The 60,197-nt window shown below is 35.6% G+C and overlaps 1 protein-coding gene and 1 pseudogene across 1 annotated transcript; both read right to left on the bottom strand.

Annotated features, from left to right (window-relative positions):
* Positions 1-584: 584 nt before the first annotated feature.
* LOC110635333 (uncharacterized) lies at positions 585-1,557 on the bottom strand (annotated as a pseudogene).
* A 17,619-nt stretch (positions 1,558-19,176) lies between these two features.
* On the bottom strand, positions 19,177-19,920 carry LOC110635332 (uncharacterized). The gene has a single exon (XM_021784622.2). The coding sequence runs from the start codon at positions 19,918-19,920 to the stop codon at positions 19,177-19,179; it is 744 nt and encodes a 247-aa protein (XP_021640314.2).
* Positions 19,921-60,197: the final 40,277 nt, after the last annotated feature.

The following is a 60,197-nucleotide window of genomic DNA, read 5'->3' as shown; positions in this document are numbered from 1 at the left end:
CCTCCTCGGGAAGCATTATTGCCCGGAGGATAAATGTCCTAGCTAGTTTTGCCAGATGCCAGAGTAGTTGTTGCCAGAGGGGTGGGAACAGCTAAAGATCAAATAATTATGGGTCTTTTTGGTTCTAAACAAGCACCCCCCTCAATATAGCCGGAAGGGAAGACAGTTGGTAAAAGGGGCACCTGGGGTTGTTATGATTGCCAGTGTTCTGTCGAGGGATGAGATTGGTGCGATCTTGGAGGAGCATCATATGCCGCCCTACTTGCTTGCCTACAGACCTAAAGAGCATATGAGGGCTAATGACCTCCTCTCCCGTAACAACTCTACAATGATCTATGAAGAGCATCTCAAGGCTGGTGTGTAGTTTCCTTTGGACCCCTTCTTCGTTGAGGTCCTTCAATTTTGTAACATTTTTGTTTCTTATCTCTATTCGAACAGCTGGCGAGCTTTAGTTGCCTTCCTCATGCTCTGTCGGGAGAAGAATTTGGTGGCCACCCCAAAGGCGTTCCAGAATTTCATAAGTTCTTTTCTCATGAAAATGAGGATTTCTACTATTTCACTGGCAAGGGTGGGTTTTCCTTGTCTTATCCTCCTCGAAGTGGTGGAAGAACCAACTTCTTATGCTCGCTATGGAAGAGGGGCGAAACTGGGAGAGCTTTTCGCTGTATTGAATGCTCAAGCCGACTAAACACAAGAGGAAGCGTATCTTAAGTAAAAATGATTGTACTACCATTAAGGAATTGGAAAAGCCCTGCAAGGAGATGTATCGAATTGATGTGTTGGTCCGTTTGTAAAAGGAAATGCTTACCCATCTCATTGGAGCAAATAGAATCAAGTTGCACCCTCTCATGAAGCTTGTATGCTTCACAACAAACTAAGACTGGTACACAAAATTCATGGGCAACCATAGCAACACATGCATTCCCAATCTTTGAGTAAACTATTCCATTGAACAACACAGATGACGCACCCAAAAACACTTGAGTAACTTCACGCATGATATATGAAATAGCGTTTATATGAGTGTATGAATAGCTGATCCCTTTCCCACCTACCTACGAAGTAAGAGTTGCCCTTTAAGCTTTAGACGACAGTCCACTACCACAACTAGTAGTATTGTTTCAACCGCAAATGATGAGCCATACGTAAGAAGAACATCACCTTCTCTAACCTTTGTGACTGCATGCTTGACCTTGTCTGCAATTGCGATCTTCTCATTTATGAAAAGATCAATATCTGAATGAAGAGTTGCCTTTGCTTCCAACTCAGACAAAATCAAAGGTAACTTGGCAATTCGATTCTTTAGAAACCTAATTGCATTCCCCATGCTGATTGAAAGAGGCCAACATTCAATGAGAAAAGAACCATAACTTCCAATTTTTGCTGTCAAGACTCTAACAAGAGGTTTTACATGTGGTGTTGAATAGTCTGTAGTGACCTCTTGAATGGTAAAAGCATAGCAATGCAGCGAGCATTGCCACCACATAAATCTCCCGATAAATACAGCAAACCAACTTGAAAAAAAAAAAAAAAAAGCTGATAATTGGACAAGAACATGAGAATGGTCAACTTTTTGCGTGGTGACCTTAAGCAAAGGTCCTAAAACAACAACTAGCTTTTGTTCATGATAGAGGTTCATCTTAGCAAAAAATTTTAAATCATCATTTAGTTCATATATAGAGTCATAATGCAAGCTCAAGTAGGTCATAAACAGCACATAAAAAGATGAGAACACAATTATATTGACTTGAAATCGCTCAATTCAGTCTATGTGCTCATTAAGGATTATTCTGAAGCAGACAAGTAGAACACATTTCAATCAAAATTGTTATCTAAAAACTTCAGAATAATGCCTTGTTGACAGTTGAATGCATTCGATCTAGTTGGAAGAACCTTGACTCGAGATCAGGAAGTTGAGTTCCACGCTCATATGTGTTCCTTGTTTGGTACATCAAAGCCTCAATTCTATCTAATAAGGAGATGGAGAATATGGTACTTTTCTTGGCTGAAATTGGTCTGATGTAATATCCGGTGGTCATTTTATTAAAGAATCTATAAACTAAAAAAATGTTAAGACTTACCATCAAGTAAATGTGAGGAAGACTTGCTCCTCTTTTTTGCGTAACTGGAACAGGGCAATGCATAAAACGTTCTTTTTTTTTTTTCTCTCATAAATGTTGTGGTTTAGGCCTATAATCTATAGGGTTTGGACATGTGGTAATAAAATTATATATTATCACGTGTGTATCTCATATTCCTATGTGTCTGTTTAATTTTTGTTTAGATGTCATGATTTTTTAAATTGAGGTGTGTGATAAGTCCCGAAATTAGTTCAGGTGTATATTAAAAAAAAAAACACAATAATACAGAGAGTGGATGATGCATTTGGCCATTATATTTCAGAATGTCAATTCATATTACAATATGGGTCATTTAATTAATGGAGCAAGAAACTTCATTGATACGTGAATGGAGAAGTTTTTTGGTCTTTTCTTTGCAATCTTGTTCTACAATTTCTTTTTTTTTTATTTTTTTTTTCTATATCATTATTGTCAAGGAGAAGGGTGAATATTGCTTGCATTCAGGAGACTAAATGGGTAGGAGAGAAAAGTAAGGAAGTGGGTAATTCAGGGTACAAATTGTGGTTTACCGGAAAGGAGAGAAACAAGAACGGAGTGAGTATAATCATAGACAGAACATTGAAAGACGCAGTAGTAGCTGTGAAAAGAGTAGGAGATAGAATTATACTAGTAAAGCTAGTACTAGAAAGAGAAACAATAAATATAGTTAGTGCTTATGCCCCACAAATAGGACTAGACAGTGAGAGTAAACAAAGGTTTTGGGAAGATATGGATGATTTAATGCAAAGCATACCGAATGAAGAGAATGTTTTCATTGGTGGAGATTTGAATGGACATGTAGGAAGTGATAGACAAGGTTATGAGAATGTTCATGGAGGTTTTGGTTTTGGCAGTCGAAATGAGGAGGGAAAAAGCATCCTGAATTTTGCTATGGCATACGACCTAATACTAGCAAATACCTACTTTATAAAAAGAGAGTCACATTTAGTGACTTTCAAAGGTGGGCAACATAGAAGCCAAATCAACTTCCTCTTAACCGGGAAGACAAATAGAGCTCTATGCAAGGATTGCAAGGTCATTCCAGGAGAGGCTTTAATAAGTCAACATAGATTGGTGGTCTTGGATGTCAAGTTTAGGAACAATTCAAGTAAGGTCAGAAGAAATAGTGTAGCTCGAACAAAGTGGTGGGAGTTCAAAGGAGTAAAGCAAGTGAAGTTCAAAAATGAGCTTCTCGAGTCCGAAGTATGGAAGCTAGATATGGAGGCCAATGATATGTGGATACAGATGGCATCAAAGATTAGAGAAGTAGCTAGAAAAGTACTTGGAGAGTCTAAAGGACATGGACCACCCTCAAAAGAGAGATGGTGGTGGAATGAGGAAGTACAAAAGACAGTGAAGAGAAAAAGGGAATGGTATAAGAAATTACCTAAATGTGATAATAATGAGGCATATGAAGAATACAAGATAGCAAAGAAAGAGGCAAAAAAGGCAGTTAGTCAAGCAAGAGCACAGGCCTTTGAAAAGTTATATGAGAAACTTAGAACTAAAGAAGGGGAGAAAGATATTTATAGATTAGCAAGGAGTAGAGAAAGGAAATGTCAAGATCTCAATCAAGTTAGGTGCATTAAGGATAAAGAAGGAAAAGTGTTGGTGAAAGATGAGGACATTAAAGAAAGATGGAGAAATTATTTTAATGATCTCTTTAATAATAGTCAAAATGGAAATAGCGTGAATATAGATCATAGAACAATAGAAAAGAATGTAAATTATACTAGAAGGATTAGATCTTTAGAAGTAAAGGAAGCACTTAAGAGAATGAAAATGGGTAAAGCCTGTGGACCTGATGAAATACCAATTGAAGTGTGGAAGTATTTGGGAGATATGGGAGTGGCATGGTTAACTAAATTATTTAATAAGATTCTAAACTCAAAGAAAATGCCTGATGAATGGAGGAAGAGTATTTTAGTACCTATTTTTAAAAATAAGGGAGACATATAGAGTTGCTCAAACTATAGGGGAATTAAACTCATGAGCCATACTATGAAGTTGTGGGAGAGAGTTGTGGAGCATCGACTACGTCATGATACTTCTATCTCTCTTAATCAATTTGGTTTCATGCCCGGTCGTTCAACTATGGAAGCGATCTTTCTCATTAGAAGCTTGATGGAGAAATATAGAGATGTGAAGAAAGATCTACACATGGTTTTTATTGATTTGGAGAAGGCTTATGATAGTGTTCCAAGAGAAGTCTTATGGAATGTGTTAGAACAAAAGAGGGTATCTATTAGGTACATACAAGTATTGAAAGATATGTATGAAGGAGCAACTACTATTGTGCGCACAGTGGGAGGGGATACAAGAGATTTTCCGATCTCAATTGGATTACACCAAGGATCAGCCATAAGCCCTTACCTTTTTACATTAGTTTTAGATAAACTAACGAAACATATACAAGAGAGTATTCCTTGATGCATGATGTTTGCGGATGATATTATTCTGATAGATGAGACACGAGAAGGAGTCAATAGGAAGCTAGAACTTTGGAGAAGTACTCTAGAGTCAAAGGGTTTTAAGTTAAGTAGAACGAAGACAGAATACATGCATTGCAAGTTCAGTGAAGGCCAAACTGGTGATAGGGAAGGAGTTAGTTTGAATGGAGTGGTACTGTTCCAAAGTAATCACTTTAAATATCTAGGCTCAGTCCTTCAAGTAGATGGGGGATGTGAGGAGGATGTTAGTCATAGGATTAAAGCCGGATGGTTAAAGTGGAGACGTGCTACAGGAGTTTTATGTGATCGTAAGATTCCCAATAAATTAAAAGGAAAATTTTACCGTACAGCCATACGACCGGCTATGTTATATGGTAGTGAGTGTTGGGCACTGAAAGAGTCGTATGCATCTAAGATAAGAGTTGCAGAGATGAGAATGTTAAGGTGGATGAGTGGCCATACTAGACTAGATAAAGTCCGTAATGAAAGTATTAGAGGAAAGGTAGGAGTGGTGCCAATTGAAGATAAGTTGAGAGAATGGAGATTAAGGTGGTTTGGTCATGTGAAGCGTAGACATACGGAGGCTCCAGTTAGACAAGTAGAGCACATTAGGTTAGAGGATAGAAAGAAAAAAAGGGGTAGACCTAAATTTACTTGGAGGAGAGTAGTACAACATGACTTAGAAGCATTACACATTTCTGAGGATTTAACCCAAAATCGTTCAGAGTGGAAAAAGCGAATCCATATAGCCGACCCCAAATTTTTGGGATAAAGGCTCAGTTGAGTTGAGTTGAGTTGTATCATTATTGTCAAGTTCTATAATATTACTCTTGGGACCCTAAATGATCATGAATCCTCCACAAGCTGAATGCATAAAAAGTGAGAACCAAGAATAATTCACATTTTCTTGCACATTAATAATATAATTTTTCTTTGCATGCATCTTCCAAGAAGAAGCTTGGCATTCATTTTTACCTACAAATTAATTGTTCATAACTTTCATATTTTTGAAAGTGATTGATGTTAAATCGATAAGGAAATTTCATTAATTGTAAAGGAAAGTATCTGCTCATGCTTTAAGTTTTTCTTTATTTTGTCATGACTTTTAAGTGTATGTTTCACACAATTTTTTCTTAGTTCTATGCAGAAAAAAAATGAAACTTCTCTCTACTGCTTTATATTCACACAATAATTTGCTTATCCATAAAAAGATTATATATACATATATATAGAGAGAGAGAGAGGGAAGTTGTGCATTGCATAGGTAAAAACAACTCTACTTCTAATAGTGCATAACAATATATAAATCGATATTTTAATGTTTATTTACAATTTTTCCTAGCAAATGATTTAATTAATTTATAAAAATTAAATTTTTACATTATACTAAATTATCCAAAATATATTATTTAGACTGAAAAATGATCAAATATATATTAATGTAATTTGATAGAAAAATTAAATCTGGCCCATTATTCTTAGTTAAATTATATCGACCAAACTGTAACTAGAAAAATTTCAAATATATTATTATAATTTGACACAAAATTTCAAATACAAGAGCTATTCAATATCAAACCACAATAAAACTCCAACTTTTATTTATTTATTTATTTTGAGAATCGTCTTAAAATTGCAGAAACAAAAAATTATGAATTAATATTGATTTCTTACGATAAGTAAATAGGAGTTAATTATGTATTATATGTGATTGACTTGACACTATTTAACTCAAATTTAAATTTCTTTTTTTATTTTAAATAAAAAATAATTAATTTAGACCAGATTGGATAGCTGATATAATGGTATCTTTAAGATGGAAAAGAAAAAATCATTACAAGATGAATGGATGACCAATCTTCTTAAACAAATGAAATAAATTCATGTGTAGACTACAATCATATTTCTTCCCATTTCCTTTATCTAACTGTATGTATACTAATTGTTCATGGTTTTCTTGTCTTTTACTTTCATCCCAAATTAATGTTTACGATAAGATGGTACGAGAATAATTAATTAAAAATTAAATGTGAAAGATAAAGAAAAATACAAACCAATAAAATAGAAAATTAAATGTGAATTTACATAAACCTATTCTATATGTATTCCCATTACTATAGAAACTCCCAATTCCATTAAGGTAAAATTCTTCCATGTGATCAAACTTCATCCAAGGCAATGTCCCTTCTTTCCAAGTTTTAAACTTACAAGGGTAATTAGTCCAATAGGTGAGTATGAGCCCTATAATATTGATACCCTATGGCACATGGAGATATATTAGGAGGGTGGTGCTTATGATCATAGGTGGTAGGAAAGGATCATGCTAGGAGCAATACCGGCCAAGGAGTAGAAGGGGCCAGGGGCAGTTGTAGGAGCCAAGGCTAGGCAAATACATGTACAGATAATGGAAATACATTGAGTTCAAGGTAGTGCAAGTGAAGCATAGATTACTGCAGATAGAGCAAGATATTTGTAACATCCCACTACTTGGTGAGATAGGAGTCCCACATCGATGGGACAGGAAATATAAAAAAAGTTATGTAATAACTTTACCCTAACTACCATAGTAACTTGGATTAATTATTTTGGGCCGGGTGGCTTAAGGCCAGAAAGTTACTTAGGTCAATTAGAGTACTGATGTTACAATTGATATCAGAGCCACCCTAGGTCAGAAAATTGTGTAGAGCTAGTGGGCTATTAGAAAAGGGCTACTTGTGGCTAGAAACGAGGTGGGGCCGGATGAGACACTAGCGAACCACAATACCTAAGGGTCTAGTCTTGGCTTAGCAACATCAACATAGATTGTGATGGGGACATCACAAAATTTAGTAGGAAAGATTATAATGCCCCACCGCCTAGTGGGATAGGAGTCTGACATCGTTGGGATAGGAAATATAGAAAAGGATATATAATAACCTTACCCTAACTACCATAGTAACATGGATTGACTATTTTTTGGCCGAGTGGTTTAGGGTTTGAAAGTTACTTAGATCAGTTGGAGTAGGGTTGTTAAAATATTGCTTAGATCCATGCTCTAATGCAACATATAGTCACGCTTTTATCTCCCTTAACTCCCTAGCCCTGATGATGAAGATCTCTATTTGTTATGTTTTAATTCATTTTGGTGCAATATATTTGTTTATGGACAATACAATTATTACCTCCTCTTATTTTGGATATTTCAGGTACACATTTATGCACATATAGGTATATTATTAGGTTATGTGTGCATGTGCATGCTTGAAGGAGGTATATTTGGTTCTTTGGATAGATAGATAGATAGATTATTCTACTTTATGATGGTTATTATGTTTATTTCTCTGAATATGTATAGGGATGTGTCAATGGATTTGTATGGATGTTAATGTACAGGTATCCAAGCAAGAGAATGCAGCCTAGCAAACTTAAAAATTTATGAATGTTGTTAATAATGCTACAAATACCATGTGGTGATGTGATGAATGAATGCAAATTATGTAGTTCGAGGAATGCAGAATGGGACATCAGTAACCACAGGATGTATGTTTGATAGCAATAATGCTTCTAAACTCTTGCAATGTCTTTGTCTTAAGTTTTATCCACCTTAATGAACATTCAAGGATAAATGTTCTTAAGGAGGGGAGATTGTGATACCTTATTCCTAAAGTAGTAGGAATATATGCTCCAACAGTGGCATATTTTATTAAAACTAGAAATTAAAAGTTTAATGGGAAGTAATGAGTATAAGTTTTAAAGGAATTTGAAGGAATTATAGTGTTTTTATGTAAAATTCAAAGAAGAGAGGTTCAATTACCAACTCCATAAGGCTCAACTTCCAAACTCCCTTCGTAGAAAAGTATTTAAAAGGGGTGGCTATTGATATTTTCTACCAACTCTTCCATTCTAGAACTTTCCCCTTCTACCATTTCTCCTCCTTTTCCCTTCCTCTTCTCACCCTTCTCCGTTCTCTCTCATATTCCTTTGAATCTCTCCTTCATTGCCTACCAAACTAAACCTTGAAGAAGTAAACATAAAGGGCTAATTAATTGAAGTTAGGAGTAAAGAATGTTGAATGGTAGTTTAAGGCTTAGAAAAGCTTAAGTATCCATGCAGCATTCATTGATTTTCTTTCGAGGTTAGGGAAACAAATAGTAATTTAACTAGTTTTATGACCATATTATGAGGAAATTGACAAGATTATAGTAATGTGGGTTAATATGAGCATATTAGGAAGGATTAATAAGATAGGCAGTGCTATGAACTATAGAATAGTAATTAGGGTTCAAGAATAATAATAAAATGGTTACAAGAGAGTAAAAGAATAACTAAATCTGTTGGGAGATGAAAGTGAGGATCAACAAGTAGGGGTGAGCACTATTCAGTTTGAACCGAATAAATCGAATTGAACCATCTTAATTTGGTGATTCGATTTGATTTGGTTTTACATTTTAAGAATTTTAGTTATTTTGGTTCGGTCCAAATTTAGAGAGAAAAAAATTGATTGAATCGAACTGAACAGAACTGCTTTATTAATTTTTAAATTAATTTACTTTTATAGGAAATTTATGAATTTTATGTAATTATATATATATATATATATATATATACATATATTATTTAATTTTATTGATTAATGGTTATTAGGTTCTAACCAAGGTCAAAATCAAACCAAATAACTTAAAAAATCAAGTGTAAATTAAAAAATTCATCAAAACTCAAAAACTAATCGGTTCAAACCGAACCGAACTGAAATAAGGCAGTTCAATTCAATTTGGTTTTTCATTCATTTCTGTTTGATTCGATTTCTAAAATATAGTAATTCAGTTAATTTAGTTTTAATGATTTGAATTAAATGCTCAGCCCTATTAATAAGGTTTAGAAATGTATTCTGCGTGACACTAGGTTCGGTAGCCAAAACTTACAAGATTGGCAGTCAAACATGGAATTACTCCTAAAATGCAATTTAAATTAAACAAAACTGGATAGTAATATTAAGGCTCATATTATAACCCTTTTACATATATGAAACTAGGATTTTGAGGAGCCGAACTAACGGAATGGGTTGTGAACAAGAAATGGGTAAAGAGTAAGAAAGCCTAACAGCTATGAGTAGAAACTACATTCAAAAGAAACTACATTCAAACTCTTTTTAATTAAAGTTTATTTTATTGCATTCATACTCAAATCTTAAGACTCTATTTTTAGTATATGTTGCATATTAAGAATATACTATTATATTTCAAGTAGCACGCATACACTGCATTTGGAACTACATTATGTGTGGTAGTTAGTAGATGATCCATTAATTCCCATATGATGTGAAAACCCAGGTACAAGATAGTAAGGTCAGTTTTAGCCTTTTCAACACTCCTAGCTAAGTATGCAAAGCATGTAAAGTAAAGGGATGTCTAAGTAGGGCAATTATGTGTCCCTGACATCCACCTAAGTAAAGTAAGTTAAGCAAGAGAAGTTCGGTCGTGGCCTATTCGTCACTTTTGGTTCCATAGGAAAATGAAAGAAAGTATGAAAGAGGGACTATTGGTGACATGCCTACCCTATGTGCTTGGCTTGTAGGGGAAACTCATATGTTTGTTATGTTCATGTGCTTGTAAAGAGTAATTTTATGAGTTATTTAATTTCCCTTTGTAGTTTCTTTACTCACTGGAACTGGCCATCTTACCCCTTTTTTTGTTTATCCCTTTAGAGCAAGAACAATTGGACAATTAACTATTTTGATAATAGAGCTCCAAAGTTGGTCAACCATTATGGTTAATGTTGCTGTTTTGTGTAATTACTTTGAGAAGCCTCTGGGGACATGTGTTATTTTGTATACTTTAATTATTCTGCATTACCATTAAGTGTATGTAAGTCTTATTAGTGGTTTTAGAGTGGTTATTCCATGCTTACCTTAAACCCACCAAGCAATGAGAGAACGAGTTTGTAAAGCATGTCCATGGAAAGGAGAGCCTATTGGGCTTAAGAGAACGAATGCCATATTTATGTAGATATGATGGGATTTTAATAGTAAACATGAGAAATGAATTGTTTGTTATGTTGAGTAAAGAAGTGAAAGTGTTATAAGGCCTAGTTAACGTAAAGGTATTTAGGCTTGCTACAGGTTTTAGTGGCTTTAATTCTATATGTGCCTTAATGCTAGTAACGGTCTCAATTTTGGATCATTATAATGCTTGTAGAAACAAGCTAACTGAAATTACCCACAGGATGATTCCATATGGAAGTTTACCTATATATATGGAAAGACTTGCGTGACAATCATGTAAATAATCATTCTACTTGAGATATTAAGTTATCTTGTATAAGAATCAATATGTTTTGATACTGCTTACATATCATCCTATTGTTTGCTAATTTTACAACCCCACAAGTGCAAGAATCGTGAACAAGTAATAAAGTGATGAGTAGAGTATCGTTTCCACGAGAAATTTATAGACATAAGTGCTAAGCTAGATAGCAATTTTGACTATTTAAACTACCGAAGGTTATAAAGGAACTTAAATCCAAACTACTACCAAGAATATTAGAATGCAAGAGAAAATAAAGCTGAGAATTTAAAAGATTCCATGAAGTAAATAATTTTAGAATTAAGATTTCGTACCTTAACGCTGTTATGGTTTTAACCTTGTTCATTCAATGGATTTAGTGTTGTTACCTTAATGGAAATTAATCCTAAAGTATCCTAGATCCTCTCTCAAGGTATCTAAGGTGTATTTTAATTAATTTGAACCCTACTTTCATAGTGATCAATCTTAATTAAAACCCTTTAAGATCTTTGATTAATTATGGAATTCCACAAAGGTCATCAACCTATCTTTAGGTTAGATTTCCTAGGTTCAAGATTCTAATTTTTCAATACTAATCTTCACCTTTAAGTTCTTCAATTAGTATCTTAGATCATAGCTAGGTGGGTACCAACACATAGCATGCATTAAGAACATAGAATATTAAATCAAAGCACAAAACTCAATTCCATTAAATATGCTTAGTGCGTATCCATAACAGAAATTAAGAGTGCTACTTTCCTAATTCTAGAATTAAAGGAACTACTCAGTTATGGTGAGTTTGAAAACATAATGTAATTAAAGTAAAAGAATACAAAAACCAATCTAAAGAATCAAAACAAAAGAACCCAGAGAAAGATTCTACACCTTTGGACTTGTGGAACATTGGCTGAAAGATCTCCTCCTTGGTGTTGATGTAGTTCTCCTTCAAATGGCTTGGAAACTAGGGTTTTTTATGCTAAATTGGAAGTTTTCTGTAGAAGGCATTCCCCCCTTTTGCATGCTTTCTGTCCTCTGGTATTTATATTAGGTGTCCTAGGGTTATGTTTTAGAATCCCAAAGGCATTGGAAGTCTATTTTCCATGCAAAAACTAAAGTTGGAATTGAATTAGGAAGCTAGCTGCTGCATGGTACATGGCCTATGTCCTACATGGCCCAGGGGTGTGTAAGTCTTTGGACTGCACTTGGCTTCTTTCTAGTGGGAGCCAAATGATTACACAGGGCACATAGGGTTTACACGGGTTAAAGTACACGGCTCGTGTACTGTTTTCTTCCCTTAGCTCTTCAGGTTCAAATGTCCAAAAGGTTACAAAGGTCTTAGTGAGTTACACGAAGTCATTTACACAACCCATGTACTGTGGCTCTTTGTGCTTTCTTTAGTTTTCTCCTGCTAGAAGGTTACAAAGGTTTGTCTTTTATCTTACTCAACCTGTGTACTTTGGTGCAGCAACTTTCCTTGCTTTTCCTTCTTTCCAAACTTGTTAAATTTACTCTTCTGCCTTGGATTTCTTTTACAACACCTAAAAAGATACATAAAACATGAAATTTAGTGGAGATCAATAACTTTAATAGAAAATTAATGAAACTAACTAAAATGCATGTGATCAACTACCTAAATGCTATGAAATACAGTATAATGATGCCTAAAAAATATATATATGATGCAAGTGTATCAAATACTCCCAAACTCAAACTTTTGCTTGTCCTCAAGCAAAACAAAACTTTTAAAAACTCATTGGGGTACTTAGAAAAATAACTAAAAACTCAACTGGCACATAACTGAAATTTTTTAATCTTCATACCAATTTCCCACTTTTAAGGCATAAAGACATCAGTAGTTGTCTGCTAGAACCTTATTCCCTTTATGGAGCTTCTACTAATTATTCCTCTGTGCACGGCCATTAATAAGTCACAAATAACCTGCTTTATCAAAATAGATATGAGAAACACTCACTCCATTAAAAATGGCTCTACTATGGATGATTATGATAAAGTGTTTTATTTCCAAACCTATAGGCACATCTCAATTTCCTAACTCTACTAATGTAGCATGCACTTTTCAAAAGATCAAAAGGTCTTTAAAAGGATTGTAACGGGGCTAAAGGGTGGTGGTTTGGCTACTAATGAAGGGTTTTTAGAGAATGCGAATATGAGGGTTGCCATTATGCACAAGTATCAAATATACTAGGTTTATTTTACTAGTTTTATATATGGAGGGGGGGCCCTTTGGTTTTTAGTGCAAAGTATGCTCCTCTGGGACTTCTTTTTTTTTTTTAATAAAAAAAAACTTGTGTCCTTTTTGTCCTCTCTCCCAAACTCATTGTTTTTGATGGGTTGGAGAGGTAATTCTTCTCAATGATTTTAACCACACATTAGCACTTTCTTCTAAGTTTTGCACCTTTTTTCCATATTTTCCTTGGTATTTAATATACTTTTTACTTACGCATTGAGCTTCCTCAAAGGGTGAGATAGGTGTTTAAGCTAGGAGCTAGGTAAATAATATAGGTAAAATTATAGGTTCAAGTTAGCTACAAGGGATATAATTTAATCAAGAGTGGCTAAGGCTTAGTGAGACCATAAACAAAGAATGTCTTAATCATCTCTTCATTAAGCATATGCTAGGATTTCATCTCGAAAGGTCCAAGAGACATGTTCTAGGGCTAGTGAGGCCATTTCAGAATTGTTTGTATTTCACTTAGGTAATTAAATTTTTCACAAATAACATATTAAAACCTTTTTGCCTATCCAAATGCATCCATTCCTCTTTCTTAGACAGTCCAGTCATTAGCTTATTAAGGTCTCGATTATAAATTTATGTTAAAAGCCTTTTTGAAAGAGTTCAAAATTTTCAAAATTTGCAAAAATTTTTCTAGATTTTTTATACACAAGTATAATATAGATATAATAAGGCAATGCAATAATAAAAATGAAATGCAATGAATGCAATGCATGCATGCAACCTCAAACTCAAATTTGACATTATCCTCATTAGCAATCACAATATGCAAAAGTAATTAAAGAAAAGGCAATAGACATTAAGAAAAGCATATTATGTATTAAGGCAAAGAGAATGAACATATAGAGCAGAGTATAAACAAAATGGACCTATCTACCTAGGTAATGACTAGGACTAAGGCCTATGCCTATGCAATGCATAAAAAAAGTGTCTTAGTCTATGGTCCTATATCTAGAATCTTTATGATGGTGAGGAAGGGGCCTCTACATCCTGCCTCTTAAGGATTATGATCAGCTTGTTGTGGGCTTCCTAGAGACTATCCTCTACTGCTCGAAGTCTGTATACTATAGTGGTCTCTAGAGCCCTCAGTCTAGTGTTAAAAGTAGTCTCCATCCTCTGCAGATAAGCAAGCATAGGGTCTGCAGGTGGTGGAGTGTATAGAGGGACTCGAGCCAGTGATCCTTGGAGGAGAGGGTCCTATTCCTCTTACTGCTGCTCCTCTCTCAACGCTTGTGCCTAGGAAGACTCCCCTAGTTCTGCCCCTATTGGTGCCTTCCTAATGACATTCCCCTCTGCATCTATGAGAAGGCACTCATCTTCAACTCTTCTGCATATCCCCATGGATATGCAGATAGTCTGATCAATCCTGGAGGTGCCAGAGATAAGGCATAGTCTAACGTGTCCTAGCACAAACCCATAGTGTAGGGCAATGGCAGTAATGAGGCCACCTAACACAATATGCCTTGTGGCCTAGTGAGACATCCTCCTCAAGTGGTTGCATAGGAAATAGTCGGTGCTGCAGTGCTGTCTTATCACCATGCACCATAGGAAGAATAGTTCATTGACGTTTACCATGCCCAGGCTATCACCATGGCCCATCATAGTGTGTGCTATGAACCGATGCATATATCTCAAGGGAGGGCTCATCAATCTAAAGGTTTAGATTTGTTGGAGTTATAAACCTTAGTGTTTAGTGTAATTAATCATCAAAACTCCACACTATCATAGTCAAGCCTATTCTAGGGTATCTCTTAGTGTCTCGCACTATCAAATCCAAAAATGGCATTAAATTTGTCTATGTTCATGATGTAGTCAACACCCAGGAGCTGAAACTTAATCTTACCCTTGTCTCCCTTGTTGGTGGCCCAAAGAGTGGCCTTAAAACTACCTAGGAACTCCAGTGTCGTGTCCTTGTATGGTGGAAACTATATTTAGGTTAATTGAGTCCACTCAATAATGTCAAGAAGCCCATCAATCTCATTTTTCAAACCCAGTTGCTCTAACAATGGGACATCCATGTACTTTGTGGACACGATCTTTTAGTTACGGAGCCTGGCGTAAATATCCCTATGCTCTGCATCTCGAAATGGCCAGGCCAGTGAGAAGTCAGGTTACGGTGGTTGCTGTGTCTGGGGTTGTAGTTGTGGCTAGGGTTGAGGCTATGTTTGGAGTTTTTACTATCTTGCTTAGTGAGTTCTTGGTCTTTAGGGTAGAGATTGTGAATCATCTCCCTCCCAGAAGAAGAACCAATTCTCCTTGTAGGTTACTTTGTAGGGGCCATGGGAAAAAGGTAAGGGAATGGCTAGGGTTTTAGGAAATCAAGAGTGGAAGAGATTTCTCAGGAGAAAATCTTGGAGAGGAAGAGTTTAAAAGTTTTTTAATGGGAATTGTAACGGTTTAAGGGCTATTTAAAGGGGTGGGGTGCTATTTAGAATGCCACTTCGCGCCTCTTCAGTATTGCGTCTGCAAAGGTTTACACGAGTCCGTGTATCACTACATGGGGTGGACCTGTGTAACTATCTGTCTCTTTTTTTTCACATTATGGCAAGTTACACGGACTATGTACCACTACACGAGTTAGGCCCGTGTAACTTTCTACCATATTTTCTCCCTCGTAGTGCACCCTATTCTACTTACACGGGGCCGTATAATGGTACATGGGGAAGGCCTGTGTAAGTTTCTGCCTCATTTCGTCTCACTCTTCTTTCACTTTTTCTAGTTACATGAGTCGTGTGGCTTCATGCTGGTACCCCGTTTAACTTTCTGGAGTGTTCATGTGTGTAAGTTTCTGGGTCCAGTATGTTACATGGAGCGTGTAACACTACACAGATCATACCCATGTAACTTTCTATACTTATAATATCTTTATACTTTTAAGTGCTTTCTCTTCCTATCTTTTCAAGGTTTGATGCTAACATGCTTCTAAGTAGAAAAATGAGATGCACATGGAAGTTAGCAATAAAAATACTTCCCTAGTTTTGTGATTTCCTCTCTTATGTGTTTATGACTTAGTGATTCCATTCTCTTCTTGCTTCCTACTCCTTGCTTCTATCAGTATGTTCAATTTGAAGAGTGGGGTGCCTACAAAGACTATAAGTAATGATAAAATGAAAAATAAGATTAACTATAAAGAACATTAAAAGTCTTGGGTTGCCTTCTAAGGAGCACTTATTTATGGTCTTTAGCTTGACTTTTCCTCTTGGTTCATGGCTGTGCTGGAGGGTTGCTGGAGGATTGTGTGGATCCTTTCTCGATTGGTTCCCCTGAGAAGTATGGCTTTAGTCTCTTCCCATTGACCTTGAAGGTGCCTGAAGTCTCACTCCATACTTCTACTACTCTATGTGGGAAGACTTGTATAACCTTGAAGGGTCCAGACCACCTTGATCTTAGTTTTCCTGGGAATAGCTTTAATCTTGAGTTAAAGAGCAAAATAAGATCCCCTTCCTTGATTTCTCTTCTAGTTATTTGCTTGTCATACCAGCTTTTGGTTCTGTCCTTGAAGATTATTGCATATTTATAGGCATCTTGCCTGATCTCTTCTAATTCATTGAGCTGTAGCAACTTCAAATCAAAATTTAGGGTTTAGATTGCCTAATAGGCCTTGTGTTCAAGCTTGATGGGGAGGTGGCATGACTTCCCGTATAACAAGCGAAAGGGGGTTATTCCAATGAGAGTCTTAAAAGCAGTGCGGTAGGCCCATAATGCATCATTTAATTTTAAGGATCAATTTTTCCTTGAGTGATTTACTATTTTCTCAAGGATCCTCTTAAATTCCCTATTTGAAACTTCTTGTTTGAGGGTGGTAAGGTGTTGCCACTTTGTGTGTCACATTATTTGAAACTTCAATAATGTTTCAAACTGCTGATTACAAAATTGACCTCCCCCATCACTAATGATTGCCCTTAGTGTGCTACATCTTATGAAGATGTATTTCTTGAGGAACTTGACCACTACTCTAGCATCGTTTGTTGGTGTAGCCATTGCTTTTACCCATTTTGATACATACTCTACACCAACAAGGATGTACTTGTTGCTAAACTAAGATAGGAATGGATCCAAAAAGTCTATACCCTAAACATCAAATAGCTCAACTTCAAGTATACCATGTAGTGGCATTTCGTTCCATCTTGAAATATTTCTAGTCCTTTGGAACTAATTTCATGTCAGTATAAAATTTCTTACATCTTTAAACAAGTTGGGCCAGTAGAATCCTGCTTGTAAGATCTTGGATGCTGTCCTTGTTGTGCTGAAGTGTCCTCCATAGGGTGATGAGTGGCAGTGTTATAGTATACTCTCTATTTCCTTATCTGATATGCACCTTATTATTAGCCCATCATAGCATCTCTTGAATAGCAAAGGTTCTTCCTAGGTGTAATCCCTTATGTTATGTAGAAATTTCTTCTTCTGTTGGTATGACATGTTGGATGGTAAAACTCTACACATAAGATAGTTAACAATATCAGCATACCAAAGTGCTTGGGACATTGCTAACAGGTACGCATCTGAAAAGGAATCATCAATTGGTAAATTTTCAAAACTCTCGCCTATTTCTTCCTACTTGAGTCAAGAGAGGTGGTCAGCTACGACATTCTCGATCCCCTTCTTATCTTTGATTTCAAGGTCAAATTCCTATAGAAGTAGAATCCATCAGATCAGCTTTAATTTTGCTTCTTTCTTATTTAAGAGATACTGAATAGCAGCATGGTCTACGTATACAATGACTTTGGATCCAACTAAGTAAGGCTTGAATTTGTCAATTGCAAATACTACTGCTAGGAGTTCATTCTCTATGGTTGCATAATTGACTTGTGCATCATCAAGTGTCTTACTAACATAGTAGATGGTATGAACCTTCTTATTCTTTCATTGTCCAAGTACTACCCCTACTGCATAGTCACTTGCATTGCACATTATCTCAAATGGTAACTCCCAATCAGGTGGTTGCATAATTGGTATAGAAATTAATGCTTCCTTTATCTTGCTAAATGCAACAAGGCAACTTTCTTCAAAATCAAATGGAATATCTTGATTTAGTAGGTTAGTTAAAAGCTTAGCTATTTTGGAGAAATCTTTGATGAATCTTGTGTAGAAGCCTGCACGTCCCAAAAAGTTTCGCACTCCTTTGATCGATAAAGGAGGTGGTATTTTCTCAATTATTTCAATCTTTGCCTTCTCCACCTCTATTCCTCTTTTTGATACTAGATGATCAAGAACAATACCCTCTCTTACCATAAAGTGGCATTTTTTCCAGTTTAAAACCATGTTTGATTCCTCATATCTTTGTAGCACTTTGGACAAGTTAACTAAACAATCATCAAAAGTGGTTCCATAAATAGAGAAATTATCCATAAAAACTTTCATTATATTTCAATATAATTAGAAAAAAATAGCCATCATGCATCTTTAAAAAGTAATAGAGGCATTGTAAAGACCAATGGGCATTCTCCTATATGCAAAAGTGCCATAAGGACAAGTGAATGTGGTCTTTTCTTGGTCCTCAGGGTGAATGGAGATTTGAAAAAATTCTGAATACCCAGCTAGATAGCAGAAATAAGAATGCTTTACTAGTCTTTCTAACATTTGATCTATAAATGGAAGAGGAAAAAGGTCTTTTCTAATGGCACTAATTAATTTTCTATAGTTAATGCACATACGCTAGTTAGTGGCTACTCTAGTGGGGATTAGCTCATTATTTTTGCTTTTTACAATAGTTGTCCCACCCTTTTTAGGTACTACATATACTGAACTGACCCATTTACTATCAGATATTGGGTATACAATACCTGCATCTAATAGTTTTAAAATTTTCTTTTTAACTACTTCTTTCATGTTAGGGTTCAGTCTACTTTGGTATTTAATAGTTGGTCTACTATTTTCTTTCATAGGTATTCTATGAATATGTACCCTATAGTCTTACTATGGGTTCTAAGCTTCCTTAAGAGTTTTTCCTCCTCTACATTATTCAAGCTAGCATCCAAAATAACAGGATATTTGGAGTTGGAGTCCAAGAATGCGTACCTTAGAGTAAAAGAAAGAGGTTTCAGTTCTACCTACTTAGTCTCCTCTGGTGACTTGCTTTTGAGTTGTTCTTCCTATAACTCTTCTACTAGTAGTGCTTGAACTAAAGGTAAAGGTAGGCTAGCTTCCAAAGATTGTTCATAGGCTACAATTTCTTTATTTTCATTCTCCACTGTGTAGTTGTGTACTATGCAAGCTTTAAGAGGATCTTCAGGATATCTCTTTTGAAATTCCTCCTCTACTAGCTTGTCTATGACATCAACCCTTAAGCATTCATCAGATACAGTTTTATGCGTCATTGCTCTAAAAAAGTTGAATTTCACTTTTTCGTATCCCACCTTGAGAGTTAACCGCCCATTTTTTAAATCTATAATAGCTTCAGTGGTTGCCAAGAAAGGCCTTCCCAATATTATGAGAATCTGAACATCTTCTTCCATCTTCAGGACTACAAAATCTACAGGAATAAAGCATTTTCCTACCTTAATGGGGATGTTCTCTAGGATGCCAACTGGATATTTGACAGATCTATCTGCCAATTGTAATGAGATAGTAGTTGGTATGAGTTCCCCAACATTTAGCTTTTGACATATAGACAGGGGCATTAGGCTCACACTAGCACCAAGATCACAGAAGGCCTTATCTATATTCATGTTACTAATGAGGCAAGGTATGGAGAAGTTTCCGGGATCTTTTAGCTTTGGATACAGCTTATTTTGTGGGATAGCAGTGTATTCCTCTGTCAAAGTAACTGTTTCATAATCTTCCAACCTTCTCTTCTTGGAAAGAATTTCCTTTAAAAATTTTACATAGGATAGCATTTGAGATAGTGCTTTTGTAAAAGGAATATTTATGTAAAGTTTCTATAAAACTTTTAAAAATTTTCAAATTACTTATCTAATTTAGCTTTTTGGAACCTTTGAGGAAAAGGTAGAGGGGGTTGGTATGATTCAGATAATTTCCTTTTCTTTCTTTCCTCCTCTTCCTTGTCTTCTTCAGCTTACGTCTTTTTCTCTTGTGTTTGGCTATTTGAATTTCTAGAAGTTTCTCCTATCTGCTTTTGCTTTTCTTCTAGTTTTTGCTCTTGTAATATTCTCTCACTCCTCATGTAATACCCCTATTTGTATAGCCTAGTACATTTCACTATTCCGATGATCGGAGTCGGTCTGGACAATTAAGGAGATTAGAACCACACTTAAGACAACTAGATAAGCCATGAACACAAATAATTAGTAATTTTCAATTAGTTAAGTATAAATAAGAAAAACAGAACATAAGAAGTTAAACGAGCCGAGAGTCACAGCGATGGGTGACCTTCTCGGGAAGGACTGCGAAGTCAATTTAAACTCAAATTTCGAACCGTAAAATGTGACGCCGCGGTCCTTAAGACTATTGTGAACACAGTGGAAAATAGAAAATCACGAAAAAGAATTGTTAAGCCAGTCAAATAATTAGGTTAGGGAATCGAAAGAAATATTGAATTATTTGCAAACCGGGTTGAACCGGCGAGGGGCAATTTGGTCAATTGACCCCGAGAGCTGACTCCTGACCTAACTTTCAAATAAAATCAGAGAAAAGAAAATTTTAGAGTCGGGAATTAAATTAAAGAACTAATAAAAAAAAATAAAAAAAAAGAAAAAGAAAAGTTGAAAAAGTAATGACATCATGTGGTGACATAAGCATGTTGCAATAAATTTTTATTTTCAAAATTTGAAATTTTGGGATAATTTCTAACAAATAAAAGACAAATTAAGAAAGAAAAAAAATTGGTCTTCTTCTTCTTCTTCTTCAAGCCATCCATTCTCTCTCTCTCATCTCTTTCATTTTCTTCATGAAACCTCCATTGAAGCCCACCTAAAGCTCCCTTAAACCCTAAATTGTGCCATGAAATCCCTACATCCCTTAACTAAAAATTGTGTTTGAGCTTTGATAAGAAGATTGGGAGTAAATAAATCAAGCAAAGTTTGAAGAAATGGAGATATAAATTCTGCTCACTTAAGGTAAGCTAATCTAACCTTTCTTTTTAGTATACATGATGGATTTAGGGTAGAAATGGATGAGATTATATGAAGAAATTGGAAAAATTTGCATGATTAGGAAGAGAGGAAATTTCGGCTAGCATGTGTGGGAGTATGATTTTCATGGTTTGATTGAATTAAAGGGGAATATAAACATCAAAGAGTTGAATGATTATGGTTAAATGCCTTGAATTAGGTAAATGCAATGAATTGGTGAACTAGGGTTTTGGACACTTAGGGTTTAGGAGTCAAAAATGTGAGAAATTGTGAAATGATGTGTTTGGCCTAGTTTGAGGTGAGAAATGGTCATTTGTGACCAAATGAAGTGTGTTGGAAGTGTTGGAATTGAGTTTAAATTCGGATTGAAAGTGGTCATGCTGCAGGCAGCAGGACCAAGGTCCCTTTGAGGGACCAAAATTGAAAATTTACAAGTCCAATTGGTATGATACCAATTGGGAATGAAAATAGACACAAAATGACACAATTTTCATTTAGGAATCATGCCCAAAAAGTGACCAAAACCTAGTGAACAAATTGACCAAATCTAGATTTTCTCAGTCTGACCTGTACAAAAATGACCAAATAAACAGTGTTTGTTCATTTAGCCATAACTTGAGCTAGGCAAGTATAAATGACCTGAAATTTTACCAATGGACATTTGAGATATAGACCTAAAACTTTCATGAAGAACACAAACCCAAATTATGCCCTTAACAAAGTCATTTGGCCACCCAAAGTTGGTAACCTAAAACTGCCAGAACCAGTTTGCTGCCCAGAAATCTGGGTTAAGTCTAATCCGGCAGCTATGATTCAAATAGCTATAACTTGAGCTACAAAACTCCAATTGGAGTGATTCAAAAAGGAGAATAAAGTTAGGACAATATGGAATATTTTCTGTGAAGAAAGTTTTGCGAAATTCTAACAGAAAAATAACCAATGGAACAGTGCAACTTAAGACACCAAAACTGAAAATTTGCAAATTTGCCTAAAAGACTTAGAATTTGAGTAAACAACCAAAACCAACAAATTTAGTGACCAAAATGTGGTATGTGGGTGAAGTTGGAATTCACATACCTATTAGGCCTTAGAAAGTCAATAAATTGACTTGAATAGTGTCGTGAATTGTAACCTCGAAACACAAAATTTAAAGAACGTCAAGTTTAGCACATTAGAGCTAGATAAAAGTGAATTTAAATTTATTTTTGGATTTATGCTAAGTTATGGTACTGAAACACTGTGAAACAATGTGTTTCAGTGGAAAAGAACCCGAGGAATCGAGTCAAGGCCAAGAGGCGACTCACTTAAGGTTTGTGCACAACGTACAATTTTTGTAGATTATCTCCTGCATATTGTTTTGAATAATTTGAAATATTGAATTGTGATATTATTATGATGCTTTTCATTTAAATTGTTGGAAGTTATTTGTGTATATTTGAGATGGCATAAATGTTTAGTAAATTGTCAAGATAAGTTTTGAAACCACAGTGTCATGACCATATATTTGAACACCTCACTAGCATGACTAGTGGGGGTAATCAGTTTCGAATTTTGATTCCTTCTCTGGCTGAAGTGTTGAGGTGTGTGCCAGTAGAAGAAGAAATTGAATGGATATCCATATATTTGAGCTAGCTAGCCTTGTGATGTGACTTCTCTTTAGCCTCTGGCTATTGAGATTATATTTGTTTCGAATGGCATGATATAACTGTGGGTTTTATGAAATTGATTTTGACACTTCAAAATGAAATTGTTTGGATTAAAATCTCATAATTCATGTTTTGTATTTAATACTCATGTTCAATCTAATTTTTGAATAAATATGATTTAAACTCTGCATAAAGATTATTTTAGTATGTTGTACACCACTGAGTCCTAGTACTCAGCGATGGCTGTTATTGCTGTCGCAGATTTAGAGACTAGAGGAGCAGCAGATTGAGCTGCTGAAGACAGAGGAGCTACCTGCTTTGAAGTTATTGGGTATAATTTATACCCCGAATGTAAATATTTATTTTGATGTATGTAATGCATGTAATTGTATGGACATGTAAAATTGGTCTTGAGCAGCTTGTACAAAGTTTGTATAAAGTTGTAATAAAATTTAGTTTGAATTTCTTTTAATTTAAATTTTTAGTATGATGTATATATAAATTTTTTATTTTTAATGAAATATGAATGAATGAAATTGATTGACAGTATCTTGATGATTATTGAATTTTTGGAAATTGAGAAATGAGGATTATTGAATTTTGAAACTTGAGAAATTGGTTGGGATTGTTGTGGAGTTGTTGAAATTGTGGACATAAATTATTAGAAGTACTTTTTACAAGTACTTGAAGAACTGTTTTCTCAAAATACAGACGGCACTCTGCCAAAATTTTTATAAAATTTACGAAAAAATAAAATGGGCAAAAAAAAAATTTAACTAGTTTTCAACTTTGAATAAATGATTTTAATACCTATTAGAAAATGCTCACCACTTATAAAAGTAAGAAAATTATTTTAAAATCCCTTGTAGGGTACTTAGTGAGTTATCAATAGTTCATTAGGTATTCTACGGGATCATGTTATGCCTTACAGAGGGGTAAGGTGTGACATGTTTTAGTGGTATCAGAGCAAAATTTTTAAAGTATGTTTTAACTTATGAAATTGTGTCTTTTCTTGTTAAGTACAATTGCTCAACGTCCATATTTGTTACATACAATGCATTACATCATAAATATGAACTAATAGAGAGAAATCTCCTTGTTTTATTTGTTCAGGAGATACCCTAACTTCAGATTGAAATGGAAGAAGGGGATCACTCAGTCGAGTAATCTGTTGAAGCTGAGGCACAAGGGAAAGGCCCAGCTTTACAGAATGTTAGTGGATCACTAGCACCAGCCCCACAAATGCCGCAGTTTCCTACACAGTTTGCACAGCAGATGGCTACGATGTTTCAACAAATGGCTAGGGGCTATGCCTGCTTAAGCTCCACCCTAGACACCTGTAGTACAACCACTGCCTCCAGCCAAAAAGTATGACAAGTTATTGAAGTATGGAGCTACTAAATTTAAGAGTACAGTAGACCCTTTAGAGGCAGAGCAATGGCTTGAAAAGATGGATAGAGTATTTAAGAAGCTGCACTGCCAAGATGAACTGAAGTTTGAATATTATGTGTCTCTACTGCAAGGAGATGCGTATGATTGGTGGAAGACCATCCCCCACAGCTTAGGTGAACCACCAGTACTAACCTGGGATGACTTCATCAGAGAATTCAAACAAAAATACATCCCAGACGCATATGTGGATCAAAAGTTGCAAGAATTTCTGAGTCTGAAGTAAGGGAGTAAATCAGTGGCAGAATATGAGAGGGAGTTCTCCCGCTTAAGCCATTATGCTGGGAGTCTCCTTTTTACCAGCAAGGAAAGGTGCAAGAGATTTGAGACTGGTTTAAAGCCCAGTTTGAGGATGCAAGTTGTGGGATTCAGGCACAGTAACTTCTCAGAGCTCATCTCTCAAGCACTTGAGCAAGAAAGGATTGAATCAAAAGCAACACCTGTAAAAAAAAATCAGAAAAAGTTGAAAAATCAGAGAAAGATAAGGGGGAAAAGCAGTTGAACAAAGTTCTGGTGGTACTTCTGGGAAGAGAAAAAAATTTGGCAGACCTAGTAGAGGTCGAGGTGGAAGATTTGGAAGGGGCAGATTCTCTGGACAGAGACCCCCTAGGTCTGGTCAGCAGTCGAGCAGGGGTTCATATCCTGCCCACCCCTGTGAGACTTATGGCAAGATTCATGGGGGAGAATGCTATTGGGCCACTGGAGCCTATTTTAACTGTGGAGGCAAGGGCCATCTTGCTAAAGACTGCACTAGTGCTCCGAGATACTGTCCAACTCCTACGACTGCAGAAGTATCTATTCAGAGTCCTGCTCCCAGAGGTTCACAATCAGTTGGCAGAGGAAGAGGCAGAGGTAGAGGCACCGCTCGCGCCAAGGCATCGTTGGTCGGGCCAAGACAAGTAAGTGCGTCAGCCAGAGTCTACACAATGAGACAGCGAGAAGAGGCTGAGACTTCTGATGTTGTAGTGGGTACATTTTCTATCTCTGATCAAAAAGTGTTTGTGTTATTTGATCCGGGTTCAACCCACTCATATGTTAGTGCTAGCATAGTCAGTTCACTTGCTGTTCCATGTGTCTAAATGGGTTTTGAAGTGCTAGTAACTAATCCGTTAGGATAAGAGGTTCGGGTCAACAAAATTTATAGACACTATCCTTTGGTGATCCAAAGACATGTTTTTTTGTCAGATTTGATTGAAATGCCCTTCAGAGATTATGATATTATCTTGGGCATGGATTGGTTAGCCAGGCATCACGCCATGATTGACTGTAGACTGAAGATAGTCACTTTTGGTCTCCCTTTGTACGGTGATGTGGTAATATATGGGGAGAGGCATTTACTGCCATCAAACATCATTTTGGCTGCATTAGCCGGAAAAATGATCAGAAAAGGGTGTGAAGCATACTTGGCACATGTGATAGACACCCAAGTGGGGAGTCCAAAGATCGAGGACATCCTATCAGATGTAACTTTTCGGATGTGTTTCCTGATGAATTGCCAGGATTACCTCCAGAAAGAGAAGTGCAGTTTGAGATTGATGTTATGCCTGGTATGGACCCAATTTCCATAACACCATATAGAATGGCTCCAGCCGAATTGAAAGAGTTGAAAGTGCAGTTGCAAGAGCTGCTTGACAAGGGCTTTATTCGCCCTAGTGTGTTAGCTTGGGGAGTGCCAGTGTTGTTTGTTAAGAAGAAGGATGGCACTCTCTGCTTATGTATTGATTATTGGCAGTTGAATAAGGTGACAATAAAGAATAAATATCCATTACCCTGCATTGATGACTTGTTTGATCAATTGAGGGGTGCATCTGTATTCTCCAAAATTAACCTGAGATCAGGTTATTATCAGCTGAAAGTACAAGAGCAGAGTATTCCTAAAACTGCCTTTAGAACTCGCTATGGCCATTATGAGTTCTTAGTTATGCCATTCGGGTTAACTAATGCTTCGGCTGCTTTTATGGATCTGATGAACACTATCTTCAGACCATACCTCGACCAGTTTGTTGTGGTATTCATAAATGATATATTGGTCTATTCGAGGAGTGCAGAAGAGCATGATAGACATTTGCGGATTGTACTGCAGATTTTGAGGGAGAAACAGCTATACGCCAAATTGTCGAAACGTGAATTTTGGCTGAAAGAAATATCTTTCTTGGGGCATGTAGTATCAGAAGAGGGCATCAAGGTAGATCCAAGTAAGATTGAAACTATCCTTAATTGGAGGCCACCTAGAAATATCACAGAGATTCGTAGTTTTCTGAGTTTAGCTGGATACTACCATAGATTTGTGAAGGGATTTTCCATGTTGGCATCTCCATTGATCAAGCTGCTTAGAAAAGATGTGAAATTTTAGTGGACGGATAAATGCCAATAGATTTTTGATGAATTGAAGAAATGTTTGACTGAAGCTCTAGTCCTTACTTTACCTACTCCGGGTAAAGAATACACAGTTTATAGTGATACTTCTCACAATGGGTTAGGCTGTGTATTGATGCAAGATCGAAATGTCATTGCCTATGCATCACGCCAGCTGAAACTGCATGAGAGGAATTATCCAACACATGATTTGGAGCTTGCAGCTATTGTGTTTGCTCTTAAGATCTTGAGGCACTATTTTTATGGGGAGAAATGTTACATCTACACAGATCATAAGAGTTTAAAGTATTTGGGCACCCAGAAAGAGTTGAATTTGAGACAGAGGAGATGGTTAGAGTTGATAAAAGACTATAATTGTCTGATAAACTATCAACCAGGGAAAGCTAATGTGGTGGCTGACGCCTTAAGTATCAAGACTATGGAAAGTCTACGAGTTACTCCTTTGTCTATGGTACATGAGTTGAGATCATTACATGCCAGCTTAGAGATTAATGATGAGGGGCAGACAACAGTTGCATGACATGTACAGCCAGTGTTGATTGATCAGATCAGAATGGTTGCTCAGAATGACCAAAAGTATCAGAAATTATTAGAAGAAGTCCAACAGGGCAAGAAACCAGAATTCTCAATCAGAGATGATGGTCTACTGCTACACCAGGGCAGAATATGTGTTCCTAATGATGTCAATTTGAGGCAAATCATTTTGAAGGAAGCACATGAGTCTCCTTTTGCCATGCACCCTGGTGGTACAAAAAATGTATAGAGGGCTAAAGGATCATTACTGGTGGATGGGTATGAAAAAAGATATGGCAGAGTTTGTTTCCAAATGCCTAACTTGTCAGCAAGTGAAGGCAGAGCATCAAGTACCCGCTGGGTTGTTACATCCACTACCAGTACCAGAATGGAAATGGGAGAGAATAACGATGGATTTTGTGATGGGACTTCCGAGGACACAGAAGAGTCACGATGCAGTATGGGTCATTGTTGACAGACTGACCAAGTCTGCTCATTTTCTGCCAGTTCGGAAGGACTACAGTTTAGAAAGATTGGCCAACTTGTACATTGATGAGATTGTGAGACTACATGGAGTGCCAGTATCCATCGTATCAGAAAGAGATCCTAGGTTCACTTCTAGATTCTGGGGTAGTCTTCAGAGAGCCCTAGGAACTAAATTGAACTTCAGTACTGCATTCCACCCACAGACAGATTGTAACACTACTATTTGTATAGCCTGGCATATTTCACTATTCCGGTGACCAGAGTCAGTCCGAAAAATTAAGGGGATTAGAACCACACTTAAGACAACTACATAAGCCATAAACACAAATAATTAGTAATTGTCAATTAGTTAAGAAAAACAGAACATAAGAAGTTAAACGAGCCGAGAGTCACAGCGATGGGTGACCTTCTCGGGAAGGACTGCGAAGTTGATTTAAACTGAAATTTTGAACTGTAAAAAGTGACGCCGCGGTCCTTAAGACTATTACAAACACAGTGAAAAAGAGAAAATCACGGAAAAAGGTTGTTAAGCCAGTCAAATAATTAGGTTAGGGAGCTGGAAGAAATATTGAATTATTTGCAAACCGAGTTGAACCAGCGAGGGGTAATTTGGTCAATTGACCCCAAGAGCTGACTCCTGACCTAACTGTCAAATAAATTAGAGAAAAGAAAATTTCGGAACCGAAAATTAAATTAAAGAACTAATGGAAAAATAAATAGAAAAATAAAAGAAAATGAAAAAGTGAAAAGAGATGACATCATGCATGACATCATCCATGATGTCATAAATACTAATAAAATTAAAAATTAAAAAATTGGATAAAATTGGTCTTCCAAGAGGATAAATTTGATAAAAAGAAAAAAATATGCAAAAAGTCCCATTTCTTTCACCTTGCCGTCCTCTCTCTCTCTCACCCTTTCCCTCACAAAATCTCCATTAAAGCTCATTTTGAGCTTGAAGAAACCTTAATTCTCACCATAGAAACCCTACTCTCCATCACTAAATCTTGTAACTATATCTTGATAAAGAGATTTACAACAGAAAGAAAAAGAAAGAAGAAGTTTGGAGAGGTGAAAAAATTCTGCACAAGGTTGGTTTTCTTCCTCCATTCTCTCTTTGAATTTATGTTTAAGTAGCTAAGTTACACTTGGAATTAACAAACAAGTGAATAAAATCAAGCATGGTGGACCAAATAGAAATTTGGGCAACTAGGGTTTAGGTTTGAGGATGGATAATTTTAATACAAATTATGAATTAGTTAAGTGTGAATGAGTGTATAAATACTAAATATGTTTTTAGAATTCAACAAATGAGCTAAACATGGAAGTTAGGGTTTTCAACTTAGGGTTTGGGAGACAAAATTTGGAGAAATGGTGAAGTGATGTGTTTGACCTAGTTTTAGGTGAGAAATGGTCATTTTTGACCAAATGAAGTGTATTGGAAATTTTGGAGTTGAGTTTAAATTCGGATTCAATGTGGTCATGCTGCAGGCAGTAGGACCAAGGTCCCTTTGAGGGACCAAAACTGAAAAATTACAAGTCCAATTGGTATGAGACCAATTGGGAATGAAAATAGAGACAAAGTGACAATTTTCATTTAGGAATCATGCCTAAAAAGTGACCAAAACCTAGTGAACAAATTGACCGAATTCGGATTTTCTGAGTCTGACCTGTACAACATTTGGCCATAACTTGAGCTAGGCAAGTCTAAATGACCTAAAATTTTACCAGTGGATAGTTGTGATATAGACCAACAACTTTCATGAAGAGCACCAATCCAAATTTTTCCCTTAACCAAGTCATTTGGCCACCCAAAGTTGGTGACCTAAAACTGCCAAAACCAGTTAGGTGCCCAGAAATCTGGGTTAAGTCCAATCCGGCAGCCATGATTCAAATGGCTATAACTTGAGCTACAAAACTCCAATTGGAGTGATTCAAAACTCATTCTAGCTAGCTACCTCCCTCATTGATTTCGATTAGTCGGGTTGTAGATTACTTTGTCGTGGTGTACAACGCGGCATTCATCGGAAATTTTTTATCATGGCTTAAGTTGTGTATGAATTGGCAACACTATGTTTATTAAATTATTTGACCCAAAAATTTTGCTATAATGAGTTTTGATAATTGGTGAAATATAATTGTGCAACATTTAAATTGTGTTTTGTCAATGAATGATTTATGTATTGTATTTTAAATTTTTATTGTGCACCACTGAGTATTTTTATACTCAGCAATAGCTTATTTTGCTGTCGCAGATAAGAGCGAGGAGAAAGCAGCAGAGTGAGCTGCTATTGAAATTGAGGACTACACTGATCTTTTTGTACGAGTATTGTTTTATACCCTTGTAGTTATTTTGATATAAATATTGTAATGTTTTATGTATTAATGTAAAGTTGAGCAGTTGTATAATAAATTGTAATAATATTATTTTTGGATTTTCTTTTGTAAATTAAGATTTGTATTTGTGAATTTCGTACTATATGCACTGTGAATGAAGTTATGAAATATTTTAAATTGATAAATTTTTGGTTAAATTGTGGATTGATTGAATTGTGTTGACTTGAGATTATTTGGAGGTTGGGAGTCGTAGAAATTTTATTGGAAGTGTTTTTCTCAGGTATTTGAGGAACTGTTTTCTCAAAATACAGACGGCACTCTGTCGAAATTTTTATAAAATTTACGAAAAAATAAAAATGGATAAAATTTTTTAAAAGTTTTTAAGCTTTGAATAAATGATTTTAATTCCTATCAAAATGCTCACCACTTCCAAAATGTAAGAAAATGGTTTTAAAATCCCTTGTAGTGTACTTAATGAATTGTCAGTAGGTGAAGTTCGGTAGTTCATTAGGTATTCTACAGGATCATGTTATGCCTTACAGAGGGGTAAGGTGTGACATGTTTTAGTGGTATCAGAGCATGGTTTTACAATAAATTTTGACTATATATGTGAATATTTCTTTGATAAGTACAACTGCTCAAGTGTCTTTAATTGATACATATGACATATTTACATCATGAATATGCACTAACGGAGGTCAACCTCCTTGTGTTTGATCTCAGGAAGTAGAAATTTTGAGAAAACAGAATGGAAGAAGGAGATCATTCCGTGGAACAATCTGTTGAGGCTGAGGTTCAAGGGGAAGCCCCAGCACTCCAAAACGTAAGTGGATCAGCCACTCCAGCTCCTACTCCAGCACTGCAGTTTCCTGCTCAGTTTGCACAGCAGATGGCTGTGTTTTTCCAACAAATGGCAGGAAATGTGCCACCCCAAGCTCAGATGCAAGCACCTGTAGCACAACCACAGTCCTCAGCTCGACAATATGAAAAATTGATGAAATTTGGGGCCATCGAGTTTAAGGGCACTATGGATCCACTGGAGGCAGAACAGTGGTTAGATCGAATGGAACGGGTTTTCAGGAAGTTGCAGTGTGCAGAAGAGCTGAAGTTCGAGTATTCTGTTTCTTTGTTGCAAGGGGATGCGTATGAATGGTGGAAGACCATCCCCCATAGCCTGGTAGAACCTCTAGTCCTTACTTGGTCAGACTTTTTGAGGGAGTTTCGACAGAAGTGGGTCCCTGATGCATATGTGGATATGAAGTTACAAGAATTCCTGAGTTTGAAACAAAGGGACAGAACCATAGCAGAATATGAGAAAGACTTCTCTCGACTGAGCCACTACGCTGAAAGCTTAGTCTCCACCCCCAGAGATAGATGTAAGAGGTTTGAGGCTGGGTTAAGACCGAATCTGAGAATGCAAGTTATGGATTTTCGACATTAGAATTTCTCTGAGTTGATCTCACAGGCCTTGGAATTGAAAAGGATAGAATCAGAAGGGGCAGTGAAGAAGGGTATACAAGAGAAAGAGAAGATTGAAAATATTGCTGGACAAGCACCTGAGAGTGGTTCTGGGAAGAGGAAACAGTTTGGGGGATCCAGCTCCCGTAGATCTGGCAGAGGCAGATTCTCTGGCCAAAGACCACCTCGGTCTGGTCAACAGACCTAGTAAGCACCTCGAGGATCTTTATCAGTTCGGCAGTGTGAAACCTGTGGTAGAACACACGGTGGGGTGTGTTTCAAGGCCATAGGTGCATGCTATAACTGTGGAGGGAGCGGACATTTTGCTAAGGATTGTACTAGTCCGCGCCGATCTAGACCTTCTGCTACATCTGAGGGATCAGCCCAAGTCTCTGCACCTAGAGGGTCACAGAGGTAGGGGTCCTGGTAACACTCCTGGAAGTCAAAGCACTATTAACCAGCCAGTATCCAGTGGCGCACCAGTCAAAGTGTATACCATGCGTCAGAGGGAGGAGGCTGAAACATCAGACGTAGTAGCTGGTATTTTCTCCATCCTTGACTAAGATGTACATGTGTTATTTTATCCTGGCTCCACACATTCGTATGTTAGTGCTAGTGTATGTGTTCTACTGCTATTCAGTGTGTACCAATAGACTATGATGTGCTAGTAACTAGTCCATTAGGCCAGGAGGTTAGGGTAAATAAATTATATATGGATTGTCCTTTGGTGATCCAAGGATACACTTTTCTGTCTGATTTGATTGAAATGCCCTTCAGAGATTATGACATTATCTTGGGCATGGATTGGTTAGCCAGGCATCATGCGATGATTGATCAGAGATCAAGATAGTCACTTTTGGTCTCCCTCAGTATGGTGATGTAGTAATACATGGGGAGAGGCAGTTATTGCCTTCAAACATCATTTCAGCTGTACTAGCCAGAAAAATGATTAAGAAGGGGTGTGAGGCATACTTGGCACATGTGATAGACACCCAAGTGGGTAGTCCAGCATTGAGGGACATCCCCACAGTATGTGACTTTCTGGATGTGTTTCCTGATGAATTGCCAAGATTACCTCCAAAAAGAGAGGTACAGTTTGAGATTGATGTTATGCCTGGTGTGGACCCAATCTCTATAACACCATATAGAATGGCACCAGCAGAACTAAAAGAATTCAAAGTGCAGTTACAAGAACTGCTTGACAAGGGCTTTATCCACCCTAGTGTGTCACCTTGGGGAGCGCCAGTGTTATTTGTAAAGAAGAAAGATGGCACTCTCCGCTTATGCATTGACTATCGACAGTTGAATAAGGTGACAATAAAGAACAGATACCCATTGCCTCGCATTGATGACTTATTTGATCAGTTGAGGGGTGCAGCTATGTTCTCCAAAATTGACCTGAGATCAGGTTATTATCAGCTGAAAGTACAAGAGCAGAGTATTTCTAAAACTGCCTTTAGAACCAGCTATGGCCATTATGAGTTCTTGGTCATGCCATTCGGGTTAACTAATGCTCTGGCTGCTTTTATGGATCTGATGAACACTATCTTCAGACCATACCTCGACCAGTTTGTTATGGTATTCATAGATGATATATTGGTATATTCGAGGAATGTAGAAGAGCATGATAGACATCTGCGCATTGTACTACAAACTTCGAGGGAGAACAGCTATACTCCAAATTGTCAAAATGTGAATTTTGGCTAAAGGAGATATCCTTTTTGGGGCACATAGTATCAGCAGAGGCTATTAAGGTAGATCCTAGCAAGATAGAAGTTGTCCTTAATTGGAAGCCACCCAGAAATATCACAGAGATTCGAAGTATTCTTGGGTTAGCTGGATACTACCGTCGATTTGTGAAGGGATTCTCCATGTTGGCATCTCCATTGACCAAGCTGCTTAGGAAAGATATGAAATTTCAATGAACGGACAAATGCCGGCAGAGTTTTGATGAATTGAAGAAATGTTTGACTGAGGCTTCAGTCCTAACTTTACCTACACTGGGTAAAGAATAAACAGTTTATAGCGATGCTTCTCACAATGGGTTAGGTTGTGTGTTGATGCAAGATCGAAATGTCATTGCCTATGCATCACGCCAGCTAAAACCACATGAGAGGAATTATCCGACACATGAGTTGGAGCTTGCAGCTATTGTGTTCGCTTTTAAGATCTGGAGACATTATTTGTATGGGGAGAAGTGCTACATCTACACAGATCATAAGAGTTTGAAGTATTTGGGCACCCAGAAAGAGTTGAATTTGAGACAGAGGAGATGGTTAGAGTTGATAAAAGACTATGATTGTCTGATAGACTATCAGCCAGGGAAAGTTAATGTTGTAGCTAACACCTTAAGTCGCAAGACTATGGCAAGTCTATGGGTTACTCCTTTGGCGATGGTACATGAGTTGAGATCATTACATACCAGATTAGAGATTAATGATGAGGGGCAGACAACAGTTGCATGGCATGTACAGCCAGTGTTGATTGTTCATATCAGAATGGCTACTCAGAATGATCAGAAGTATCAGAGGCTGTTGGAAGAAGTCCAGCAGGGCAAGAAACCAGAATTCTCAATAAGAGATTATGGTCTATTGCTACACTAAGACAGAATGTGTGTTCCTAATGATGTTGATTTGAGGCAGATCATTTTGAAGGAAGCACATGAGTCTCCTTTTGCCATGCACCCTGGTGGTACAAAAATGTACAGAGGGCTAAAGGAGCATTACTGGTGGATGGGTATAAAAAGAGATGTGGCAGAGTTTGTTTCCAAATGCCTAACTTGTCAGCAAGTGAAGGTAGAGCATCAAGTACCCGCTGGGTTGTTACATCCACTACCAGTACCAAAATGAAAATGGGAGAGAATAACAATGGATTTTGTGATGGGACTTTCGAGGACACAGAAGAGTCATGATGCAGTATGGGTCATTGTTGACAGACTGACCAAGTCTGCTCATTTTCTGCCAGTTCGAATGGACTACAGTTTAGAAAGATTGGCCAAGTTGTACATTGATGAGATTGTGAGACTGCATGGAGTGCCAGTATCCATCGTATCAGACAAAGATCCTAGGTTCACTTCTAGATTCTGGGTTAGTCTTCAGAGAGCCCCAGGAACTAGATTGAACTTCAGTACGGCATTCCACCCACAGACAGATGGCCAATCTGAGAGGGTAATTCAGATCTTGGAGGACATGCTACGGGCTTGTGTGATTAAGTTTGAGGGCAGTTGGGACACACACTTGCCTTTGATTGAGTTTGCTTACAACAACAGCTACCAATCAAGCTTTGGGATGCCTCCATATGAAGCTTTGTATGGCAGAAAATGTAGAACCCCGTTGTGTTGGGATGACATGGGTGAAAGGAAAATGATTGGACCTGAAATTGTTTAGCAGACTGAGGAGAAAATCAGGGTGTCAGACCATCAGAAGTCCTATATTGATCTGAAGAAAAGAGATATTGAGTATGCAGTGGGTGAGAAAGTATTCCTCATGGTTTCCCCTTGGAAGAGAATTATGAGATTTGGCAGAAAGGGGAAACTGAGTCCTCGATTCATTGGTCCATATGAGGTTCCAGAAAGAGTGGGTCCTTTGGCATATCGATTGGCACTACCTCCAGAGTTGGAGAAGATACATAATGTCTTCCAAGTGTCTATGTTGAGGAGGTATCGATCAGACCCATCTCATGTACTACCAGTAGAGGAAATTGAAGTGAATCCAGACCTCACATATGAGGAAGAACCCATAGAGATTCTGGCTTATGAGGTGAAATAGCTACGGAACAAGCAAATCCCGTTAGTGAAAGTGCTGTGGAACCATCATTCAGGCCAGGAGTCTACTTGGGAATGAGAGGAAGACATGAGGAGACAACACCCACAACTGTTCAGAGATTGATACCAGGTAAAATTTTGAGACGAAATTTATTTAAGGGAGGGAGAATTATAACACCCCTATTTGTATAGCTTGGTATATTTCACTATTCCAGTGACCGGAGTCGGTCCGGACAATTAAGGGGATTAGAACCACACTTAAGACAACTTATAATGGCCCGGCCCACTAGTGATATTGTCCGCTCTGGGCCGAAGCCCTCACGGTTTTAAAACCCGTCACTAGGGGTTACGAACCGCCAACTTATAAACCTAGCATCTCTCCCGTGTTTTGCCGATGTGGGATTTACCTAGGGTTTTACAATCCACCCCCCTTATGGGACTCAGCATCCTCACTGAGGTTTGCCCCATCATCACTCAAGGTTGCACGCGGAGCGGCTCTAATACAACAAATGTAATGGCCAGGCCCACTAGTGATATTGTCCGCTCTGGGCCGAAGCCCTCACGGTTTTAAAACGCGTCACTAGGAGTTACAAACCGCCAATTTATAAACCTAGCATCTCTCCCGTGTTTTGTCGATGTGGGATTTACCTAGGGTGTTACACAACTAGATAAGCCATAAACACAAATAATTAGTAATTGTCAATTAGTTAAGTATAAATAAAAAAAATACAACATAAGAAGTTAAACGAGCCGAGAGTCATAGTGATGGGTGACCTTCTCGGGAAGGACTGCGAAGTCGATTTAAACTCAAATTTCGAACCGTAAAATGTGACGCCGTGTCCTTAAGACTATTGTAGTGGAAAGAGAAAATCACGGAAAAAGGTTGTTAAGTCAGTCAAATAATTAGGTCAGGGAGTCGGAAGAAATATTGAATTATTTACAAACCGGGTTGAATCGGCGAGGGGCAATTTGGTCAATTGACCCCGAGAGCTAACTCCTGACCTAACTGTCAAATAAAATCGGAGAAAAGAAAATTTCAGAAATGGAAATTAAATTAAAGAACTAATGAAAAAATAAATAGAAAAATAAAAAGAAAATGAAAAAGTGAAAAGAGATGACATTATGCATGACATCATGCATGATGTCATAAATACTAATAAAATTAAAAATTAAAAAATTGGATAAAATTGGTCTTCCAAGAGGATAAATTTGATAAAAAGAAAAAAAAATGCAAAAAGTCCCATTTCTTTCACCTTGCCGTCCTCTCTTTCTCTCACCCTCTCCCTCACAAAATCTCCATTAAAGCTCATTTTGAGCTTGAAGAAACCTTAATTCCCACCATAGAAACCCTACTCTCCATCACTAAATCTTGTAACTATATCTTGATAAGGAGATTTACAACAAAAAGAAAAAGAAAGAAGAAGTTTAGAGAGGTGGAAAAATTCTGCACAAGGTTGGTATTCTTCCTCCATTCTCTCTTTGAATTTATGTTTAAGTAGCTAAGTTACACTTGGAATTAACAAATAAGTGAATAAAATCAAGCATGGTGGACCAAAAAGAAATTTGGGCAGCTAGGGTTTAGGTTTGAGGATGGATAATTTTAATACAAATTATGAATTAGTTAAGTGTGAATGAGTTTATAAATACTAAATATGTATTTAGAATTCAACAAATGAGCTAAACATGGAAGTTAGGGTTTTCAACTTAGGGTTTGGGAGATAAAATTTGGAGAAATGGTGAAATGATGTGTTTGACCTAGTTTGAGGTGAGAAATGATCATTTGTGACCAAATGAAGTGTGTTGGAAATTTTGTAGTTGAGTTTAAATTCGGATTCAATGTGGTCATGCTGCAGGCAGCAGGACCAAGGTCCCTTTGAGGGACCAAAACTAACAATTTACAAGTCTAATTGGTATGAGACCAATTGGGAATGAAAATAGACACAAAATGACACAATTTTCATTCAGGAATTATGCCCAAAAAGTGACCCAAACCTAGTGAACAAATTGACCAAATCCGGATTTTCTCAGTCTGACCTGTAAAAAAATGACCAAATGAACAGTGTTTGTTCATTTGGCCATAACTTGAGCTAAACAGGTCTAAATGACCTGAAATTTTACTAGTGGATATTTGAGATATAGACCAACAACTTTCATGAAGAAAACCAATCCAAATTTTTCCCTTAACCAAGTCATTTGGCCACCCAAAGTTGGCGACCTAAAATTACCAGAACCAATTTGGTGCCCAGAAATCTAGGTTAAGTCCAATCTGGCAGTCATGATTCAAATGACTATAACTTGAGCTACAAAACTCCAATTGGAGTGATTCAAAAAGGAGAATAAAGTTAAGATAATAGGGAACATTTTCTATGAAGAAAACTTAGCCAAATTCTAATAGTAAATGACCAATGGAAAAGTGCAACCTAAGACACCAAAACTGAAAATTTGCAATTTTGCCTAAAAGACTTAAGTTTTGAGAAAATGACCAAAACCAACAAGTTTGGTAACCAAAATGTGGTATGTGGGTGAAGTTAGAGTTCCCATACCTATTAAGCCTTAGAAAGTCAACAAATTGACTTGAATGTGTAGCGAATAGTAACCCCGAAACACAAATTTTAAAGAACGTCAAGTTTAGCATATATAAGCTAGATAAAAGTGAATTTGAATTTATTTTTAGATTTATGCTAAGTTATGGTACTGAAACACTGTGAAACTGTGTGTTTCAGCTGAAAAAGGCTCAGAAAGTCTAAAACACTGAGTTAAGGCCTAGAGGCGACTCACGTCAGGTTTGTGCACAATAAACCCTATTTAAGCATTTTACCATCGAAAAATGGATTTAGTATGCATTATGAGTTAAGGACTTTTGTGTTGCCACTTTGTGAATGAAAATGTAACTTTGGAAATTGATTTGATTTTTGTATGCAATATTTGAATAAATTGTTTTAAATTGATTTCGGATTCACACTTAGCATGACAGTACCATATTATTCCCCCATTTATGGGGTTGAGATCGATTATTTTCCTCCCTTTCTGGTTTACCAGTTGAGGTTATAGATCGGATGAGTACTCATTAGCTAGCTAACCACCTCCCTCATTGATTTCAATTAGTGAGGTTATAGATTGCTTTGTCGTGGTGTACAATGCGGCATTGATCGGAAATTTTGTGTCATGGCTTAAGTTGTGTATGAATTGGCAACACTGTGTTTATTAAATTATTTGACCCAAAAATTTTGCTATAATGAGTTTTGATAATTGGTAAAATATAATTGTGCAACATTTAAATTGTGTTTTGTCAATGAATAATTTATGTATTGTATTTTAAATTTTTATTGTGCACCACTGAGTTTTTTTATACTCAGCGATAGCTTATTTTGCTGTCGCAGATAAGAGAGAGGAGAAAGCAGCAGAGTGAGCTGCTATTGAAATTAAGGACTATACTGATCTTTTTGTACGGGTATTATTTTATACCCTTGTAGTTATTTTGATGTAAATATTGTAATGTTTTATGTATCAATGTAAAGTTGAGCAGTTGTATAATAAATTGTAATAATATTATTTTTGGATATTCTTTTGTAAATTAAGATTTGTATTTGTGAATTTCGTACTATATGCACTGTGAATGAAGTTATGAAATATTTTAAGTTGATAAATTTTTGGTTAAATTGTGGAATGATTGAATTGTGATGACTTGAGATTATTTGGAGGTTGGGAGTTGTAGAAAATTTATTGGAAGTATTTTTCTTTGGTATTTGAAGAACTGTTTTCTCAAAATACAGACGGCATTCTGCCAAAATTTTTATAAAATTTACGGAAAAGTAAAAATGGACAAAATTTTTTACTAGTTTTTAAATGATTTTAATTCCTATCAAAATACTCACCACTTCCAAAATGTAAGAAAATAGTTTTAAAATCCCTTGTAGTGTACTTAATGAATTATCGATAGGTGAAGTTCGGTAGTTCATTAGGTATTCTATGGGATCATGTTATGCCTTACAGAGGGGTAAGGTGTGACACAGATGGCCAGTCCGAGAGGGTAATTCAGATCTTGGAGGATATGCTACGGGCTTGTGTAATTGAATTTGAGGGCAGTTGGGACACACACTTGCCTTTGATTGAGTTTGCTTACAACAACAGCTACCAATCAAGCATTGGGATGCCTCCATATGAAGCTTTGTATGGCAGAAAATGTAGAACCCCGTTGTGTTGGGATGACGTGGGTGAAAGGAAGATGATTGGGCCAGAAATTGTTCAACAAACTGAAGAGAAAATCAGATTGATCAGAGATCGACTTAAGACTGCATCAGACCGTCAGAAATCCTACATTGATTTAAAGAGAAGAGATATTGAGTATGCAGTGGGTGAGAAAGTATTCCTCGAGGTTTCTCCTTGGAAGAGAATTATGAGATTCGACAGGAAGGGGAAACTAAGTCCTCGTTTTATCGGGCCTTATGAGGTTCTAGAAAGAGTGGGTCCTTTGGCATATCGATTGGCGCTACCTCCTGAGTTGGAGAAGATACATAATGTCTTCCATGTGTCTATGTTGAGGAGGTATCAATCAGACCCATCTCATGTACTACTAGTAGAAGAAATTGAAGTGAATCCAGACCTCACATATGAGGAAGAACCCATAGAGATTCTGGGTTATGAGATGAAGCAGCTACAAAATAAGCAGATCCCGTAAGTAAAAGTGTTGTGGAACCATCATTCGGGCCAGGAGGCTACTTAGGAATGAGAGGAGGACATGAGGAGACAGCACCCACAGCTGTTCAGAGATTGATACCAGGAAAAATTTCGAGACGAAATTTATTTTAACGGGGGGAGTATTGTAACACCCCAATTTGTATAGCCTGGTACATTTCACTATTCTGGTGACCGAAGTTAGTCTGGATAATTAAGGGGATTAGAACCACACTTAAGACAACTAGATAAGCCATGAACACAAATAATTAGTAATTGTCAATTAGTTAAGTATAAATAAGAAAAAGAGAACATAAGAAGTTAAACGAGCCGAGAGTCACAGCGATGGGTGACCTTCTCGGGAAGGACTGCGAAGTCAATTTAAACTCAAATTTCGAATCGTAAAATGTGACGCCGCGATCCTTAAGACTATTGTAAACACAGTGGAAAAGAGAAAATCACAAAAAAGAATTGTTAAGCCAGTCAAATAATTAGGTCAGGAAACCGGAAGAAATATTGAATTATTTGCAAACTGGGTTGAACCGGCGAAGGGCAATTTGGTCAATTAACCCCGAGAGCTGACTCCTGACCTAACTGTCAAATAAAATCGGAGAAAAGAAAATTTTAGAGTTGAGAATTAAATTAAAGAACTAATGGAAAAATGAATGAAAAAAAAAGAGAAAAAGAAAAGTTGAAAAAGTAATGACATCATGTGGTGACATAAGCATGATGCAATAAATTTTTATTTTTAAAATTTGAAATTTTGGGATAATTTCTAACAAATAAAAGACAAATTAAGAAAGAAAAAAAAATTGGTCTTCTTCTTCTTCTTCAAGCCGTCCACTCTCTCTCTCCCATCTCTTTCATTTTCTTCATGAAACCTCCATTGAAGCCCACCTAAAGCTCTCTTAAACCCTAAATTATGCCATGAAATCCCTACATCCCTTAACTAAAAATTGTGTTTGAGCTTTCATAAGAAGATTGGGAGTAAATAAATCAAGCAAAGTTTGAAGAAATGGAGATATAAATTCTGCTCACTTAAGGTAAGCTAATCTAACCTTTCTTTTTAGTATACATGATGGATTTAGGGTAGGAATGGATGAGATTATATGAAGAAATTGGAAAAATTTGCATGATTAGGAAGAGGGGGAATTTCAGCCAGCATGTGTGGGAGTATGATTTGCATGGTTTGATTGAATTAAAGGGGAATATAAACATCAAGGAGTTGAATGATTATGGTTAAATGCCTTGAATTAGCTAAATGCAATGAATTGGTGAACTAGGGTTTTGGACACTTAGGGTTTAGGAGTCAAAAATATTAGAAATTGTGAAATGATGTGTTTGACCTAGTTTGAGGTGAGAAATGGTCATTTGCGACCAAATGAAGTGTGTTGGAAGTGTTGGAATTGAGTTTAAATTCGGATTGAATGTGGTCATGCTACAGGCAGCAGGACCAATGTCCATTTGAGGGACCTAAACTGAAAATTTACAAGTCTAATTGGCATGAGACCAATTGGGAATGAAAATAGACACAAAATGACACAATTTTCATTTAGGAATCATGCCCAAAAAGTGACCAAAACCTAGTGAACAAATTGACCAATTCCTGATTTTCTCAGTCTGACCTGTACAAAAATGACCAAATGAAAAGTGTTTGTTCATTTGGCCATAACTTGAGCTAGGCAGGTCTAAATGACCTGAAATTTTACCAGTGGACAGTTGAGATATAGACCTAAAACTTTCATGAAGAATATAAACCCAAATTATGTGCTTAACCAAGTCATTTGGCCACCCAAGTTTGGTAACCTAAAACTGCTAGAACTAGTTTGGTGCCCAGAAATTTGGGTTAAGTCCAATCTGGCAACCATGATTCAAATGGCTATAACTTGAGCTACAAAACTCCAATTGGATTGATTCAAAAAGAAGAATAAAGTTAGGACAATAGGAAACATTTTCTGTGAAGAAAGTTTTGCCAAATTCTAACAGAAAAATAACCAATGGAACAGTGCAACTTAAGACACCAAAACTGAAAATTTGCAAATTTGCCAAAAAGACTTAGAATTTGAGTAAACAACCAAAACCAACAAATTTAGTGACCAAAATGTGGTATGTGGGTGAAGTTGGAATTCCCATAGCTATTAAGCCTTAGAAAGTTAATAAATTAACTTGAATAGTGTTATGAATAGTAACTCCAAAACACAAAATTTAAAGAACGTCAAGTTTAGCACATTAGAGCTAGATAAAAGTGAATTTAAATTTATTTTTAGATTTATGCTAAGTTATGGTACTGAAACACTGTGAAATTGTGTGTTTCAGTGGAAAAGAACACCGAGAAAGAACCCAAGGAATCGAGTCAAGGCCAAGAGGCTACTCGCTTAAGGTTTGTGCACAACGTATAATTTTTGTAAATTATCTCCTGTATATTGTTTTGAATAATTTGAAATATTGAATTGTGATATTATTATGATGCTTTTTATTTAAATTGTTAGAAGTTATTTGTGTATATTTGAGATGGTATAAATATTTAGTAAATTGTCAAGATAAGTTTTGAAACCACAGTGTCATGACCATATATTTGAACACCTCACTAGCATGACTAGTGGGGGTAATCAGTTTCGAATTTTGATTCCTTCTCTGGCTGAAGTATTGAGGTGTGTGCTAGTAGAAGAAGAAATTGAATGGATATCCATATACTTGAGCTAGCTAGCCTTGTGATGTGACTTCTATTTAGCCTCTGGCTATTGAGATTATATTTGTTTCGAATGGCATGATATAACTGTGGGTTTTATGAAATTGATTTTGACACTTCAAAATGAAATTGTTTGGATTAAAATCTCATAATTCATGTTTTGTATTTAATTCTCATGTTCAGTCCAATTTTTGAATAAATACAATTTAAACTCTGCATAAAGATTATTTTAGTATGTTGAGCACCACTGGGTCCTAGTACTCAGCGATAACTGTTATTGCTGTCGCAGATTTAGAGACTAGAGGAGTAGCAAATTGAGCTACTGAGGACAGAGGAGCTACCTACTTTGAAGTTATCGGGTATGATTTATACCCCGACTGTAAAAATTTATTCTGATGTATGTAATGCATGTAATTGTATGGACATGTAAAATTGGTCTTGAGCAGTTTGTACAAAGTTTGTATAAAGTTGTAATAAAATTTAGTTTGAATTTCTTTTAATGTAAATTTTTAATATGATATATACATAAATTGTTTATTTTTAATGAAATATGAATGAATGAAATTGATTGACAGTATCTTGATGATTACTGAATTTTTGGAAATTGAGAAGTGAGGATTATTGAATTTTGAAACTTGAGAAATTGGTTGGGATTGTTGTGGAGTTGTTGAAATTGTGGACATAAATTATTAGAAGTGCTTTTTACAGGTATTTGAAGAACTGTTTTCTCAAAATATAGATGGCACTCTGCCGAAATTTTTATAAAATTTACGGAAAAATAAAATGGGCAAAAAAAAAATTTAACTAGTTTTCAACTTTGAATAAATGATTTTAGTACCTATTAGAAAATGCTCACCACTTATAAAAGTAAGAAAATTGTTTTAAAATCTCTTGTAGGGTACTTAGTGAGTTATCGGTAGGTGAAGTTCGGTAGTTCATTAGGTATTCTATGGGATCATGTTATGCCTTACAGAGGGGTAAGGTGTGACACCTCAATGCAACGACCTTGCAATGTTCCTTGGGGTTCATATCTGGTTGACTTGGCAATTTTTTGATCTATTTGTTTGAGGAACTAGCTTGATGGCAAACTAATTTTCAAGCATCTTATTATGGGTAACCAACTGGTCCACTTTGGAAGCTACTTGTTTGATCATCTCATTATGCTATTATTGTGCTGTCAAGAAGCTTTCCATTATGAATTCCATGATCAACTTGGATTCTGGCTATTGAGGTTGAGGTGGTAGTGGTAGTGGTGGCTGCACTAAGTTCTGGCTTCTATTCTGAAAACCAGGTGGTGGTGGCCTATATCCATGCTATTTGTTTATTGGTTGATTTTACTGATTCTGCAAATTGGACCATGAGAAATTGGCATGGTTCTTCCATCCAGGATTATAAGTATTTGAATATAGATTATTAACCTATCTCTGGTTGAAGTTTCCTTCATTGTTCACATAGTTCAGCTGCTCTATGGAAGGTTCACTGTAATGGCTGCATTCTAAAGTTGCATGACCTCCCCCACAATTATCGTAGTGTTGGTTGCTTGACCCTACTACATTGGCTTGCATTCTGTCAAGGCTTTTTATGAGCTAGTCAAACTAGACATTAATCATGCTGAGGGCATCCAATTCCAAGATCCCTGTTGTTCTTCTTACATCTCCCCTCTTGTTTGACCACTCGAAGTTATGATAAGCAACCCTCTCGAGCAATTCCAAAGCTTTAGCTACTATTTTCTCTATGAGGTCTCCTTCTACTGCTGAATCAACTTGTACTCCTTATGGATGGTAGCAATCCATTATATAAATTTTGAATAAGGAGCTAGTCTTCTATGCCATGGTGTGGACATTTCCTTTGTAGGTCTTTATATTTTTCTCATGGGTCATAGAGCGATTCTCCTTCCCTTTGTCTAAAAGTATTTAGCTTTAACCTCAGTTTTGCAGTCTTCGCAAATAGGAAGTACCTTGCTAGGAAGGCTAGTGAGAGATCCTCCTAAGTGGTGAATGTCCCAACTGATTGAGAAAGTAGCCACTTTCTTACTGGAATGCTTAGAGTCTAATAGCTTAATTAAAGACCCCATTCATCTTAAAAGTGTCGCACAAAGAAAGAAAACATTGTAAGTGATAGTGCAGATCTTTTATAGGTGAGCATCTAAGTTGAGTTTGCTGAATCATTTAGAGCCATGCTGGCTTGAGTTCAAAGTTATTGGCCTCCACTGTAGGCCTAGTAACACTGGATTAGAATCCTTGGATAGTTGGAGCTCCATAGTCCCTCAGGGGTCTAGGCCTATTATTGTTGTTGGCCATGACTACAGCTTCAAGAATTTCAGGTTCTAGTTTTAGTTCTTGGTTTCTCCTATCTCTCCTGATGGCTCTTAGTGTCTTGTCTATTTTAGGATCCAATTCAACCAATTCTTCTTTACGCTTAGTTGTTATGGTCATATACTGAATTCTGCATCTGAAAAAGAAAAAAAAAGTAGAATCAAATTAACATAAAACAATAAAAATAAATGTTTAAATCAACTAAATTGCCTATCGCTTACTATTACTAAAATTCCCCGACAACGACACCAAAAACTTGTTTTTGCTGGTTTTACAACCCCATAAGTGCATGGATCGTGAACAAGTAATAAAATGATGAGTATAGTATCACTTCCACGAGAAATTTATAGGCATTAGTACTAAGCTAGACAATAATTTTGACTATTTAAACTATCAAAGGTTATGAAGGAATTTAAATCTAAACTACTGCTGAGAACATTAGAATGGAAGAGAAAATAAAGCTGAGAATTTAAAGGATTCGTTGAAGTAAACAATTCCAGAATTAAGATTTCATACATTAACCCTGTTACGGTTTTAATCTTGTTCATTCAATGGATTTAGTGTTGCTATCTTGATGGAAATTAATCCTAAAGTTTCTTAGATCCTCTCTCAAGGCATCTAAGGTGTATTTTAATTAACCTGAACTCTACTTTCATGGTGATCAATCTTAATTAAAACCTTTTAAGATTTTTTATTAATTATGGAAATCCAAAAAGATCATCAGCCTATCTCTAAGTCAGATTTCCTAGGTTCAAGATCCTGATTTTCCAATATTAATCTTCACCTTTCAATTATTTAATTAGTATATTGAATCATGGCTAGGTGGGTACCAATATATAGCATGCATTAAGAGCACAGAATATTGAATCAAGGCACAAAACTCAATTCCATTAAATAAGCTTAGTGTGTATCCATAACAGAAATTAAGAGTGCTACTTTTCTAATTCCAGAATTAAAGAAACTACTCAGCTATGGTGAGTTTGACAAACATAGTGCAATTAAAGTAAAAGAATATAAAACCAATATGAAGAATCAAAACAAAAGAACGCAAAGAAAGATGCTATAGCTTTGGACTTGTGAAACTTTGGCTGAAAGATCTCATCCTTGGTGCTGATGCAATTCTCCTTCAAATAGCTTGAAAACTAGGGTTTTCTATGCTAAATTGGAAGTCTTCTGTCGAAGACATTGTTAGTAGTATGCCCTAGAGCATATCATTTAGTATGTATCTTGTACATAATTTTATTAATAAAAGGCATTTCCACTTTTCTGTTTACATAATATATTTATGTGTAATAGAAAAGGTCCATTGATATTTTGTTAGAAATATTATTCTTAAGTTGTTAAGAATATGAGTCACAATATTTCTAGCACAAAGTATCATAAATAAGTTCACAATCGAGGATACTTCATAATAAGGATATGACTTATCCAGAAAGATTGTATTCATATTTGTTTCCAAGTTATTTATATGAGATATAAATAAGATGGAATGGTGAGTCTCATGCCATATAACAAATATGATAGGCACTTATAAATGATAAGTAGGCCGAACCAATGACACTTATGACAAGCACATGGAGTTTACTCTTGTCAATGTTTTGTCATAAATCATATCAGTGCATATAATCTTTAGACCTGAGATAGCACAGTTATCTTGTATATAGGTAGTTTGAGTTTGATACTGCTTTCATACTTGTACTATGTATGGGTATATGGGCATGTGTTGGCTCCTACTAGTTATATATGGAGGTAGGTGTTGATCAAGATGGAATCTGTTCCTCTAAGTAAATAGAGATAAAATCCTATGTTCATTTATTTGTTCTTGATGTTTCAAGTTCCTGGCCAGGACAGATAGATTTATTCAGAAAAGAGTTTCTGATGAGAAAATCTTTTTAATCAAGAACTGGAATTAAAAGAGCACATAATATTCATAGCAAATGGAGTTTAACATAAACCATGACTCCAGCTTGAGTTGGGATTTTGTAACAGAGAGATTCTAGTGCATGGTAACATATGATTATAGGTTCATTTAAGGTAAACCTTATTACTAATTGGGTAGCCATGGCATGCTATGCTAGGTGTTAACCATGGTCTATGAGGTTCATAAAATGATTTAGAGAAATCGTTTATGGTAAGAAAGAGTTCTGATGATATTAAGAGTTGATATCATGTCTCATTGCCAATTAGTGATGAGCCTAGTGAGTCACACACATACACAAGTTATCACCTATTTAAATATGATTTAATTAATTAATTAAAGAGTTTAATTGATTATATAAATAGGTTTGGTTTACAATTAAATTGCAAAGTCCCTAGCATAACTTGAAACCAAATCTAGATTATTGGATGTATAGTATAAGTTAAATTTATATTTAAAGTGTTTAAATATGAATTTAATTAATGAGAAATTAATTAATAGAGATTAATTAATTAATTTATATTTGATATAAATTAGAAGAAGAAAAATAATTATTTTGGGTTAAGAACTCAAAATTAAGACACAGGGGCATTTTGGTCATTTTACAGTGTGACACGTGGCACCATGAGATGGTGACACATGGGATTACACATAAGCTTTCCAAATGTTTTTTAATCATGTAAGATGATTAAAATCAAGATTAAATATAGGTTTGACACTTGGCACAATGTGATTGGGTCACTTAAACCTAGAGCTAATCAAAGGGTGACATGTGGCAAGGGTTTAATGTGTTAACCTAGCTATACAAGTGTTGTTATGAAAAAGAAAAATAACCAGCAGCCACTCCTCTCCTTTTTCACGCCATTTTGAGGCTCTCCATCTATTCTTCTTCATCTCTCATCAATTCAAAGAGATTAGCCATCAATCTCTTGAATTAAGAACACTAGAAATTGTTTCTAGTGTCCTGTTTACATCTTTAATCTCTTAAAAGGCAGAACTTGAATTTCTAATTAATAGAAAAAGCTTTAGAAGCTGTTCAAGGGCTGCCATAGGTGTTCTTGGTGTGGACAAGCTAGAGGGACAACATTTGGTGTCCTGAAGACAAATCTCAAAGGCGCAGACATGCTGCAGTGCATCAAGAGGTTAGTGTAATCTTTCTTGATTTATTCTAGGGTTCTATGTAACACCCCCATTTGCATAGCCTGGTATATTTTACTGTTTCGGTGACCGGTGTCTGTCCGAATAATTAAGGGGATTAGAACCACACTTTAGACAACTAGATAAGCCATAAACACAAATAATTAGTAATTGTCAATTAGTTAAGTATAAATAAGAAAAATAGAACATAAGAAGTTAAACGAGCCGAGAGTCACAGCGATGGGTGACCTCCTCGGGAATGACTACGAAGTCGATTTAAACTCAAATTTCGAACCGTAAAATGTGACGCCGCGGTCCTTAGGACTATTATGAACATAGTGGAAAAGAAAAAATCACGAAAAAGAATTGTTAAGCCAGTCAAATAATTAGGTCAGGGATCCGGAAGAAATATTAAATTATTTGCAAACCGGATCGAACCGGCGATGGGCAATTTGGTCAATTAAACCCGAGAGCTGACTCCTGACCTAACTGTCAAATAAAATCGGAGAAAAGAAAATTTCGGAGTCGGGAATTAAATTAAAGAACTAATGGAAAAATAAATAGAAAAAAAAAAAAGAAAAAGAAAAAGTGAAAAAGTGATGACATCATGCATGACATCATGCATGACATTATGCATGACATCATGCATGACATCATGCATGATGCAATTAACACTAATTAAAAAAAATATGGATTAATTGTTGTCTTCCATAAGGATAAAAACATAAAAGAAAAGAAAAAAAAAATCATTCTTCTTCTTCAAATAAAAAAACGTGCATCTCTCCTCTCTCTCTCTCTTCTCCTTAGTTTCCTCCATAACCATGAAATTCAAGCTTTCAAAGCTTGAATCAACCCCATAAATTCTCCAAAAATTTCACTAAATTATGATTAAGCTTTGTTTGGGCTACTAGAAGAGGAGATTGAACAAGCAAGAAAGAAGAAAAAAGGGAAGAAAATTAGTGATTGGAAAATCAAACAAAGGTTAGTATGTAAATTTGAATTCTTTTGTTAAATTTCTACGTTCTTAGTTTAATTAACTTAGAAAGTAACTTAAAATGAAACAAAAATAATTGTGAGGGACCAAAGCTAAATTTAGGCCAGCTAGGGTTTGATGTGTGTATGCATGAATTTGATTGAATTCAATATGTATGGAAGCTTAATTGAGTGATGGAGTGATGTTAGTATGATTTGAATTGGTTAAATGCAACAAAATTAGTGAGTTAGGGTTTTGGCCTTATAGAGTTGTGAGGTAAAAATGTGAGAATTGGTCAAATGATATATTTGATCTAATGTGAAGTGAAAAATGGTCATTTGTGACCAAATGAGGTGTGTTAGAAGTGTTGGAATTAAAAGCCAATTCAGATTGGATAAGGTCATGTGCTGGCAGCATGACCAAAATTTCCTTTGAGGGACCAAAAATGAAATTTTACAAGTCCAATGGATATGAGACCAATTGGGGATGAAAATAGGCACTAAATGACACAATTTTCATTTAGGAACCTACCCAAAAAGTGACTAAAACCTAGTGAACAAAGTGACCGAAGTTGAGAAATCGCAGGCTGCCCTGCATAACCTGACCAAATGAACAGTGTTTATTCATTTGGTCATAACTCGAGCTAGGCAGGTCAAAATGACCTGAACTTTTACCAGTGGTTAGATGAGATATAGACCTAAAATTTTCATGAAGAACACCAACTCAAATTATGCCATTAACCCAATCAAATTACTGAGCCAAGTTGGGTCACTGAATCTGCAGACTGCAGATTTGCCATTTGAACAATAAAGTTTCAATGGCTATAACTCTCTCTAGAAAACTCCGATTTAGGCGATTCTTGAACCGATGGAAATATAAGACATGGTAGAACATTTCATATGAAGAAAATTAGACCAAATTATGAACTTAACTTGATCAAATTACTGAATGAAGTTGGATCAACAAATCTGCAGAACCAAATTCTGCAGCATGAACAGTAAACATAATTTGCTTATAACTTGAGCTACAAAACTCCAATTGGGGTGATTCAAAAAGGAGAATAAACTTGAGACAATAGGGAACATTTTTTATGAAGAAAGTTTTTCCAAATTCCAACAGTAAACTGACCAATGAAACAGTACAACTAGGGACACAAAAACTGAAAATTTGCAATTTTGCCTAAAAGACCTAAGTTTTGAAAAAATGACCAAAACCAACAAGTTTAGTGACCAAAATGTGGTATGTGGGTGAAGTTGGAGTTCCCATACCTATTAAGCCTTAGAAAGTCAACTATTTGACTTGAATAGTATAGTGAATAGTAACCCGAAACACAAAATTTCAAGAACGTCGAGTTAAGCGCGTTAGAGCTAGGTAAAAGTGAAGCTAAATTTATTTTGGATTTATTTTAAGTTCTAATACTGAAACACTGTAAAATTGTGTGTTTCAGTTAGAAAGAATACCGGGAAAGAACCCGAGGAACCGAGTCAAGGCCAAGAGGCGACTCGCTTGAGGTTTGTGCACAACTAACTCTTTTGTTATTTTTCAATTCCAAATTGATTTGAAATAAATTTATTGTATGATTTATGATTTTGTTGTGTTGAGAATTTTAACTTATTGAATGAAATTGTATAATTTGAATATAAATTTTCTTATGCATTTAAGGATTTGTTGCATTGTTTTGAGGATTATAAATTTTAAGTTGATGTGTTGCTAACCTTGAGCATGAATTTATGATGATTAAATATGTTGATTTGTAAATACTTTGCAAATAGAAATTGTTTTGAAAATGATTTGAAACCACAATTGACATGACAAAATATGTTGTGAATTCTCATTAGCTTGTCTAGTGAGATAACTCCTCCACTTGATGGGGCGAGTTTCTTCCTCTCTGGCTTGCCAGTTGGGGAATGATGTGAATGAGTACTCATATATACTAGCTAGTCTTTGTTTCTCCCTTTTAGCCTCGGTTATTGGGAGAATGTGAAATGTCGTGGTGTACAACACGGCATCTATGTGAATTTTGGGTCATGGGTTCGATTGTGTGTATTGTTGGCAACGCCCTTTAAATTATGTATGATTTGATAAATTGTGATTGAAATAAATAATTTGTCAATGATTCAAAAATTTTTTCATTGTCTCGAAATTTAAAAGAAATGTAAATAAATAGTTACTATTTGATCAAAATGTTATTCGAATGAATAATTTGCATGAATGAAAATGTTGATTTCTGAAGGTCATGGATTTTGAAGTATTTAGAAATTTTAAAATTCTATTTGTTATGAATTGTCAAGCATAAATTGTATTAAGTTTTAAATTACTAGTTTGTGCACCACTGAGTTCACCAATCAGCGATAGCTTTGTATGCTGTCGCAGATATAGAGACTAGAGGAGCAGCAGATTGAGCTGCTGAGGACAGGGGAGCTACCTGCTAGAAGTTATCGGGTATAATTTATACCCTGACTGTAAATATTTCTTTTGATGTATATATTGTACATAAATGTATGGACATGTAAAAATGGGTCTTGAGCAGTTTGTATAAAATTTGTATAAAGTTGTAATATATATTGTAGTTTGAAATTCTCTTAATGTAAATTTTGTAATGATGTGTTTTGTTTCTAATGAAATATGAATGGAACTATTTTATTTAATTTGAATGAAATGGATTGCTAGTATTTTGATGATCATTGGATAATGGATTTGAATGTGTTGAGAAATTGATTGAGATTGAGTATGAAATTGAAGCAGTTGTTAAGAAAAATTTTTAGAAGTGCTTTTTTTTACAGGTATTTGAAGAACTGTTTTCTCAAAATACAGAGGGAACTCTGTCAAAATTTTTATAAAATTTGCGTAAAAATAAAATGGGCAAAAAATATTAACTAGTTTTAATTTTAACTAAATGTTTTAAGTACTTATTAGAAAATGCTCACCACTTATCAAAAGTAAGAAAATTGTTTTAAAATCCCTTGTAGAGTACTTAATGAGTTATCGGTAGGTGAAGTTCGGTAGTTCATTAGGTATTCTACGGGATCATGTTATGCCTTACAGAGGGGTAATGTGTGACATGTTTTAGTGGTATCAGAGCAAGTTTTTGAAGTACATTTTAAATTGTGAATTTGTGTCTTTCCTTGTTAAGTACAACTGCTCAATGTCCATAATTGTTACATACCGTGCATTACATCATGAATATGAACTAACGGGGAGAAATCTCCTTGTGTTGGGAGTACAAGAAATAGAAAAAAATCCTGTGAATAGATATGGACAAGAGGGATAAAATTGTAGAGTAGTCTGATATAGCTAACGTAAAAAGAGAGGCCCCAGTTTCACAGAGCATTGGGGGTCTGCACCAATCCCTCCTATACAAATTACTGCACAAACGGCCCAGCAGATGGCCATGTTCTTTCAGCAAATGGCTGATAATCTGTCAGCCCAGGCCCATGTACAAACCCAACCCCCTCAAGAGCAGAATGAAAAAGAGAAAAGTGGGAAACCCATCGGTCAAAGTTCGAGTAATAATTTGGGAAAGAGAAAAGATTTTGAGGGACCCCGAGCTCCTAAGTATGATAGAGGTGGACCTTCAAGGCGGAAGCAATCAAGAACCATTCGTCAAAGAACCAGAAGTTCCTATCCTACCCGTCTCTGTGACGTTTGTGGGAAATTACACGGAGGTATATGCCATAGGGTCACTGGAGCCTGCTTCAATTGTGGTGGATTAGACATTTTGCCCGAGATTGTACTAGCGCACGTCGAGTTATGCCACATACTACACCAAAGGAATCAGTCCAAGGTTCTGATTTTAGAGGTTCATTAATAGTCAGTAGGGGCAGAGGCAGAAGTAGAGACAACACTTCGGGTAATCCTCGTACAATGGACCAACCCGAGGAGAGGAATACACTAAAAAGAGGGAACGCCGTGCATCGGGGGGAAGAAGCAGAGACTTCAGATATAGTTGCCGGTATGTCCTTAACTTGTGAAAGGAATAATTATGTACTATTTGATTTCGGCTCTACTTGTTTATATGCTAATGCTAAAATTTTATGTTCAACTGCTATTCCCTTGCATGGAGATAAATTTTATTGTGTTAGTAATTAGTCTTTTAGGATAAGAATTGCGATAATAAACATGATTGGAATTAATTTTGGAAAAGTTTCTAGTGAGAGACATCTCTTAGACTATGATAAATTATAAAATTAATTAGTAAGCCTAATTAGGTAAGGCAAGAGGACCTAAAAGTAAGTTGTAGTAATATATTTGCCCTAAATGGAAGTAAAGGTATTACTGTTGATAGATGTCAGTAAGTACCATAATCAAAATAAGTTTAAGATATTAGTGGATTTGAAAGAAATAAGACATAGGGAAGTTTGATCTATTGGGATGTATAGTAGTAACTATGCAATATACTTGATGTTTGTGCTGTAAGCTGCAGATTACAGTATTGACTTGAGATTTATTGTGTAGAGCTACATACTACCCAATAGTACATAAGGATAAGAATAGTTACAAATGATTTTCGCTCTGGTACAAATATACCAGAATAGAGTTTTATTACTAGAACTGAGTTTGAAAATCCTAATTCGGGATTTAAAACTCTATAATTAGAATATCAAAATATCATGGTTGCAAGGTAGTGAGAGTTAAAGACTCCGTCACCCTAGCATGAATTACAGTACATCAGGAATTATTATGGGACTAGAGATTTTAGCATGGTAAAAATTTAAAAATAACACCTATAGGACTAAGTCATCCAGTCTTTGATATGGGGTTTATAGTTGTTCTGGTATTGCAATGGATCTTTTGCTCAAAGTTTAGTAAGGAACAGTATTCTATTTGTGTAATGGTAAGACACAAAATATAATTTTGTTTCCCTAAAAGAGACAGGATGCTATGGATGACAATTATAACTTATAAAACAGTTAAGAAATGATATTCTACTGATAACAGTAATTCGATAGGAACTAGTTGTCCAGGTATTCTTTAGGAAGAGTACAATTTTATTGTGAGGATCATAAGGATTAGATTAGAATTCAAGTGGAACGTTTGAATAGCATGGGAAACAGGAGAGTCCGGTAGACTCCCTTCTTAAGATTAAAGAATTGTTTATGGTTAAAAAAAAAAAGGTAATGATCACAAACCAGCAGAAAATAAGCTATAGAATTGATAGATAAAAGAGTTGTGGAAGTAAAAATTAGAATAGCTAGTGCGAATGTAATAAAGAAGCATTATGAATATTAGTTAAAGTGTTGACTAGAATGGTCAGAGGACCAAATCAAAGTAATATTGAAGTATAGTGGATTTATTAGGGACGATAAGAGGTACTAAATTACGACTCGACAGCCAAGTTAAGGAAGAAGATAAGATTGAGGAATAAAATAATTAAAGTTAAGTTGTGGAATGAAAAGAAACAAACAGAACAGTAAGAAATGAGAAAAACACTAGATGAGAATTTGCCACCAGGGCAAACAACTTACTTAAGACGCGTAATGATATCCCGAACTATTTTATCAAGAAGGAAATAAGTTAAACAAAAGCAAACAAGATAGTGCAAAATGGCACATAAGCCTTGGTCTTAAATGGAGATAGTAAGATAATGGTTATGGACCTATGGCCAAGAAAGAGACAAGCAGTTCATATATGACCAACAAGGTCATTTAAGAAAAAGGACTATAAAGGAAAATAACTGTTAAAACAACAACAAGAAAAAACTAAAATATTCTAAACTAAACTGAAGGTTGCATCAAATGATCAAGAGATTTGATAAGAAAAGAGTAAAACTAAGTTCTCACCCATAGGATCATACGAGGTCCTAGAAAGAGTGGATCCACTAGCACACAGATTTGTTTACCTCTAAAATTGAAATGAATTTGAATCTAACTTATGATAGAAGCTCATAAGAAATTTGGCACACGAGGTGAACAATCGATGAGTAAATAGTATTGGTTAAAGTGCTAAGGAACCATCATTCAGGCCAGGAAGCTACTTGGAAGCATGAATAGGATATGAGGAGACAGCACCCACAACTGTTCAGAGACTGATACCAGGTAAAATTTCGAGGACGGAATTATTTTAAGGTGGGGAGAATTGTAACACCCCCATTTGCATAGCCTGGTATATTTCACTGTTCCGGTGACCGGTGTCTGTCCGGATAATTAAGGGGATTAGAACCACACTTAAGGCAATTAGATAAGCCATAAACACAAATAATTAGTAATTGTCAATTAGTTAAGTATAAATAAGAAAAATAGAACATAAGAAGTTAAACGAGCCGAGAGTCACAGCGATGGGTGACCTCCTCGGGAACGACTGCGAAGTCGATTTAAACTCAAATTTCGAACCGTAAAATGTGACGCCGCGGTCCTTAGGACTATTATGAACACAGTGGAAAAGAAAAAATCACGAAAAAGAATTGTTAAGCTAGTCAAATAATTAGGTCAGGGATCCGGAAGAAATATTAAATTATTTGCAAACCGGATCGAACCGACGATGGGCAATTTGATCAATTGAACCCGAGAGCTGACTCCTGACCTAACTGTCAAATAAAATCGGAGAAAAGAAAATTTTGGAGTCGGGAATTAAATTAAAGAACTAATAGAAAAATAAATAGAAAAAAAAAAGAAAAGAAAAAGTGAAAAAGTGATGACATCATGCATGACATCATGCATGATGCAATAAACACTAATTAAAAAAAAAGGATTAATTGTTGTCTTCCATAAGGATAAAAACATAAAAGAAAAGAAAAAAAAATCATTCTTCTTCTTCAAATAAAAAAACGTGCATCTCTCCTCTCTCTCTCTTTTCTCCTTAGTTTCCTCCATAACCATGAAATTCAAGCTTTCAAAGCTTGAATCAACCCCATAAATTCTCCAAAAATTCCACTAAATTATGATTAAGCTTTGTTTGGGCTACTAGAAGAGGAGATTGAACAAGCAAGAAAGAAGAAAAAAGGGAAGAAAATTAGTGATTGGAAAATCAAACAAAGGTTAGTATGTAAATTTGAATTCTTTTGTTAAATTTCTATGTTCTTAGTTTAATTAACTTAGAAAGTAACTTAAAATGAAACAAAAATAATTGTGAGGGACCAAAGCTAAATTTAGGCCAGCTAGGGTTTGATGTGTGTATGCATGAATTTGATTGAATTCAATATGTATGGAAGCTTAATTGAGTGATGGAGTGATGTTAGTATGATTTGAATTGGTTAAACGCAACAAAATTAGTGAGTTAGGGTTTTGGCCACCTAGGGTTATGAGGTAAAAATGTGAGAATTAGTCAAATGATATATTTGATCTAATGTGAAGTGAAAAATGGTCATTTGTGACCAAATGAGGTGTGTTAGAAGTGTTGGAATTAAAAGCCAATTCGGATTGGATAAGGTCATGTGCTGGCAACATGACCAAAATTTCCTTTGAGGGACCAAAAATGAAATTTTACAAGTCCAATGGATATGGGACCAATTGGGGATGAAAATAGGCACTAAATGACACAATTTTCATTTAGGAAGCCTGCCCAAAAAGTGACTAAAACCTAGTGAACAAAGTGACCAAAGTTGAGAAATCGCAGGCTGCCCTGCATAACCTGACCAAATGAACAGTGTTTGTTCATTTGGTCATAACTCGAGCTAGGCAGGTCAAAATGACCTGAAATTTTACCAGTGGTTAGATGAGATATAGACCTAAAACTTTCATGAAGAACACCAACCCAAATTATGCCATTAACCCAATCAAATTACTGAGCCAAGTTGGGTCACTGAATCTGCAGACTGCAGATTTGCCATTTGAACAGTAAAGTTTCAATGGCTATAACTCTCTCTAGAAAACTCCGATTTAGGCGATTCTTGAACCGATGGAAATATAAGACATGGTAGAACATTTCATATGAAGAAAATTAGATCAAATTATGAACTTAACTTGATCAAATTACTGAATGAAGTTGGATCAACAAATCTGCAGAACCAAATTCTGCAGCATGAACAGTAAACGTAATTTGCTTATAACTTGAGCTAAAAAACTCCAATTGGGGTGATTCAAAAAGGAGAATAAACTTGAGACAATAGAGAACATTTTTTATGAAGAAAGTTTTATCAAATTCCAACAGTAAACTGACCAATGAAACAGTACAATTAGGGACACAAAAACTGAAAATTTGCAATTTTGCCTAAAAGACCTAAGTTTTTAAAAAATGACCAAAACCAACAAGTTTAGTGACCAAAATGTGGTATGTGGGTGAATTTGGAGTTCCCATACCTATTAAGCCTTAGAAAGTCAACTATTTGACTTGAATAGTGTAGTGAATAGTAACCCGAAACACAAAATTTCAAGAACGTCGAGTTAAGCGCGTTAGAGCTAGGTAAAAGTGAAGCTAAATTTATTTTGGATTTATTTTAAGTTCTAGTACTGAAATACTATAAAATTGTGTGTTTTAGTTAGAAAGAATACCGGGAAAGAACCCGAGAAACCGAGTCAAGGCCAAGAGGCGACTCGCTTGAGGTTTGTGCACAACTAACTCTTTTGTTATTTTTTAATTCCAAATTGATTTGAAATAAATTTATTGTATGATTTATGATTTTGTTGTGTTGAGAATTTTAACTTATTGAATGAAATTGTATAATTTGAATATAAATTTTCTTATGCATTTAAGGATTTATTGCATTGTTTTGAGGATTGTAAATTTTAAGTTGATGTGTTGCCAACCTTGAGCATGAATTTATGATGATTAAATATGTTGATTTGTAAATACTTTGCAAATAGAAATTGTTTTGAATATGATTTGAAACCACAGTTGCCATGACAAAATATATTGTGAATTCTCATTAGCTTGTCTAGTGAGATAACTCCTCCACTTGATGGGGCGAGTTTCTTCCTCTCTGGCTTGCCAGTTGGGGAATGATGTGAATGAGTACTCATATATACTAGCTAGTCTTTGTTTCTCCCTTTTTGCCTCGGTTATTAGGAGAATGTGAAATGTCGTGGTGTACAACACGGCATCTATGTGAATTTTGGGTCATGGGTTCGACTGTGTGTATTATTGGTAACGCCCTTTAAATTATGCATGATTTGATAAATTGTGATTGAAATAAATAATTTGTCAATGATTCAAAAATTTTTTCATTGTCTCGAAATTTAAAAGACATGTAAATAAATAGTTACTATTTGATCAAAATGTTATTCGAATAAATAACTTGCATGAATGAAAATGTTGATTTCTGAAGGTCATGGATTTTGAAGTATTTAGAAATTTTAAAATTCTATTTGTTATGAATTGTCAAGCATAAATTGTATTAAGTTTTAAATTATTAGTTTGTGCACCACTGAGTTCACCACTCAGCGATAGTTTTGTATGCTGTCGCAGATATAGAGACTAGAGGAGCAGCAGATTGAGCTGCTGAGGACAGGGGAGCTACCTGCTAGGAGTTATCGGGTATAATTTATACCATGACTGTAAATATTTCTTTTGATATATATATTGCACATAAATGTATGGACATGTAAAAATGGGTCTTGAGCAGTTTGTATAAAATTTGTATAAAGTTGTAATATATATTGTAGTTTGAAATTCTCTTAATGTAAATTTTGTAATGATGTGTTTTGTTTCTAATGAAATATGAATGGAACTATTTTATTTAATTTGAATAAAATGGATTGCTAGTATTTTGATGATCATTGGATAATAGATTTGAATGTGTTGAGAAATTGATTGAGATTGAGTATGAATTGAAGCAGTTGTTGAGAAAAATTTTTAGAAGTGCTTTTTTTACAGGTATTTGAAGAACTGTTTTCTCAAAATACAGAGGGAACTCTGTCAAAATTTTTATAAAATTTGCGTAAAAATAAAATGGGCAAAAAATATTAACTAGTTTTAATTTTAACTAAATATTTTAAATACTTATTAGAAAATGCTCACCACTTATCAAAAGTAAGAAAATTGTTTTAAAATCCCTTGTAGGGTACTTAATGAGTTATCGGTAGGTAAAGTTCGGTAGTTCATTAGGTATTCTACGAGATCATGTTATGCCTTACAGAGGGGTAAGGTGTGACATTCTAAAATTAATCTAATTAATTTTAAAATCTTAAATGGAAAATACAGATCCAAAAACATATTAAAAGAGTTTTAATATGTTGTTTATCATTGAAATCAAATAGATAAAAATAAATCTTGCATGATGCATGTGACCCTAGGTAAAAATTTTGAATTCAATGGTATAAACTTGTATTTTTCACGCTTCCGTTCCTTCAATTGGTATCAGAGCCACTATATTTGCCAGTTAGATTGATGTTTATATGATTTAATTGTGTGATTGATCATGAGATCAAAAGTTCATTGCTAGTTGCAAAGCCAAGGTGGCGGCACAAATGATGAACACCATGGTGCACATGGTTGATGCACCACAATGGTGTGCAAAGGTAATTGGATGGTGAATGTGCAATTGTTGTTTGATCTAAGATCCATTTTATGTCTAATTAAATTGTTTAATTAGAATTTTTATCACACAATTAAATTATGATTCAAATCAAAATTTTAAAAATTGTTTGAATGTGATTCAAATCTGAATTTTAAAAGTTGTTTGAATGTGATTCAAATCTGAATTTTTAAAGTTGTTTGAATCATATTTAAATCTGATTTTTTAAAATTGATTGAATAAAATTCAGATCTGATTTTTTAAAAAATGTTTGAATGTGATTCAAATCTGAATTTTTAAAGTTGTTTGAATGTGATTCAAATCTGAATTTTTAAATTTATTTGAATGAGATTCAATTATGAATTTTTAAATTTATTTGAATCATATTCAAATCTGGATTTTTAAGTTGAATATGAGATATTCAATTTAATTTAAGTATGTATGTTTTATTTAATTGTTAAATAGTGATATGCATGATGGATGATCATGGACTATAAAAGACCAATGTGATTGGATTTATTTCTTTTATGTTTCTTTGGGATTGTAAATTAATTAATTTATTTTAATTTATTTTGGGCATGTATTATTAAGTTTGTAATAATTTTTGGGTTGTAATTTCATTTATTTAAGTTCTTGTAAATTCGCCTTGGTATGCCAAGGATTATTATGTAATATTGGATTGCAAGAAGTTCAAGGAGGTCAATAGCATTGGTGGGACCAATGAGAGGAATTCAAGATCAAGTGTTGATTATGTACTCCTTCAGCAACTCTTATAAAATGAATGAATGAAATGCACCTAGAAATGCCCTGATTCAATTCTTGGTGGCTCAGAATTGAATCCCTTAGAAAGTCCATGATCATACCATATTTACTGCTTATCCATGAATGCATGAGATGTATGGGAATGTATGCAATTATATGATATATGCATGCTAAATAGATAATGTGCAAAGTGAGACCTT

The sequence above is a fragment of the Hevea brasiliensis genome, chromosome 4 (genome assembly GCF_030052815.1).
Source record: "Hevea brasiliensis isolate MT/VB/25A 57/8 chromosome 4, ASM3005281v1, whole genome shotgun sequence".
Lineage (NCBI taxonomy): Eukaryota > Viridiplantae > Streptophyta > Magnoliopsida > Malpighiales > Euphorbiaceae > Hevea > Hevea brasiliensis.
Note: the sequence above shows the minus strand (reverse complement) of the source record. Positions and strands in the feature narration are given on the sequence as shown.

Coding starts and splice junctions, on each gene's coding strand:
- LOC110635332 (XM_021784622.2), bottom strand. CDS start 19,920: ATGCTATCCTATGTAAAATTTTTAAAGGAAATTCTTTCCAAGAAGAGA.